The sequence below is a fragment of the Apium graveolens genome, chromosome 4, assembly GCF_009905375.1.
Source record: "Apium graveolens cultivar Ventura chromosome 4, ASM990537v1, whole genome shotgun sequence".
Classification (NCBI taxonomy): Eukaryota; Viridiplantae; Streptophyta; class Magnoliopsida; order Apiales; family Apiaceae; genus Apium; species Apium graveolens.
In genome coordinates this window covers 303,035,302-303,107,390 of record NC_133650.1, presented here as the reverse complement: position 1 = coordinate 303,107,390, position 72,089 = coordinate 303,035,302, and the positions used below count along the sequence as shown (strand labels likewise).

At 34.9% G+C, this 72,089-nt stretch overlaps 6 protein-coding genes, 1 long non-coding RNA gene and 1 other non-coding gene across 9 annotated transcripts in view; 5 read left to right on the top strand and 3 right to left on the bottom strand.

Annotated features, from left to right (window-relative positions):
- The first annotated feature begins 24,652 nt into the window (after positions 1-24,652).
- Positions 24,653-28,019, top strand: LOC141721463 (uncharacterized). The gene is made up of 5 exons (XM_074524397.1): positions 24,653-24,748; positions 25,394-25,861; positions 26,795-27,039; positions 27,257-27,337; positions 27,477-28,019. The coding sequence occupies exons 2-5, from the start codon at positions 25,413-25,415 to the stop codon at positions 27,644-27,646; spliced, it is 945 nt and encodes a 314-aa protein (XP_074380498.1). The 5' UTR covers positions 24,653-24,748; positions 25,394-25,412; the 3' UTR covers positions 27,647-28,019.
- A 696-nt stretch (positions 28,020-28,715) lies between these two features.
- On the top strand, positions 28,716-30,096 carry LOC141717277 (uncharacterized). The gene is made up of 2 exons (XM_074519367.1): positions 28,716-28,981; positions 29,663-30,096. Exons 1-2 carry the CDS (start codon positions 28,795-28,797, stop codon positions 29,854-29,856), a joined length of 381 nt encoding a protein of 126 aa, XP_074375468.1. The 5' UTR covers positions 28,716-28,794; the 3' UTR covers positions 29,857-30,096.
- A 748-nt stretch (positions 30,097-30,844) lies between these two features.
- On the bottom strand, positions 30,845-33,430 carry LOC141721461 (putative folate-biopterin transporter 7). Its single transcript, XM_074524396.1, has 2 exons — positions 32,888-33,430; positions 30,845-32,111 (listed from the first exon to the last, which is right to left on the bottom strand). The coding sequence occupies exons 1-2, from the start codon at positions 33,234-33,236 to the stop codon at positions 31,054-31,056; spliced, it is 1,407 nt and encodes a 468-aa protein (XP_074380497.1). The 5' UTR covers positions 33,237-33,430; the 3' UTR covers positions 30,845-31,053.
- A 679-nt stretch (positions 33,431-34,109) lies between these two features.
- On the bottom strand, positions 34,110-38,801 carry LOC141721460 (maltose excess protein 1-like, chloroplastic). The gene is made up of 9 exons (XM_074524395.1): positions 38,208-38,801; positions 37,954-38,130; positions 37,264-37,554; positions 37,084-37,173; positions 36,098-36,199; positions 35,897-36,015; positions 34,941-35,003; positions 34,780-34,841; positions 34,110-34,677 (listed from the first exon to the last, which is right to left on the bottom strand). Exons 1-9 carry the CDS (start codon positions 38,427-38,429, stop codon positions 34,595-34,597), a joined length of 1,209 nt encoding a protein of 402 aa, XP_074380496.1. The 5' UTR covers positions 38,430-38,801; the 3' UTR covers positions 34,110-34,594.
- Positions 38,802-45,490: 6,689 nt separating this feature from the next.
- LOC141719984 (septin and tuftelin-interacting protein 1 homolog 1-like) lies at positions 45,491-46,051 on the top strand. Its single transcript, XM_074522346.1, has one exon. The coding sequence runs from the start codon at positions 45,491-45,493 to the stop codon at positions 46,049-46,051; it is 561 nt and encodes a 186-aa protein (XP_074378447.1).
- Positions 46,052-59,038: 12,987 nt separating this feature from the next.
- On the top strand, positions 59,039-62,611 carry LOC141717276 (uncharacterized). Its single transcript, XM_074519366.1, has 2 exons — positions 59,039-59,296; positions 59,438-62,611. The coding sequence occupies exon 2, from the start codon at positions 60,914-60,916 to the stop codon at positions 62,441-62,443; it is 1,530 nt and encodes a 509-aa protein (XP_074375467.1). The 5' UTR covers positions 59,039-59,296; positions 59,438-60,913; the 3' UTR covers positions 62,444-62,611.
- A 3,687-nt stretch (positions 62,612-66,298) lies between these two features.
- On the top strand, positions 66,299-66,371 carry TRNAK-UUU (transfer RNA lysine (anticodon UUU)). The gene has a single exon. It is a non-coding gene; the product is annotated as a tRNA-Lys (tRNA).
- A 5,095-nt stretch (positions 66,372-71,466) lies between these two features.
- LOC141721459 (uncharacterized) overlaps positions 71,467-72,089 on the bottom strand; it is a 3,123-nt gene continuing 2,500 nt past the window's right edge. For both annotated transcript variants that reach the window (XR_012574739.1, XR_012574738.1), the window contains exon 4: positions 71,467-72,070. This is a non-coding gene — a long non-coding RNA (uncharacterized LOC141721459). The remainder of the gene's footprint in view (positions 72,071-72,089) is intronic.

The window sequence follows — 72,089 nt, the reverse complement described above, 5'->3', positions numbered from 1 at the left end:
ATGAACTTGGCAAGAGTTCTTATTATCTTAGTGAACTTATTATCTTAACGTCCCATCCTCTCTGAGATTTATAACGCTTGGCTCTGATACCATTTCTGTAACACCCCCAGATCCGGGGTCGAGGATCCGGGTCGTCACGGTCTTTCTTTCCACAATATCACTTCACTTAATTAATAATAATAACCTTATGCTGTGACCCCACACTAACACACACCACAACCCGTTATAGTCTCAGAGATGAAATTTAAATAAGTACAAGTCTTTGAATCCACAATTTAAAAGTTATTACAACCCAAAATGATTACTTGATAAATTTACAGTTAATTGCCATTATCTGCCACAAGTTATAATTATACATAATTGATTCTCAAAAGTAGATGGTCTGATCTACAATAGATCTACCTCTGCAGCTATAGCAGCTACAACATCAACGGGAAGACGCGGGACGCTTCCCACGCGCTTGCGCTGGGTCTGCTGGAGTCTGGCCATCTTTCCTAACTGTTGTTGTGTGATGAAGAAATAAAGCAAGGGTGAGCAGCAAGCCCACCAAAATAATATGTATAATGATTTACAATATATGAGCCTACTCATAATACTCATGAAAGTCTTGGTCAAAAGAAATGAACCAAGTTTGATATCTTAATGCGATGAAGTCGCAAAATATTCAGTATATATACATATATACTTTTCAAAATATTGGAAGTCCTCTTCCATGCATAATATACACAAAGTCCCAGTGTATAACTGTATAAGAAAAAAAATATCGTTGCAAGGTGATCTCATATATCTAACCTTGTTTCAACGTTTTTCTGAAAATCTTTGTCATTCCTAAGACAATTATTAATTAGATATAAGTTTAAAAGATGAGGTTACCAAATACCCCAATATACTTATATCTTTCCCAATACTACTTGAACTACCACCGTTCAAGTTATAATCAGTTTCAAAAGTTCATCACATAGATGAGAATACAAGACAAGATTTGAATAGATTCAATCTTTGAAATATTATTGAATGAAATAAAGTTACGAGATACTTTATTTAGTCCCGATATATATATATCCACATATATATATCTCTTAAACATTTCCTGGAACCTCAGTTATGTAAAGTATGAACAGAGTTTGAAACATCCAATGAATTTTGGAAAGGAAAAGAAAACCTTTGGCATAAACCAGATATCTTGCTGATCAGGCAAAGATACCCATAAGTAACCTTTTCTACTAGTAGATGGACGAATTCCCCACTGGTCATCACCATGGTCATAATTAGGACCTTATGCTGGACTGCCACTCAGCCACTTATGCATTTGATGGACTCCCACTGAGCCACTTACACTATCATGGACGCCCACTGAGCCCATGTTGCTTATGCCGACTCAATAGATGGACTTACTTCCCGAACGTTGGGTAAGTAATCAATTCATTTACCAAAACTGCAACCTTGTTGCGAAAATACACCACAGAGCCGGATCCCTCAGGTTTTGAACGAGTATTTAAATCCCCTTTAAAGGAAGATCTTAAATATAAAAATGAGTTTTGGGATCCGCTCTAACTTTTAAAAATCATTTTGAAGACTCGAAAACACTTTAAAGAGTGTTTGGAGTAAAGCTGATTTAATGAAGTAAATCAGTCCCCAGAATATTTAGAAAATGACTGAATATTATTATTTAAATAATATTCCCATAAAGAATAACCTTTTATAAAAATAATTGAAGTAGAAGTTTTAAAACTTATACTTGAAACGAGTATTAAATAACCAAAGGTATACTTATATGAAAGTATTATCTTTATTTGAATAATCGAAAATATGTTTGATTATTAACACCTTATTCTTTAATAAAATAAAGAATATATTTCAGCAAATAATCGGAGTCATAGATCCTCAAATGAATATTCAAATAATATTCAATAAATAAAATAAGTTGAGTCATAAGCCCTCGAATGAATATTCGAAATAATATTCAATAAATAAATAAGCTGAGTCATAAGCCCTCGAATGAATATTCGAAATAATATTCATTAAATAATAAGCTGAGTCATAATACCTCGAATGAATATTATAAATAATATTCATTAAATAAATAAGCTGAGTCATAATACCTCGAATGAATATTATAAATAATATTCATTAAATAAAATAAAGGAGTCATACATCCTCAAATGAATATCCAAGTAATATTCAATAAATAATATAAAGGAGTCATAAGTCCTCGAATGATATTCGAAATAATATTCAATAATAAAATAAAGTTAAAGTTATCGAATAAACCTTATTCGATTAATAGTTTTAAAAACTATATCCATATATATATATAAATAAATAAATAAATATATATATATAATATACTCGGGAACATCGACTCCCGGTTTAGAAATATGCTCACCTTTTATCCCCTATACTAAGGGTATACGCAACTACTTGCTTATTTCTAGCATAGGTATTATGCAACTATAAGCATTGAAATCAACAGATAGATAACCAGATTACGAAACAGACATGCATATATACCATATTAGCATGCTCCAATATATCGCAAAATTTGCTAATAACAATCATGCAATATCACAAGATAATGCATATACATATATTTACATCACAGCAACAGTATAACGGGTAGAAAACTTGCCTGAGCGACTGGGGGTTACGAATGGCTCGGGACGAGTCTGGTAACCTATAAGCAACAAGTAAGTTGGAATTAAACCAAAGTCACTTGTTAATCTATACTTTAACTAACTTAGACTCTAACGCTCGTTTTGCGCTCACTGATTCGCTTAAGTCACTCGGGTACCCTCGGCTCCACCATTTTTAATAATTTAACCTTTACGAATTTTAAAGCGATTCCTTCGCGAGTGTCTTACCAACTGCCTAACACACTTACCATAAATGTTTCATACATTAATTAACCCTTTTTGGTCTTTAACCTATGTTTCAAAGTAAGGCGAGGGGAAAAGTTTCATTCGCGAAACGCCGTTACTTGAAACGGTCGTTTCTCCTCTACATATCAAAACGAAGTTCGTAACATGAGCTATCTAAACATGGCAGTGGTCATAATCTAGCAGGGGGTTCTCGGGTCCTAATGCTATGCACAAAAACAGTCCAAAGAAAATCGGACGTTACGACGGCTATGTTTACGCGATTTCCCAAATTTTAAACCATTCAATACCAACCACAAATCAACCCCAAATCAATCATACAACCAACATCCATCCTTATCACATCATAACAACCCCAACCAATTCAATTTAATCATTCATACTTATGCTTAAACTTAACTTTAATCATACTTAAGTTCCTTTAAATCAAAACCCCAACAATTACCATTCCATTTCACTACCATTCCAAATCCCAAACTCTAAATCATAACAACAAGCTACAATATCAACCCACTAATCAAAATCATCTTATACTATATAGGAATCTAGGGTTTGGAGATGGTATACCTTCCTTGAAGTGGTGGGTGGAGCTAGGAAGCCTTAAGAAGCTTGGAGAAGTCTTAAGAATGCTTGGATCTTCAAGAAAACCAAGAAAAGTTCAAGTTAAAAAACTTGAAAACACTATTCATTGTCTTCTTCTTTGATTAAATGAAGAAGATTGAGAAGGAATTAATGGCTTAAACTCATGATATAGTCCTAACTAAGCATGAAGATGATTAGGGAATTATCTTACCAATTTAGGAAGCTTGGATCTTGGATTTTGAATTTCTCTTGCCTTTTGAATAGTGAAAAGCCGTGAGCAATGAAGAACAAAGCCTTGGTTGCTTTTGATTTTTGATGAAAATGATTTTACTTGGCTTGGTTGCTTGGTTTTTGTGCTTGTTTTAGTCAATTACCTTCTTGCCCTTGAATTTGTGTGGTTACAAAGCCACCACACCTCCTTCCTTCCCATGTCATGCTTATGTCACCTTGCACATGTCATAATGCTCCCACTTGTCCACACCTTGTGGTTTGATGATGTCACAGTCCCTGGCTTCTTGTACAAGCTTGTCTCGTGGTCACTTATTTGTTTTACGGTTCGCTTATCTTTCGTTCTTGTTTATCGTTTGAGGGATCATACCCGGGATCTTATTACTTAGGTTCCCTTAACCTTTCTCAATATATTGTATTCCTTTTATGATCCTCTCCTATAATCCTTTAATTTAAATCCTTTTATCCTGTTACCTTTTTCTCAATTCTTTCCGTATCTAGTGGATTTCCGGGAAAAATCCAAGTGTTCAGAATTGGATTCTGACGATCTTTACATACACTTATATCCCATATAAAGTACTAATAAAATCTCAGAATATCCATATCAGAACCCCTACATAGTGTGGCATGAAAAGTTTTCTCATTCAGCAAAAACACTATTCATAAGGGTTTCAAAAATTTTCCAAAAATTGGGGTTATTACATACATATATTTTATCCCTAGTAAGTTGGGAGGATTCAAGGAAACCTTGAGATAGTTCGAAGGATAAATAATAAGACGCGGATAGACTAAGGAGACAAGAAAGTAAGAAGGTAGGAAAACTGGATGAAGGAAGTGACCTTCAAGAATGTGAAATGTAAGACCGGTGGCTCGATACCCAGAAAGGGAGATGCCAGGTATGAGAGATATCCCAACATTGAGATGACTGTTGAGATAAACAACAAAAGTAAATAAGGAATTATTAAGAAGAAGTTCACGTTGAACACGACCAATATCTTCCAGAACATCCTTGTTATCGTTACCAAATTAGGCAAGACAAGCGGATAACCGTTGTTATCTTTTGGAGGCTATATTGATTGACCTCATTTTGAATACAAATGTTATTGTGAAATTAGGCATATACTATCGAGGTGGGAATGATTGAATAAGACACCCTTATCAGGGATATATGACTTGATTTATCCATGGAAGGATGCAGGTACCTTTTAAAGGTGGAATTAAATATAGAACATCGGTAACTTAAAATGAATCCTAGGGGAATGCATAAAGGTTGGCATTTCACCCTTAATAGGGACAGTATGAGTTTTGACAGTATGATTTGGAAAGGATTAGGGTAATAATAACCTTTAAGAATCAGTGGAGAAATTTTTCAGAAGTATATAGATAATGATTCTGGTATTAATACATGGTATTTTGATATGCCCGGTATCTAGGGAATACAGGAGGAACGATTTAAGGATAACCTTAGAGGTTTTACAAGGAAAAAGGTAATATTCAAAATTCTCAAGAATAGAAATGTTAATAAAGGAAATATGACGTAATTATATTGATGCCAAGTGAGGCACGTGTTAAACCACGAGAAAGTATGGATCGAACCAGTAAGGGTCGAGATTGGTTAAAACAAGAAGGACCCAAGATAAGAGACGTCCTAAGTATGATCGAGAGTCAGTCGTGGCAATGTTCACATCTAAAGACTAAGGCAATGACTTATGGAAAAAAATGATGATTTTTTTTCTTCTCACCAGGACTTAAGAAAAGCATCTTCATATAAGCTGTGATTGAAATGAGGTAGAAAATTTATTTGGAGGTGGTTAAAATGACATTGACTGTAAGGAAATTTTACTATCAGGAAAGGCCAAAGAGGTGGCCGACACTTTAAAGGTAAGAGGATAATTATAGGCGCTTGTGCCAAAGGAATACAGTGATGATGGTTAAAGCTATGAAGGTTGTATTATGGTTTGGAAGATTAACATTCCTTCTGATGACTGTGCAATACCCAACCGTAATAGTAGTTGGTAAAGGTTTAATTCGTGTAATCGCCATGAGCGGGCTATCTATCTCAGAAGATACTATCTTGAGATAAGCCAGGACCATGTTTCAAAAAGGACTAGACGAACCCTTGAGTTAAGTCTTCTATTTAAGGCATATGATTAAGAATGGTATTAACCTACTATCGTTGCTTTGACTGAAACTCTTCTGCAATTTTATCTACTTCATGTCATGAAAGTATGTCAGAGTTTGGAGTGTTCTTCATGATTTATGATTGGTGATTATGTTAACTCCTTAGAAGTATTCTGTACGACATGTATGGACTCTGTATGGTTAGATATTAAGATTTCATGGAAAGTGAATGACGATAGTAGGTCAGTGGTGGACCATAGTAATGCAGCAATGATTCTGCGAGTAATGAGCTAATTACAACCGTGAGAGTTGTATTGGAATGGATGTTGAGATTGAGTACCACTAATCGGGTCGTGGTAGTGCATAAGTTATCATTGATAGACTAATTAAGTAGAGTATCTACCTATTGAATATTTATTCTTTCTTATCAATAGAGAGTCGTATTATTATACGAGGAAGGTTACGGTGCAAGCATAGAATTCTAGTAACGATGATGTCTAGAATGAGATCCCAGATTCGATTTTTGATATCGAGGGAGTTTCAAAGGTGATTGTGTATAAGCTCAAGGAAGAGCATGGGTCCATAGAATGATGGATGGAATAGCAAAAATATTTAGGCATGTGAGATACGATGCTATAATACTTGATGTTGATATAAATACATATATGTTTTGTTCTCCTATGACAAACCTCTATAGTTCACAGGTAGATTCCAAGCCAGATATTTTATGGCAATAATTTTTTTTTTACGAATATACAATTCTCTTCAGTTTGTTCTTTTCTCTTCTTTTCATTTCATGTAAGCTGAGAAGAACAACCCTTCCAGAAGGGGAGGTATTGCCGAATGACTATCTATCTGTGTGATAGAAGCCTAGTAGGATACCATCTATTGTTTAATTGCTTGTCAAGTACTAAAGGCTGGCCACCTTCTGTACTAACTATGCAATAGAACAAGTGTTCATGATCATAGTGATCTCTCAACAAATTCCTTTACTTCTATATGATTGATCAAACTTTGGGAAATAGAAACAGCTGAAAAAGGAGTAATAAAGTTGTGGTAGTATTCGGAATGGAAACACATTCGTGATACTAAGGTTGACGTGGTTATTAAAAGGTTATAGAACGCTAACGAGCAAAAGTATAACCAGTATAATATTAGGAACGGAAGGTAGTAGCGATTACGAACTGGAAAAGAATGGGTATTAAGAAGCAAAAGCTCTAATGCTAAAAGCTATAATGAGAGTTTGTGCAATAGACTTGAAAGAATTTGGAATGATCACTTAACGCGGATTAAGTTATATCACGACAATCGATCGTATGTCAGTATCGAGGTATCGCCTTATGAGATCCTTGAGGGAAGACAATGTCGATCTCCCTTATGTTAGGATGAAGTTGTAGAGCGCAAGATGCTCGGACCCGCAGTAGTCCAAAGGACCAAGGATATAATAGATCTAATCAGAGGACGGCTGATAGTAGCCCAAGATGGACATAAGAAGTATGTTGATTTGGCACGAAAGGACAAGGAATGGGAAGTAGGGGACCTAGTGTTGTTGTAGGTATTCCCTTGGAAGGGGTTATTGAGATTCGAAAAGAAATGAAAGCTAAGTCCACAATTTGTCGGACCCTTGGATATATTAAAAAAGTATTGGGAAGTTAGCATATGAGCTAGCCCTACCCCAGAACATGTAGCAAGTCATAACGTGTTTCACGTATCAATGTTAAGGATGTATAATTCGGATGCCAGACAAATAGGGGCATATGAGCGCATAGACATGCAACCAGACGTAACCTATATGGAGCAACCAGGAAGGGTTATAGATCGAAAAGGGACAAGTGCTTAGGAGAAGGGTTATCAAACTAGTAAGAGTTTGGTGGTAGAACCATAATGTGGAAAATTGACTAGAGAGTTAGAAGACACAATGCTAGAAAAGCATCCCCAATTGTTTTCTTTCTGATTCCGGGACAGAATCCTTTTAAGGAGGGGAGACTGTAATAACCCCAATTTTTGGAGATTTTTGAAACCCGGATGAATAGTAACTTTTGCTGACAATGCTGATTAAGAAAAATTATCAGACCACGATATATAGGAGTACTGTTATGGAAATTCTAAGATCGTATTAGTATTCCATAAAGAAAATAAGTGTATGTAAAAGCTGTCGGATTTTGAAAATGAGCACTTTTATTTTTCCCCGAGATTTCCACCAGACATTAAGGGATTTAAGGAATTAATATTAAGATGAAGGATTTTAAATTCAAGGATTATAAAGGAGAATTAATTTAGGTATTAAAAATACCAAGAAGATTTTATCAATAAAATCATTAAGGTATTTAACCAAACAATCAACGAGATTGAGTGATAACCGGACAAAGAAATGAATAACGACTCTTGTAAATACCTTTGCAAGTGGCAAGGCAAGTGGATGGTTGATCAAACAAGAAACCAAGTGATAGTTAGGAAGGAATGGCTAGTTAATTATATAGTTAACTAGGGATGATCTCATCTCACCACAAATCACCAACACATGGAAAATGGTGAGATCATCTTCCACTAACTCCTTTGTTTATTATTAACCTAGCAAAATATCAAGACAACCCATCATTATCCACCACATTATTCCACCAACACAAGAAAGCAAAAGCATTTCCTCCCCCATTTCCATTGCTCTCGGCCAAAACAGAATCAGCACACTAAAACTGCTGTATCTCCTTCATTTCTCACTCAAATATTGTGTTCTATAGCTCATTGGAAAGGTATTGAGATGACCTACAACTCTTGTTCACAAGTCTCGTCCAAATAATCATGGTAAGACCCTCATTTTTACAGTTCTTTAAATCGGACTTTTAGAAACTTCAAAGCCTAACTTTGTGTTCTTGATTTCTTTGGAAAGATCTAGCTTGTAGGAGGCTCCCTAAGGCTTCCTAGCAACTTAAAACCTCCCAAGGAAGGTATAAAATTCAAACCCTAGCCTTTACTTTATTTGTTAGTAAGTTTAATGGTTGGTTTTGTGAAATGAGAAGCATGGATTGTAATTATTAGTAGTTTGGTTTGATTTGGAAGTGTTTTGGTAATTGAAGCTTGATTATAGTTCATAGGTCTTGATTGTGGTTGTTTGAGTTGAAAACCTTGGAGATTATGGACTGATGTGGTATGGTTTAGGTGAAGTTTTGTTGTATTGATGGTTATGAGTTGGTTGGTGGTTAATTGGAGTAGTTTAAACATTGGTAATCGTATAAACATAGCCGTCGTAATGTCCGATTTACTTTAGACTGCTTTTGTTCATAACATTTGGACCCGAGAACTCCCTGCTAGATTTTGACCATTGCCATGTTTAGATAGTTCATGTTACGAGCTTCGTTTTGATATGTAGTTCGTTTGATTCCGATGTACGGTTTAGGAGAAACGGCCGTTTTAAGTAACGACGTTTCGCGAACGAAACTTTTCCCCTCGCCTTACTTTGAAACATAGGTTAAAGACCAAAAAGGGTTAATTAGTATATGATACAATTATGGTAAGAGTGTTAAGCAGTTGGTAAGACACTCGCGAAGGAATCGCCTTAAAACTTGTAATGGTTAAATTATAAAAAATGGTGGAGCCGAGGGTACTCGAGTGACTTAAGAGAATCAGTAAGCGCAAAGCGAGCGTTAGAGTCTAAGGTAGTTAGAGTATAGATTTACAAGTGACTTTGGTTTAATTCCAACTTACTTGTTGTTTATAGGTTACCAGACTCGTCCCGAGCCTTTTATCACCCCCAGTCGCTCAGGCAAGTTTTCTACCCGATATAATGTTGTTGTGATGTAAATATATGTATATGCATTATCTTGTGATAGTGCATGATTGTTATTAGCAAATTTTGCGATATATTGGAGCATGCTGATATGGTATATATGCATGTCTGTTTCGTAATCTGGTTATCTATCTGTTGATTTCAATGCTTATAGTTGCATAATACCTATGCTAGAAATAAGCAAGTAGTTGCGTATACCCTTAGTATAGGGGATAAAAGGTGAACATATTTCTAAACCGGGAGTCGATGTTCCCGAGTATATTATATATATATATATATTTATTTATATATATATATGGATATAGTTTTTAAAACTATTGATCGAATAAGGTTTATTCGATACCTTTATTTTACTTAATTGAATATTAATTCGAGTATTCATTCGAGGGCTTATGACTCAGTTTATTTTATTATTTGAATATTATTTGAATATTCATTCGAGGACTTATGACTCCTTTTCTTATTTATTGAATATTATTTGAATATTCATTCGAGGGCTTATGACTTCTTTATTTTATTAAATGAATATTATTTTGAATATTCATTCGAGGACTTATGACTCCTTTTATTATTTATCGAATATTATTTGAATATTCATTTGAGGATCTATGACTCCGATTATTTGCTGAGATATATTCTTTATTTTATTAAAGAATAAGGTGTCGATAATCAAACTTATCTTGATTATTCAAAGAAAGATAGTACTTTCGTATAAGTATATCTTTGGTTATTTAATACTCATTTCAAGTATAAGTTTTACAACTTCTACCTCAATTATTTGTATAAAGGATTATCTTTATGAGAATATTATTTAAATAATAATATTCAGACATTTTCTAAATATATTGGGACTGATTTACTTCATTAAATCAGCATTACTCCAAACACTCTTTAAAGTGTTTTCGAGTCTTCAAAATGATTTTTAAAAGTTAGAGCGGATCCCAAAACTCATTTTTTTTATATTTAAGATCTTCCTTTTAAAAAGGGGATTTAAATACTCGCTCAAAACCTGAGGGATCCGGCTCTATGGTGTATTTTATATTCGCAACAAGGTTGCAGTTTTGGTAAATGAATTGATTACTTACCCAACGTTCGGGAAGTAAGTCCATCTATTGAGTCGGCATAAGCAACATGGGCTCAGTGGGCGTCCATGATAGTGTAAGTGGCTCAGTGGGAGTCCATCAAATGCATAAGTGGCTGAGTGGCAGTCCAGCATAAGGTCCTATTGCGACCAGGGTGATGACCAGTGGGGAATTCGTCCATCTACTAGTAGAAAAGGTTACTTATTGGTATCTTTGCCTGATCAGCAAGATATCAGGTTTATGCCAAAATTCTTTCCTTTCCAAATTTATTGGATATTGCAATTCTGTTCATACTTTACATGACAGAGGTTTTCAGGAAACGTATGTATATATATAGGTGTATATATATATCGGGACTTAATGAAGTATATCATAACTTCATTTCCTTCAAAATATTTCAAAGATTGAATCTATTCAAGTCTTATCTTGTAGTCTCATCAGTGTGATGAACTTTTGAAACTAATTATAACTTGAACGGTGGTAGTTCAAGTAGTATTCGGAAAAGATATAAGTATATTGGAGTATCTTGTAACTTCATCTTTTAAACTTATATCTAGTTAATGATTATCTTATGCATGACAAAGATTTTCAGAAAAACGTTGAGACAAGGTTAGATATATGAGATCACCTTGCAACGATATTTTTATACAGTTATACACTGGAACTCTGTGTGTATTATGCATGGAAGAGGACTTCCAATATTTTGAAAAGTATATATGTATATATATATACTGAATATTTTACGACTTCATCGCATTAAGATATCAAACTTGGTTCATTTCTTTTGACCAAGACTTTCATGAGTACTATGAGAAGGCTCATATATTGTTAATCATTATACATATTATTTTGGTGGGCTTGCTGCTCACCCTTGCTTTCTTCTTTCATCACACAACAACAGATAGAAAAGATGAACAGGACCAAGCTCCCGATTCGCAAGCAATTAGGAAACGTTCCGCAGTTTCCTATAGGCATTGATGTCGCTGTAGCTGAGGTAGGAACTACCAATAGGCTAGGTTTTCAACTTATGATGTACCAAACTTATGTATAATTATGAATTGTAATAATGGCAAAGAAATGTAAATTTATTCAGAAACCTTTTTAAGGTGTATTGACATATAATTGTGGAATAAAATGACTTGTGATTATTTTTGGATATTCATCTCTGAGACTATAACTTGTGGTGTGTGTGTTTATTGTGGGGTCACAGTACAGAGTAGTTGATTGTGTATTAAGATTGGGTGTTATTAAGGGAAATGGAACTCGTGACAACCCGGATCCCCGACCCCGGATTTGGGGGTGTTACAATCGTTATGCGTATTCAAGCCACTCACAGACTGTTCTTGATTGTCTGAAGAGGAGAAGCGATTGGGCCCTCCTTGTTGACCAAGGTCCCAAGTGTATGCCATCGAAATCATTAGCAACTATTTTTAGTTTTGCTTAAATTGATTTTGAATTATTGCATTAGTCAAATACTGGAAGGAAGCGACACAGACGCATGTTAGTTACGGTAAAGACTACTCGCTTTTGGTTCTAGTATCAAGGAGGAAGGTTTGTTCAGTGGTGGATGGATAATATAATGGGATAATGGAACAAGTTCAAATGGAAGTCCATCTGGAGTTTCTGCTTCAGAGTAGTAAATAGCTGGCTAGAAATTTTCATTGGGTTCTATTATTTCTTTTGTGTAAACTAGCAGATGTATAAATTTAGAAAGTGATGTAATTTTTTTTGTAATCTTCTTTCCAGAAAATACCAATGTCGTTAGTGTTTCACAAAGTGCAGACTTTTGTTTTTGGAACTTTGTAAGCGTCTTATATCAAAATGTAATTTGCATCAAGAGTTTATGAATAGTTTAAAAGAATTTTAAACTCTAAAAGTTTATAATTCAAAAGAGTTTATGAATCCAACTCTAAAATTCTTTTAAACTATTTATAAACCCTTGATGCAAACTACAGTTTGACGTAAAACACTTACCAAGTTCTAAAAAAAGTCTACACCTTATGAAACTCTAATGACATTGAAGTTTTTCGGCAAGATGATAATAAAAAAACTGCAAGACTTCCTAACATTAGCAAGTGTACATAAAAGAAACAATAAAAAACCCAACAAATTCTTCTAGTCGGCTACCTACTACTCTAAAGTAGAGACTCCAGGTAGACCTCTATGTGAACTTGTTCCATAATCCTAATTATTGTCGCAGCCCCACTGGACAAACCTTATTCCTCGTTATTGGAACCAAAAAGTAAGCTATATTCACCGTAACTGACATGCGTTTGTGTCGTTTCCTTTCAGCATTTGACTAGTGCAATAATTCAAAATCAATAGAGGGAAAACTATAAATACTTGCTAATGATTTTGATGGTATACCTTGGGACCATGATCAATAAGGCGGGCCCACTCGCTTATGCTCATCAGACAATCAAGAACAGCCTATGAGTGGCTTAAATATACATAATGTTCCCCGTTATTTTCCCTCAAGTAAGTCCAGTGTTGAACAAAGAATCAAAAAGTTTTAAGACTCTTTATTTTCTACTTTTAACATGAACAAAGTCATTTATAACCGGTATAAAAGAACACACAACCATCCTATAAATTTTATCATTTTAGTTCTCATGTCTACTACGTAGAAAAAGAATATGTCCTTCAATAAGTAGTTATGCTCTATCAACATTAAAAACAACTACAGTAGCATTAAAAGGGAATGAGAAAGTTGGTGGCTGGAAAGTTGAAGGAAGAGAGAGCAATCCTGTCAATAATCAACTCACAATTGCAAAGGCACAAGTGTTCTATATATTATATAGTACAATCGTCGTAATATGATTTATTACTAAAACAATCCATCTTCGAGAGGTTAGAGTTAATTACATTTAGTTAAGTAAGACGCTAATATACTTAATTGGATTTGGTTTCATGATATATAATGATTATCATGTCCAATGTTACAAACTTAAATGATTGCACTTTTTCGTAATATGTCAAATACATTCATGAAGGTGCATCAACTCGACCTACCCACTAAATTCATAATCTAAGCAACGGAAACACGTTTGAAATGATTTAAGTCAAATTAAAATATCAATAAAGTATTCGGTTCAGTGTAACTTGTTCAAATTAGCTACATTGTACTCGGTTAGACATTCAATTAAACACTTGAGTTGCCACATTTTGAAAAATGGAAACACTCACATAAATACAATAAACAAAATTAAACAAATATATACATATAACTTATACAAATGAAGAGAATTTTGTATAGAGAATTACCTTTAAAATTAATGTGAGTATTGAGGCATATATGTGTGTGTGTGAGAGAGAGAGAGATCGAATTTAAAAAGATAAGAAGAAACGGGAACAGAGAGAACGAGAGGGGATGTGAGATAGGGGGAATCAATTAGAATGGATATAGTGTGAGTGGAAGTGAAAGAGAGTGATCGAGTGAGGAAAACTTATTGAAAGACCAATGAAAAGTAGGTTATGAATTATTTTTGAAATCCGACGTAGAGGTTTAGGAAAAATAAATAATACCCAGAGTTGATTTTATTTACCCAGATAAAAGTTAATATGTTCTCATTCTTCTCCGTCCAAAAGCCAATTGAAATATCATGTTAAGAAATCGAGAGACCGTTCCCATTTACCAAATTTTAAACCCCCATCCAAACACCCCTAAAAGTAATATATATATATAGAATTGTCATATACTGATAATATTTTTATCTCCCTCGCCATATACCCCTTGATAAGATCAAAAGTATCCGGGGCCTACGACCACTTTCGTTTAGTAACCTCTAACTGCTTCTCTGGTTGGACGAAACCCTCTGTAATTGACACCGTATTTTTATTTTAATTCTCCTCCAAATTTGTCTCTTCCTCGCATAGTGATTCATATACTTGGAGAACATTATAAATTATAAAAAGTAAGAAATCAAAACTTAATAAAATATACGGTTAATCAATCCATTCAATTAACAAATATAATCATTAAATGAAGAAGTAAAATAAACCATAATCTAACACAATGATTGGATTTATAGTGATAAAGTCTAACAAAATATAATACCAATCGAATATAGTTATGAACAAAAATAAATTACCGGAATATTTGCATCTGGGTGTTCTTCATCCATTATCGGTATGTATTATAGAGTAAATGAATTTTGAGACATCAGATGAACACGAGTTTGGGGGCTGCGTTGGGGCGAGCGAGAGTTGAGGGGTTGGGTTGGGGCGGCTATATCTATGAAGAGTGAAAACGTAAAGTGTAAACCCTAATTCTTAAATCTTATTTCTTCTCTATATATAATAGCCCAATATGACTATAATACTAGTGAACCATTTATTCTCTTGAAATGACAGATTTGCCCATGTGTTTATTATCTTTTAAAATAATGTTGTTAATTGGAGTCGAACCTAAGTATGCTCATTTTCCAATATTTCTTTAAACCATTACACCAAATTATCACTTATGTTTTTCACCATAAATATAATAGGTGAGTGTCATGTAATACTGAGTCAATTCATTCAACATTAAACATAAATATTGGATTATTTGTGATGTTAATTTTAATAAATTCAATTTAAATATAAGTTCACACATAATACATTAAAATTAATTACCTTACTTATTAATAGTTTTTATGTTTAAAAATATTTTTTAAACCTTTTTATATATATTAAAATATACAAAATTCCTATATTTTTTTTAAAAATTACTGAAAAGAGAATCACACACACATGCATACACACATAGGTCACGACTATAAAGAGTCAGTGTATTTCAGTTGAATTCAAAATCATAATTTGACCTTTTAAAAAAAATACTTGGCATATTCCAGCTTAATTTGAATTCAAAATTTGACCCATTTTTTTAAAAAAATACTTGTCATTTGGATATGTGAATCGGTTCACTACGTAAATTTAGTCGATTTAAATTACGAGTCTAACGAAGACAGATGATCGATAACACAATATATTTTATATCAATAAAATGTGTTTGATATTATAAGATCAATTTAATAACTAATATGAATCAAATTTACTAACTTGAACAAAGATGGATTATTTATGTACTTAATATACATAAAATTTGATATGAGTCGTCACAAAATCTGTAGGTCACCTAAACTTTCAAGCAGTGTGCTTGTCGGCAGAAGCTATGAAATCAGTTGATTTCAATGTAGTCTCTAACCTATCGGATCAGATAAAAACTCGGGATTGAAAATAAATAATAATTATTATTGAATTAGTATATGGAAAAATGTTGAAATCATTCACAAATAAAAGTCGACAATGATTAAAATAATGTTATATTAATTTCTATACTAGAAAATAATCTATGTATGCCCTATATCAACACCAACACTATTATATATTCTATAATACATATATCTCATTTGACATACCTATATTATTAGCTACACGTCACTGCCATGAATATAATAACATTGTACCGACACGTTAACACGAGATTACTGAAGTTGGACGAATATATTTTCGATTTCAAATATAACAAGTTTCTATCTTGCACCCATAAATATTGGACATATACCAACTACAACTGCACAATATTTCATCACTCAATGATCTAAACAATCATTGAGTATCAACTGATTCAAGTGGTATTTTTGATACAGTTCAAATAAATTCTGAAGGACTATACATTTTATTTTCTAAAAAACCCTGTGCAAACTGAAATTTTAAAAAACATACTGTATGTATTAAGAAACATTATTACAAAATGGTCCGTACCTCACACGAATTATTATATTTTGCACATAGGTCAGCGAATATAGTTGCTCATGCATTAGCACAGGAGGCTTATTCTTCGTCAGACTATAGAGAGTGGCATGAAAGTGCTCATCTTCATTCATGATGTAATTTGCTTTGAAGCTCTATAAATAATACAAGTACGTTTCTTTGTAAAAAAAGTTGTGGTCGTAATGACGAGACAGAGTCTAAGACCCATTATTTTGTCATTTGAGTTGTTTAACCCGGGTTGTTGTCTATGATGTATAATTTATATTTTATAATGTATATAATGTTATATTAGATTTATTAATTTATAAAATTACTTGTATAAATTTATTCAGTTATATAAAAATATATTATATTTTTAAAAATTTATTTATATTTTTAATTATGTTAAATACTTCATGACTTGTCGTGTAATCCTATGATGAAAACAAAATCGACACTAGATCTTAAGCATGTACTTGAGCACAAAATTGAAAATCAAATTATACATAGTTTTGATCCGATATCTGATTAAAAAAAAGGAAAATAGGATATCTGATCCGAATAATTCGGATTAGATATCCCATTTTTTATATAGATTCAAATTCGGATCACAACTCTCATTAAATTGTCTAATAACAAATAATCGATTCGTTAGTATTTTACGAATCAAACATACAAATAAAGAGGGACATGCCGGAAAAACAATTCTTTTAAGAGTTTGCAAACTCTGAGTCGCCATGTTACTGCATTCCATTCCAGGATCTCCTCCGTAGATTGCTCGGATACTGTCATCCCTGACAAACTTATTTTCTTCCAGAATTTTGTTGTTAGACCCCCGAGGGGTATGACCTCCTTCTTCCTTTACTCTGTTGGCACCATCTTTATGCATTCTTACTTCCTTCACCACCCATTCTCCGAGATAACCTTCCTTGATAAGAGCTTCGATCTCATCCTTCAACTCCCGACACTCATGCGTGTTGTGTCCGGATGACTCGTGGTATTCACAAAATTTCTTCTTATCTTTGCTTTGCCAAGATGACATAGCCTCGGGTTTTCTAAACAGCCTTCTGTTCTTATTTAACTCAAAGATATGTTCAATTGATGCGGTTAAAGGTGTGTATCTGCTCGTTCTGTTGTCATAGCTCGAGGGAGGGCTCCATTCCCTCCTTGTGGTCGTAGCATTTACCCGATTCGGGCTTCGACTACTCCTTCGGTATCTTGGGCTCGGAGATATGTCTCTCTTCCTTGCTCTGCCCCTCTAACTTGTCTACGAAGTCGGTTGTACATCTGCCAGAGATTGCTCTATGGCTTTGAATGATTCTGCCAAAGCAAAGACATCTGCCAGAGTAGCCGGGTCTTTTCCCTGTAAATATTTCCGGAAATCCGAGTCAACCCTTAGTCCTGCTATCATAAAACTTTTCAAAGCTTCATCCGAAGCACCTCTTACGCTGGTGGACTCAGCGTTGAACCTCTTAAAGTAGGACGTCAAGCTTTCATTCTCTCTTTATTTGATGTTGGAAAGAGTTGTAACAGATGGAGCATATCTCACAGCGGCTTGCAACTTAATTAGGAACAAAGTCTTCATTTGGTCCCAGGAAGTGATCACCCCCGGCCCGAGCTTTTGAAACCATTTGTTGGGTGCTCTTTCTAAAAGTCGCCGCCAAGAGCCGACATCGAGCCAAGTCTGGGACTTGATACATGTCCATCTCTATATTGAATCGACCAAAGAATTCCACAGGATCTAAACTTCCATGGAAACGGAGATCTCTGGTAGTGTTACGATATCCGGCCGGCAGCTGAGCTTCTCTTACTGCCATAGAGAATGGAGAAGGAATTTCAGCCGTGGCTGTTACTCTGCCTTCCAAGTGGTTGAGCAGCCTCTTCAGATCATCCACATTGAAAGTTCCCGCGCCCGGGATAGTTTGCATGTGAGGTTGTGGACCTTGGGGTTGACGTGGAGGTACTACTACCTGATCTCCATCTCGAGGAGCTTGTTGTTGGTTGGTGTTTTGGGCATTCTCAGGTATCACAATCACTTCTCGGTTTTGTCCTTGATTTCCCTCCAGATTTTCCCCTTGACCTCGGTCGCGGCCCCGAGGAGTCTCACGATCATAGTTCATCACATCCCTATGACCATCATGCTCAACATATTTATTTCTTTTTGCTCGATTATACATGTGGGTATCCCTGTAGCCTCGATAGTTGTCACGGCGGTATCCGTTTAAGTATCTACTTCGGCCTCCGCTTCTCCCCCTCCATTGGGGTCTTCTCCAACAGTCACTTCCATATCCTCGACCATACCGTTCCATCGATACGCGGGGAGGAGCTCTCTCATGAACCCGGTGCCGCTCCTGATTCTCATGGGAATGCAGGGGCACACGCGTTGTACCATGGGTCATCACATCTCCACGATTTGCCTCTTTTTACCATTCCAGCAGCAACATCCTTAGATCATCGTCACCCAAGCGGATCCCCAGGCGATCTTTTAAAGATGTGAAGCCTCGTTGCTCATTCTCTGGCATGGTCTCCGCTTGTCGATGTTCCTCAAGACTACGCCCGGACCGGTGCGGGTGAGTGACTACCCGGTTATCTGCCCGTAGTACTTCTCGACCATCAGCATCTTCATCCACAAGTTCAATGATCGGGGTTACGTAATTGGAATAGTTCTACATCACGGGATTATTGGTACACGCCCGCCTTCAATTCGGCCGTGACCGGCCAGCGCATCGTCCTGAGCCATGGGGGCCTTCCCTGGTGCATGGGTAGAGCGATTATGGCGAAGGCCCCTTCTGGTCTTGCGCCGCTCCGTGGTGCTTATCCTTGAGTCGAACCCATTCAGAGCATCTCCCATGCAGTATAACTGTTCTAGCAAATCAGCGTTACAGGTGAAACATAAGGCTCATGATGATCATAGTCACGATCAGAACCCTTTCAGAACATCCATCATAAAAACTTTCGTCACAATATTGAGACATCTTCCCTCCTAGATGCAGATCTTGATTAGCCCCTCCTTCTAGCGCCAATTTGTTGACGGAGGAATTTGGGAGCAACAAAGTTTGAGGTTCGTAGCCGGAAACAAGATCTGTGACGGTGGTTCTTCGTCGGAAAACGTGAACAGTAATCGTCGGATTTTATGAACAGCGTTCGTCGGGAAGTATGAACAGTGTTTGGTGGTGATTATTGGTGGCTGAGATTGCTTAGGGTCAGTGGTGGCTCCTTTGCGCTCTCGCTTCTGACCCCTTACAATTGGCCTACGTATCCCTATTTATAGGGAATCAAGCCAACGTAGTTCTTGGGGAACAAGAAACCTAATGGGCTTAGATCTCTTGTCCCGAGGCCCAATAGGAAACCTACTAAAAACCGTCTTCTACTAGCTTCAGGAATGTTCGCCGATGAGGACCAACCACAAAGGCGCAAGGCTCGTCCACGGCTTCGAGACTTCACTGACAAGGCATCTCCCTGGACAAGGATAACCCTCCGCTACCAGCTGTCTCTCTGATCCGTGGACGCAGGTATAGCCGTGGTTCACCCCAAATGTTGGACGCATCCTTGTCCCCCGGATAAGGAGCCCCTGCCAGATTGCAGGACAAGTGATCCCAAGCTTTTGGGTACAAAGTGCAGGATACTCCGAAGTCTCCCAACGAGGACACACGTTGACAACAGAGACAGAGCTCCCAAAGTACACACCAAAGTTCACCCAACATCCCCAATGAGGACACTCATTGACTACAAGAGGAGGCCTTCCGTCCAGGCATACCCCTGGAGGTCTCTAACCACGGACACCGCCTTCCTGTGGTTGCATTACAAGAAGGAGTTCTTCAATAGAGTATGTGCATCAAATATGTTGGTAATAATAATCTCCATCTTCCTCGAATCCTCCAAAGAGCCCGTCCCAGCATCCATGTTAAAATCCCTTCCAAGACACCTTCCTTACTTAGGGTGCGCCCTAGGATTTACCATAAGTGGAAAGCTAACAGGGAATTCATCAGCCTTTTTTTTAATAAAAGGGCGCGCCTTCCTCATATAATGAGGGCGCGCCTTAGTTCACTGTATGCACCCAACCAATCTCTCATATCCATAGGGCGCGCCTCCCCTTGTCAATAGGGTGCGCCTTTTCCTTTTTCAGGAAGGAAACTTCTTTCATCTTATCCTTGATTCCAGGCATTCATATCTTAATTTTGACTACTCTGTCTAATTTTTACCTGGATAATATTTGTACCAATTTCTGGGCATAACAGTACCGACACTTTAATACGAGATTATTGAAGTTTGACGGGGATATTTTCGATTTCAAATACAACAAGTTTCTATCTTGCACCCATAAATATTGGACATATACTAACTACAACTGCACAATATTTCATCACTCAACGATCTAAACAATCATTGAGTATAAACTGATTCGAGTGGTATTTTTGATATAGTTCAAATAAATTATGAAAGACTATACATTTTATTTTCTAAAAAAACCCGTGCAAACTGAAATTTTAAAAATCATATTGTATGTATTAAGAAGCATTATTACAAAATGGTTCGTACATCGCACGAATTATTATATTTTGCACATAGGTCAGCGAATATAGTGGCTAATGCATTAGCACGGAGGCTTATTCTTCGTCAGACTATAGAGAGTGGCATGAAAGTGCTCCTGTTCATTGATGATGTAATTTGCTTTGAAGCTCTATAGATAATGCAAGTACGTTTCTTTGTAAAAAAAGTTGTAGTCATAATGATGAGACATGGTCTGAGACCCATTATTTTGTCATTTGAGCTGTTTAACCTGGGTTGTTGTCTAAAATGTATAATTTATAATGTATGTATTGTTATATTAGATTTTTTAATTTATATAATTACTTGTATAAATTTATTAAGTTATATTAAAATATATTATATTTTTAGAAGTTATTTATATTTTTAATTATGTTATATACTTCATGACTTGTCGTGTACTCGTATGATGAAAACAAAATCAATACTAGATCTTAACCATGTACTTGAGCATAAAATTTGGAAATCAAATTATACACATTTTCGATCCGATATCTGATTCAAAAAAAAAGAGAAATTAGAATATTTGATCTGAATAATTCGGATCAGATATCCCATTTTTTTTATATAAATTCGAATTCGGATCCCAACTTTTCATAAAATTGTCTTGTACTCCCTCCGTCCCAATTTATCTATCCTGTTTGACTTTTTGTGGTTTAATTGACTCAATTTTGACCTTAAATTAAACATCAATCTTTTATTATTTTGAAAAACTGAAAAATACGTATTAAGTTAGATTACGTGTACTTTCTAATGATATAATTTTTATAATTTTTTTCGATTATATACTATATGAAATTTTAGTTAAAATTGGGTCAATTTAACCGCAAAAAGTCAAACAGGACAGATAAATTGGTAGGGTGGGAGTAACAAATAATCAATTCGTTGGTATTTACTAATCAAACATCTATACTATATTATAATAGACGAAACATTAAAAGTTTGGTGATCGGTTGGTCAGTACTTGCTGAAATTACTTATCCACCCTTACCTATTATTTTAATTATAATTGATGTTGGTGAATCAGTTCTAATTATAATAGACGAAACATTAAAAGTTTGGTAGTCGGTTGGTCAGTACTTGCTGAAATTACTTATCCACCCTTACCTATTATTTTAATTATAATTGATGTTGGTGAATCGGTTCTAATTTTAATTGATATTAAAGTCAGCTTCCTCCACCAATTTAAATTCTATTTTATATCCAACTCTATATCACTATAATTGATATTAAAGTCAACTTTTTCTACCAATTTAAATTAATTTCTTCTACCAATTTTAATTCCATTATATTGAGTTTTATATTATTCTAATTGATATTTCTGGCTAAAATAAATTTAAGCAAAGTAAATATAATTAATTGGCTTTGGTTGATATAATGGGCCTCGGGCTAAAATGTAATAACAAATACTATTGATCCGACTATAAAATTATATTATTGAACTAGGATAAACAAAATAATATATATTATTCTTCCAGGAAAAATATATTATACAATTGATCAAAACACACACACAAAATTAAAATTAAAATACAATTCAACTAACTAAAAAAATAATATATAATAATTATGCGGACTAAAACAAAATTATCTTATAGATCTTGACTTAAAAAACCTATATAGTATTAAAAAAACATGTGTGATCCGTGCATCGCACGGGTTTTAAGCTAGTATATATCATTCCGTTAGTTTTTTTTTAATTTTTTTAACAGAATATTGTGTTTGAATCGGTGCGATGTTGCTTATAACCCTCCGCTACCAGCTGTTTCTCTGATCCGTGGACGCAGGTATAGCCGTGGTTCAACCCAAATGTTGGACGCATCCTTGTCCCCCGGATAAGGAGTCCCTGCCAGATTGCTGGACAAGTGATCCCAAGCTTTTGGGTACAAAGTACAGGATACTCCGAAGTCTCCCAACGAGGACACACGTTGACTACAGAGACAGAGCTCCCAAAGAACACACCAAAGTTCACCCCACATCCCCAATGAGGACACTCATTGACTACAATAGGAGGCCTTCCATCCAGGCATACCCCTGGAGGTCTCTGACCACGGACACCGCCTTCCTGTGGTTGCATTACAAGAAGGAGTTCTTCAATAGAGTATCTGCATCAAATATGTTAGTAATAATAATCTCCATCTTCCTCGAATCCTCCAAAGAGCCCGTCCCAGCATCCATGTTAAAATCCCTTCCAAGACACATTCCTTACTTAGGGCGCGCCCTAGGATTTACCATAAGTGGAAAGCTAACAGGGAATTCATCAGCCTTTTTTTTAATAACAGGGCGCGCCTTCCTCATATAATGAGGGCGCGCCTTAGTTCACTGTATGCACCCAACCAATCTCTCATATCCATAGGGCGCGCCTCCCCTTGTCAATAGGGTGCACATTTTCCTTTTTCAGGAAGGAAACTTCTTTTATCTTATCCTTGATTCCAGGCATTCATATCTTAATTTTGACTACTCTGTCTGATTTTTACCTGGATAATATTTGTACCAATTTCTGGGCATAACAGTACCAACACTTTAATACGAGATTATTGAAGTTGGACGGGGATATTTTCGATTTCAAATACAACAAGTTTCTATCTTGCACCCATAAATATTGGACATATACCAACTACAATTGCACAATATTTTATCACTCAACAATCGAAACAATCATTGAGTATAAACTGATTCGAATGGTATTTTTGATACAGTTCAAATAAATTATGAAAGACTATACATTTTATTTTCTAAAAAACTCGTGGAAACTGAAATTTTAAAAATCATATTGTATGTATTAAGAAGCATTATTACAAAATGGTCCGTACCTCGCATGAATTATTATATTTTGCACATAGGTCAGCGAATATAGTGGCTAATGCATTAGCACGGAGGCTTATTCTTCGTCAGACTATAGAGAGTGGCATGAAAGTGCTCCTGTTCATTGATGATGTAATTTGCTTTGAAGCTCCATAGATAATTCAAGTACGTTTTTTTGTAAAAAAAGTTGTTGTCGTAATGATGAGACATGGTTTGAGACCCATTATTTTGTCATTTGAGCTGTTTAACCTGGGTTGTTGTCTAAAATGTATAATTTATAATGTATGTATTGTTATATTAGATTTATTAATTTATATAATTACTTGTATAAATTTATTAAGTTATATTAAAATATATTATATTTTTAGAAGTTATTTATATTTTTAATTATGTTATATACTTCATGACTTGTCGTGTACTCGTATGATGAAAACAAAATCGATACTAGATCTTAACCATGTACTTGAGCATAAAATTTGGAAATCAAATTATACACATATTCGATCCGATATCTGATTAAAAAAAAAAAAGAAATTATAATATTTGATCTGAATAATTCGGATCAGATATCCCATTTTTTTTATATAAATTCGAATTTGGATCCCAACTTTTCATAAAATTGTCTTGTACTCCCTTCGTCCCAATTTATCTGTCCTGTTTGACTTTTGGTGGTCAAATTGACTCAACTTTGACCGTAAATTAAACATCAATCTTTTATTATTTTGAAAAACTGAAAAATAAATATTAAATTAGATTACGTGTACTTTTTAATGATATAATTTTTATAATTTTTTTCGATTATATACTATATAAAATTTTAGTTAAAATTGGGTCAATTTAACCGCAAAAGGAGTAAACAAATAATCAATTCGTTGGTATTTACTGATAAAACATACAAATAAAGAGGGACATGCCGGAAAAACAAATCTTTTAAGAGTTTGCAAACTCTCAGTCGCCATTGTGTCTGAATCCCTGACTCTCAAATCGAGGTAACTCCTCCCTATCAATTGCCCTAATTGATTCTTTACTTGTGTACTCTTATATTGGTTGCTTTTGTTTGTGAATTACAGTGTGTATGTGTGTTGAACATATCTTTATGCAATTAAAATAAGCCGCTGCTGCTTGTAATTTCAACTTGTCAACATTAATGTAACTTACTACCATCACTACTGAATTCACTAGTGTTTTGAGAAAACTGGGCCTGAGGACACCCTCGGGCAAATTACCTGAGATTAAGATATTTCATAATATAAAATTTTAAGGGCAAATCTGTAAATACAAACACAACCCGCTGTATTTACAAAAATACTCCTATACTACACTTGTTTAACCTCAGGTATGTCTCCTTAGGTCATACTCAGTTAGATTCCGTGGTGGTCTGGTCGTGTGCCTGGCTGCCTGTTAATGTAACATTGTATTTGCCTCTCGTGTTTCCGTTAGCGTATATGGATCGTAGTCAATTACCGAAACTAATATGGCATTGTTGATGAACCAAACTAAGACATTCTAAGCATTGATTTTGTAATTGTTTCCAGATAAAAGGTTTTTGTGAATTTGCATGTATTAATATGAATTGGATAGGAATACTTCAGTGTATTTGCTGAGTAATTAATGAATATTGGCGTTTTTATTAGGGGGTTTTATATTTTAAAGATGCTGCCGACTGATTCAGCCAAGAGATTGTCTTTTAAACGTAATGTGAGTGATGGAGATTTGGTTATTGTATACGAAAGGCATGATAACATGAAGGCAGTTAAAGTATGTGAAAGTGCGGTGCTACAAAATCGTTTTGGTGTGTTTAAGCACTCAGATTGGATTGGGAAGCCATTTGGTTCAAAGGTGTTTAGCAACAAGGGCGGGTTTGTTTACTTGTTGGCTCCGACTCCTGAGCTATGGACGCTGGTTCTGAGCCATAGGACCCAAATTTTATATATTGCAGACATTAGCTTTGTCATTATGTATTTGGAAATAGTTCCAGGTTGTTTGGTACTTGAGTCGGGAACTGGGAGTGGATCTTTATGTACCTCGCTTGCAAGAGCTGTAGCTCCTTTTGGACATGTCTACACATTTGACTTTCACGAGCAAAGGGCTGCTTCTGCTAGGTAAGAAATTTAACAACATTTTGCTTACCGCCATACCCATCTTTATGCTTTGCTATTTGTTGATCATTTAATGTGTCAGTATCTTTCTCAAGGCAAAGAGTTTAGTGTAGCTATCCGTCCAATCATGTTGTGGGCGTTAGTATTGATTTTTATGCTGAAATACCCTTTGAAGAACGGTAGTACTGTAGTTATATGCTATCCTTTCGCTAGTTAAAAATGCATTTGCACATATATTCTTTTGATAATAGATAACTTAGTCCTTCCCAAATCCTAATCAACATTTATCGTTAGAATCAACATTGTACAGGAAGGTTTTTTAAGGTTAAGAAGCAAGGAGTCGGTTGTCATACAACATTCTTGTATAGTTGTATTAGCTTGTAATCTTTATAGGTGTAGAAAGCAAATCTCTCCTGTCACGTGCTGATGGTCGAACTGCCAACCAAAAGACACAAAAGGAAGAATGTTAGGGCCCAAGGAATAGCGTTCATGGAGGAGGTGGTGGCGTCCCAAAGGACTCTGAACCATTCTAAACTAATACCGTTATATTCTATTCAGTGACCACCTAAGCTTTTGGGAACTGCAGAATTTAATTCGACTTGGTATCTGTTCTTAGCTCTAAGTTTGGTATTCCGAACAAATTCAGAATGCTTGGATTAATTCTATCGATTTCTGTTTAAACTGTGTCAACTCAATACTCATTCAAGCTTCTTCAAGTTATGTTGATTTTTCTTTTGCTCAAAGTTTTTTGTTCTTCTGTCTTCATTTTTCTGTGAGTTTTTTTAGCTTGTAAACATGGTAATGTTAATACTAACGAGGAACGACTATCAGTTACATGAATTTAGTGCACATTTAATTTACTGAACTTGCTTCAACATGATTCATAACATATCACAGGATGACGTAGTTTTGGTATATGTATGATTCTTTTTACAGGGAGGATTTCGAGAGGACAGGATTAAGTAGTTTGGTCACTGTGGGAGTAAGGGATATACAGGGTCAAGGGTTTCCAACCGAATTTACTGGTAAAGCAGATTCTGTCTTTTTGGATTTGCCTCAACCTTGGTTAGCTATTCCTTCTGTTGGAAAAATGTTGAAACAAGACGGGATCTTGTGTTCTTTCTCGCCATGTATTGAGCAGGTGCAACGCTCATGTGAAACTCTTACATCAAATTTTACTGGTAAAGCAATATTGCAGCTCTCTTTTTGCATCTTCACATAATTTGTTTAGTCTGCATACTTATGATGTAATTGCGATCATTAGTCATTACAATTACATAGTTTTTCTATAATCTGAAATGGTTATAATTTACTTACCTTTTTATTCATTTGTGCAAAAGTTTATGGTGCCTATTTGTATCGTTTTATTCATGGTGCGTGGGTTTTGGATTTGTGTAGATATAAGAACATTTGAGGTGCTTCTTAGAACATATGAAGTTCGAGAAGTTAAAATGAACAGCTTCCAAGGATATGAAGGCTGTTCCATAACCATTGAGTTCCCTCCTTGCAAGAGAAGACACCGTCCAACCTCAAATGTTCTTATATCTACACAAATCCAAAACCCACGCACCATATGAAGTTCGAGAAGTTAAAATGAACAGCTTCCAAGGATATGAAGGCTGTTCCATAACCATTGAGTTCCCTCCTTGCAAGAGAAGACACCGTCCAACTGAAGAAAGCGATGAATTAAAAGATTCTAGTCCACCAGTTGTCATGGCTAGGCCGTCCAGTGAGGCAAGAGGTCACACTGGTTATTTGACCTTTGCTAGATTAAAATGTTTGGCGTAAACCCATCATTAGGGGTTTTTTCTCTCTGCTTATTTGTTCGTGCACTTGTCTTCAAATTGCAATGTTCACCGTCGGAACAGTTGCAAACGTCTTTCTGAAAGCCTGGGACTAGGATTTTTGTAATTTTCTAACTTCGACAGAGAATAGTGCTACTATCTAGTGTCTACCAGGGCTGGTGCCACTTGAATCAGTGATTAAGCTTGGACAAGAGTATTTTTGCCGGTATAATACATTTGTACTTGGTAATGCTTGTTTAGGACCCTGTATCATGTTCCATGGATCAGGTCTACGTCTTCTAATTATTTTAGTATTTAACTTTTGAAAGTTATTTTTTGCTGATTAAATTATTTCTGGCATTCATTTCGCCATTTTCTTGGGTTTTACTCCATCTGTTTTTTAATATATGACGTTTGACTTTTTGGCACATATATTTAGGAGGGTTGACCACATAGCTAAAATTATTATTTTTAAGAAATTCTTTTTTTGAATAAAAATATAAGCTCAAATCTTTTATTCACAAAAAGAATTTTTCAAAAAAAATTATTTTAACTATACGGTCAAACCTCCTAAATATGAGTGTCAGAAAGTCAAACATCATATATTAAAAAATAGAGGGAGTATAATTTTATAGAACTTAACTCGTTTTTCGTAGAAAACTTAATAGGTTCTGAATAAATGGTCCTAAAAATTTACCAAATAATTATGTTTGTCACAAATCACAATATACTTGGTCACATTCAGAATCCAAAAATATGGAAACCAGCGTAGTTATTTTTTATTTGTTTTAGATATTTTTCAGACACATTTTTTATATAAATTTCACCAATTAAAACATTTCATATTATTTCATTATCGTTCTCATTTGAAGAATATTATGCTCAGTTTTGTTATGATTGAAATTTCCCAGAAAAATAAAAATGAATAAAATAAGACCGGATTTGGAGCAATCAAAATCTTCGAACAATTAAAAAAGAGATTTATCAAATTTATTCCTCCAATAATATATTCAAAACGTTAATTTAAACGAGACATAAATTGATTCCCCTTGTCCCGCATGGGTGTATAAATACATTTCCCAATACACACGAACATCGAAGACCGCCTCAAAGAAATAGCAAATTCAAAATTCAAAAAGTTAAAGAAACAAAATGTCATCGAAAAGTGACGTCAAGGGTTTCTACCGTCAGAAAAAGAAGACCGCCGGTATCTCTAAGCCGTCCGCCGCCAAATCTTCCACAGCGTCTCCGTCGTTGCCTAAACACGCCGCTGCTTTTGGATCCGACGTCGTTCAGCCTCCCGCTCTCGTCACTCACGGCGGCGCTCTCGATCTCAAAGGTCCTCTCTCTCTCTCTCTCTCTCTCTCTCTCTCTCTCGCCCCCCCCCTTACGTGTACACACATTAGCCCTATGTTTATTGATTTAATTTTTGAGTAATTGCTAACCTAGGGTTTTATATTCACTATTGTTAATTTTTTTTTAAATTTTAAAATCAATAGGATGTTTTCTGATTAATATAGTGTTTAGATTCGTAAAACTTATTAAAATTGCAGAAATTTTTGAAATGTCTGGACATTCTAAAGCGTTGCTAGACAATGAGTGTAGTAGCGGTATATTTTTATATACAATTTCTGAGAACTTTCGAATCTAGCTTCTATATTGGAGATTGCTCATTTCTAAAGCATATTGTATTGTTGTTTAGTGTTGTGTCTAGACGCTGAAAAGTATATTTTGAAGAAAATTTAAGTGTTGCTAGGCAATTAGCCAATTAGTGTTTGTGTGTGTGCTATTCCTATGTTATTTGGATGATTTCTCTCAGACTTGCTAATTCGTGATTGTTCATTTCTTGAATTTGATGGTCATTGTTGTTGAAATTAGTGTCTGTATGTTGAAAGCTTCATTGCGGTAATTTCTGAAATGTAAAAGACTATAGTGCATTGCTAGGTGAATCTTTGGTTTGAAACTGTTTTTGTTTTTAGAAATATCTTGCTGAATTGTGATTTTGGTGGCGGTTCTGCAGATAATTATGATGGAAGCGAAGAAGTATTGAGGCAATTTGACATGAATATGGCGTACGGCCCGTGCATTGGGATGACTAGAGTGGCAAGGTGGGAGAGGGCCAGTAAGCTTGGTTTGAACCCTCCTGGTAACGTGGGACTGCTTCTTAGAACTGGAAAAGTTGGAGGTGAATCTTTATGGGATGGACGCGTCTGAATTGAAAGTGGGTAGTAGGTGTTTGATGCTGCTACTGAAGTATGCATCCTTTTGTGGTTTAGCTTGGCTTGTTTGTTTATTACTCTATGAATGTTCAGTGTCTAGCGGGGCAACTAGTCTTAGTTTGACGTTTCGGTAGTAATGTTTGGTTAGTGTGTGTTATCAAGCTTCAGTTTAATGTTATGTCTATTGTTGTTAACAAGTTTCTAATATTAATGTTGATCTGTTTATTTTAGACAATTTTCGATGTCAATTATGTTGTCCATTTTCATCCAGTTCCAGTGTTTATGTGTTCAAGAATTTTTTATGTCAAGTATTTGTAGTTCGTGTCATGGATTTTAGAATTTGTTCTTGGTGCTGAAGTATGCATATATTTTCTAACCAGTTTGTAAATGTAAAAAAATAGCCTTCAGCAGGGAATTAGAGTAATATTTGGTTGTCGAACCTTTCAAGCTACATCTTTTGTGCTTCAAAACAGTTCTGAATCTCATGTGTTTTCTTGTATAATATATTTTTTTCCTATACAGTAGATTTTGAAGCTATACATGAAGAAGGATTCGAACACAATGAAAAATCCTTCAAGTTTCATGTTAAAAGATGTGCAATTTTTTTATGGAGCGAAGATCAATCATTTGAAAACTTGGAAAATCATGCTTATATTTAAAGGAGTTAATTCGAGAACTGGTTTCAGTCATTGCAATGATCAAAGCCTGACCAAGAGCTAATCTTGAAGAACATTTATCCAGTGTAGTATAACTATACGATTTATCCGATCTACTGTACATCCTATCTGAATCAACAAAATACTTGTATTGCTTCAGTGATCATGAAGCACATCAAAGACGGAGCCTTTATATTGTCCACCCTCACAGACCTAGAACATAACTCTAAGTTTCCTGTAAAGAACAAACCATAGCACTTATATTGTAACCATCACAGACGTCAACTTTACCACGACATATTAATTGGAGGTCGCTGTAAGAAACTGTGCAGAAAAAACTTCAAATATCACACTGATCTCATGAAAGCTTCACAAATAAAACACAAGAACTTTATGATGGAAGCACAATGCAATATCAGTTCGGCTATCATGCCTCGTGAGATCCCAGCGAAAGAACATATTCTACATTCTATATTACTAGGACAATAATGTGTGCATAATATATAACTAACCTAATTCTTAAACTAAGATTGAGCTCAGTTTTCTTTTCTTTTGACTTTGATATTTGCATCATCTGGGATATACGAGGACCAGTATAGTGGCAAGAGCGTGAATGCTGCCTGGATCAGAAGACCTCGTGGCAAGCCCAAGAAATCATTTGCTGTCACCCCAACATATGATGCAAGCATAACACCTAGGTATCCACTCACCATTAACGCAAGTGCTATAGCAGACATAAGGAAAGCCATTATTGATCCCTCACATCCTTTTGGGCAGAGCTGAGCGGTTAGAATCATAAAAGGTAGTATTTTAAAAAAGCATAGAACCTCAATAAAGCCCGAGAAGATGGCAACATATACTGAGTCTGGTAGTCCCATTGTATGATATATCCCTTTCACGAATAACACATCAGAAACCATGAGAACTGCCATAGCAACCTGAATAGCGGCAATGACTTTCCTAGGAGGAACTGACTTTAGGTGTTTATTGTATAGTACTCCCCACAACAGCATTGTTACCTGCCCAATCACCTTAGAAATCCCCAAAACTGAGTTTTCAATCTTTAGGTACTGTGTTTGATAGAAGAACATGGTGCCTGTCAAGGCTGGAATTATGGCATATGACGATGCAAACCAGGCTATTGAATATGATATCTCAGGTTTCTTCAATGCAACCAGGAGCTCTGATAGCTGCCTTTTAATCCCAGTACTAGATAAAGTCTTAGGAAGGTCAAGAGAACTCTCGTGAATGGAGACTGATACGACAAACTGAATAGTGAGAAGAACCCCGAAGAGCAGGAACATTGTTTGTGGGGAGGTAGAGTCAATCGCAATACCGGCAAGAAGGTTACCGAGCACGCCACCAATGGAAGATGCCATCCAAACAAATGACTGTAATTCACCAGAGGAAGCCTGTGGTTTCTTTGGCGAGGAACTAGATTGTTTTCCCGTCTCAGCAACAATGGCGTCATTTGCAACTTCGACTATCGAAGCACCAAGATTCCCAAGGAGGAGATATAGAGTGATCGAGAGAAACGAGCTACTTGATGTGGGAACAAATGCAATAGCAAGCCATGACAGGGCTTGCAAAAAAGCTGCATGACACGGAAGAATTAATAGGTTGCTCCAGTTACAAATAATACCTTTCAATATCATATTTATTAAGACATCCAAAATCAAAACTAAAAAAAATGCATATCCATAATTCCAAGATTCCACTTCGATAAAACCATATGCCTTAATTAATAAGGAAAGATACGATACATTCTCAAGTTGAAAAATAAGATTGAAGCATCTAACTGATGTACATATCCTTACTTAAAATTATCATATGAGGAAGAATAAGAATTTAAATGACTCATCTTGACCTTAAATATGCATTCCTCACATTCACGACGAATTTCTATCTTACAGTCTTTGCTTACCCTCATCAAACCTCATCCAAGTAAAGGTGAATTCGCAAATGGCACCCCTGTCTAACATGACCCAAATCCGCCTCGATTTTGACTTAACACCACTCAATCAAGCTTACATATTCATTTTATGGCATTTTCGAGAAGTTGCAGAACAACGTGAATTTAGAGAACATTCCGAAACCCAAAATTATCATCCTTAAATCTGAGTATATCTCAGTTCACTCATCTTGCCATAGTAACATACTACCCTACTCACACAGATACATGCCTTCGTACAAAAATCAAGAATACTATCTTGCATTTTTTGCTAACATTACTAGATTCTAAAATGCAAATTCATAACAAGATCACACAACTTAAACACATACACATGAAACCACAGAATCACCAGCAATCAATAATAACATAAAATAGATAAAGACACAAACTTTAAACAAAAAGAGCAGTAAATATACCTCCAATGGCAATGTAAGGGAGACGATGCTGTCCAAAAATATAAAAAGAATCAGACAAAATACCATAAAAGGGCTTAGCAACCATGGGAAGATTAGCAGAAACTTGAAGAATTTGAAGGGTAGAAGGGTCAAGTTTAAGACCATCTTTAAGAAAAAAACTAACACCTAACCATGGAAAACATCTCATTCCTTGTACCCAAAACCCAATTCCCAGTATTATTTTCCTCATTTTATCAACTTTTTTCCCAAGATTTTCACTTTTTTCATCACCACTTTCTTGATCAATCATGGGTTTTTTTCTCCTGGTGATTTCAGATTCACCACTGTGATTATTACAAAAAGTCTCCATTTTTGAATGAATCAAGAATTGTAAGAAAAAGTAGAGATTTAAGAGCACTGTGTGTTTGTGTGTGTGGGTTTTGTATATAAAGAAAAGTGTGTGCGTGTGTGTTGCATATTCATATGGATGGGTTCTGTTAAGTGGGGAAAGGGTAAATTAGAGAAGGAAAATGATGAAGTTATAGGAACATAACTGTCACTTTCTTTCTGTCGACATGTGTTCCAATAAGTAAACATATGTTTGTTAAGGCAATAACATAAAATAGTCGGCAAGAGTTATTTTTATGAACCATTTTTGGTTTTAATATATTTTTGAGAAAAATTGTTCCGGAAATTAACGTATTTGGTCAACTTTTTTTGACAAATATATATGGCTTATAATCTTACGATGAGTATCTGGGATGACAATAAACTCTTAAGCACTTGAACTATCCAATTGTGCTCATGTATAAGGTCAACTTAAACGTATTAAAACCACAAAATTTTGATTCAGTTAGTTAAGATTTGAGAAAGTTAAAAATTCAAACTTCGTTTATGGTTAGTTAAAATTTGAGAATGTTAAAATTTCAAACTTCGTTTACGGAAAATAACTCATACATTGTAATGAATAACTTTTATAAAACATAAATAACTTTTGTATCTGTATGTTATGATGAATAACTTATATGTTACAATGATAACTTTTGTATTTCCTTGTTAAAATACGAATAACTTATATCTTAGGACTATGGACATAAATTTTTATGTTCGGATATGCAACATCAACATAAAATTATTATTGTTCAGTTTGGAACATGCTAATACAAGTAATCAGCTCGTCCATCTTTTAGAAAAGACGAGGACATGTCAAGGACGCTAATTACAAGAGAATTAAACTAACGAATGCAAGAAAAGTGAACTTTTATTCTGCCGTAATCTGGTCTTACCCAGGATCGTTTTGCCTGAGAAAGGTACACAATATTACCCTAATTTCTTAAAGAGGTTCCTACATTTCAAACCCCATGTCCTAGCAGATAACAAGTACAACATGTAGTCAACTTCGCAGTTGCTACATTTCGCGATTAACAAACACCTTATTGACTCTGTTATTTACACTAACACACAGAGGCACTTGTCCTTGCATAGTCGATCTCAACATTCCTCTTTTAACTACGCCTCTTCAAGTATAAACGTCACTCTACTTTACTAGTTACCTACCAATTGCTCATCGCCTTGAGCTACAGCAACTGCATCAAATGCTTCTAGTTGGTTTTACAAGCAACACTATGTATAACTCGATGAAATCCAGAAAATTTGTAGCACTTTGTGCTTGCATCGAATCATGTATCTCTTCCAAGTATCTCCCTTTGTCTGTACGTACTGATAAATTTATGGCCCGAAAACTAATTCCTTCAAAGATCTCAAGGGAGACTTGTACCCGTAGACCCTGGTGTCGCTCCAAAGTGCAAATCCTATCACAAAAAAGAAATTACATCATATCTATGTTCTTCAGGTCACTTCGGCAAAGTAGGTTAGAAGAAGATTCATTAATTAAGGACAGATCATCGAAATACCTATCCAGGAAAACAATCCAAGTGTTGCTGCCAAGAAAAACTCCCTGCTGATACTGTTAAAACTGAATTGAACAGAAAGTAAATCATGTTAGAAGGTGATGCTCGTTAAAGGGTCCAACAAAGTAATATGTAAACAGGCATCAATTACGAAAAAGCGCTACCAATATAAGCATATAAGGTTCCCCCATCCATAAAATATTGATGCCCAGGTTGAACCTGTGAACCTACAACCATTTCACATTATGTTAGAGTTACCATTAAATGATCCAATAAGCCTGGGAAAATAGGTTGAGCAGATTATTACAAGCCAGACATTAATTCCAGTTAAAAAACTATATATTAAAAACAGTAGTTTAAAGAAAAGATGGTGAAAATAGTGCAGTGTACAGTCTAGTTATTAGATAGCTTAAAAGGTTTAGTTGAACTGACTAATTATGTGATGTCAGTATTTGCATTATGCAAACAGAATCAAAAAATTCATATACTGTAAAACCATATAGATAAATGTCATTTCCTTTCTTTAATGTACAATCAATCTTTTGTCGTTCATCTGCTATAGTATTTTTATTCTAGTAAATATTCAGAATATGAGACGCAGAGTAGTTTTCAGTTTTCACCAGGTTACGCTTTAATCATTTTACATATGAAGTCCCATTGTTTTGTTTGCTGTATTTTTTATTTTCCTAGGCACTGCTAATTTTCTTACTTATGAACTTCCTGTATAACATATTGTTCAAATCTTACATACATGTGATGTCAAACCAAAGAGCTTTGATCAGTATGTAAACAAAGACGAGATCTACGTGATGTATGGAGAGGTGAATTATCTTGGTCCACTTTGGGTTGAGAGTAAGAGAGGGAACTTAGTTGATCATTTCTGGTGAGGTGAGCGAAAATAGACAAACATGTCTATTAAAAAGTTCTGATATGTTGATCTATCAAACACCAATAACTATAATATCTACAAATTTATTTAGTGAATTGCAATCAAGGACTATCTCAGCCCTAACAGTGCTAAGAAAAAAAGTATGCTGAGAATATCCAGGGTAAGAAGTCTGATAGGAGAGGGTTTTGGCCAAAACAATAAACAAAGATAAAAGAGGAAACTCAGGCATACCACATCAAATCCCGAATGAAGAGTGCTCGTGGGATCATAAGTCCGTTTCCAATCATGGCAAGCAACATTGAAACAGCAGATAATCCTTTTATATTTTCAGGATTTAAAAAATTTGTCCACTAAAAAGGAAACAAGAGACTAAATAAACAATCTCACAAGAGATAATTTTTTGAAAATTTAATGCTTGACCGTGAGGTTTACCGTTTGTGCAACTGGCATCCACATAAAGAGAAGAGTTGCAGTCCACCCAGATATTGACCCAACAAATTCGGTGGCTTTTTCTGAAAGTTTGCCCAATCGAGCCTGTACAAATGGGCAGCAGCTATATCAGAGAAGTGCAATGTCTGCATTTAACCATTCTCTTAATTTGAGTGCACAGTCAGAAATTTAAAATATGGATTTCATACTTTTTGGGATATTTGGACATAAAAAAATCAAACATTAAAATAATATACACGTACTCTATTAACATTAACTATTTGTTTACTTTAGGAGTAGAACATAAAATGCTCTATCCATGCTACAAACTTATCAGTTGTGCAAATATCTGGTTTGCAGAACTGTTATTGTTAGTAAATATACAATCATATATACTCTTCTAATTTAACATCCTAGTTATAATATAAAGAAACTTTCACTCAACTAACCTGTAACTAGACTTAGGATTGACATGGATACATGGGTTATTTCTATTTCTGATGTTTTGATGGAAACAAAAATTAATATTTTTTTTAATCAAATGTAACTTTGTCGGTGTGTGGAGAGGAAGCATGTTATATAACTAACAAAACGATAATATGTGTATTACTATGTTTACAGTCTGTTCAAGTCTATTAATAACATCGCGAATAATTGAGGATCAGCATAACATGAAGAGTCAGATCGCTGAAAGGTGTCAAAATGTTTGTCAGATTTAACAATAAAGTGTACGATACTGAAATATCTTCAAAGGGAAGGGATTAGTCACGAAGTACAAAGACAAAATATTCATGTGTAAGAAATTTGCATGCTTCCATTGGGTCAATATGGACTAACTTTAAAGTCTATTTTGCAACAAATGAAAGAGAAGACGTGGGAGACTTTGGTATAAACGGAACACTATCATCATCATATCTGTCACACTTTCTGGGTTAAGACAAAAACAGAAATTAGAAAAAATAGAATACAGAGCAAATGTATGCTTTTACCATAACAACTGCAACCGCTGCCAAAACAAAAGCCACTGACCCCGGTAATATAGTATTTGGAACATAAGGAATAAATGTCGACCACATAACCTGAAATTTTCATGAAATAGTAACATTGTTACCTTAACAAATTTGATAATAAACTGGGTAAATGCGCATAAGATTTATATAGTCTATTACTTGTGGAAGTGCCGAGAGCCCTCCAATGGTAATGAAATCTTCCCATAATCGCCAAACTCCATCGTTGAGAAAATTAAAGTACTTCATAAAATTGACAAGAAGACAAGAAGCAACTACTGCAGAAATGACAACAAAATATGGGAAAGGCATAGCTTCCGCTATAGCCAGCTGAGTGATCACTGCATATATGGATACAACTCCCAAGGTTTGTACCACTACCACCTCAGTTTCCCTCTTCTTCACAAAGTACGACAACAAAGACATATTCCCAAGCAATCCAGTAAGCATACCCTACATTATTGTAACATCTCAAATCTTAAAAAACTCCAACATGTTCAATTTTCAATATCTCTTATAGTCTTAGATCACAATCATTAAAAAACAAATATACTTCATAATCCCCTTTCTCCTTCCCTAGGGGTGGCAATGTCTACATAATGCACAACCAGAACCCGACTACATTGTCAACATGATCATTAGTTCATTGCATAGACAAAGCCCCAAAATGACACAAGTTGATTAATCTAAATACTATTACTTATTTAAACCTCTAAAGTTCGGTACATTTACAAGGAAAAAGGACCAAAACCCGAAATTGGTACCCTCCCTAATCCTATATAAGTTCCCAACTTCCCATATACCATTTTTTTTTAAAAAAAAACAGAGAGAGTGAGAAAATGCAAAACATACCAGCCATGGAATAGCAAGTAATGCAGAGGGATTGCCCGCCATTAGATTCCGAGCATTGAGAATGATCTGAGGTAGCTGCAACAACAAAAATGGCAAGTTCGAAGCTCCCGCAAATTTAGCAGTCCAAGAATCCCATTGCTCAAACTTTTCATTTTTCTCCAATTCCACTGCTTCCACCTTCAAACAAACTCAAAACCATCACTTAAATTCAACAAAAGCACAACTAAAGTTCAAAAGGGTAGTCAAGATATTACCTTTGGAATATCTGATTCAAGTGCACAAATGGGTTCCAATCTTTTTCTTGATTGAAGTGATAATACACTCCTCCTATAAGCACCCACCATTTGTTTTTGGCCCAAGCAAAAAGACACATTCTTGAATTTGTGGTGATTTAAAGATTGAAACTTTAAGCTGTGTAGAGATGATTGAGATGGGTGTTGAGGTAATTTAGCAGCAAGAAGCAAAGGGGTTGTCATTTTTGTTGTGAAATTCAAGTTGAAGTGAGTAATGGACTAATGGGTTGTGTGAAGAAGTGAGTTGAGAAGTTGAATTTAATTGGGATTGAGACGGGGTGGAGTGTCTGGGGAATTGAGAGAGAGAGAGAGAGAGAGAGAGAGAGAGAGAGAGAGAGAGAGAGAGAGAGAGAGATTAATGGGGAAGGAAGGATTCCAAGAAAATGAGAGAGAGAGAGAGAGAGAGAGAGATTAACGGAGGAATCAAGAAAGGAGGTGCACAAGTTTTATGTTATCAGGAGGTGCTGGCATGTGAGGGGATTCACTCCCACTGGCGATGGGGATGGACTGTTTTGGCATGGCATGTGTGTGTGTCATATGCCCACCTTTTGCCTCAAATATGTACCCACTGTGTGTGTAATGTAAGTCTGGTCCTGCCTGCCGGCGATAACTCGAATTTGTATTCAATTAAATAAATTTAAGTATCTTTTTCGACTTTAATTCATGCAAGAATTTGAGTAATTCGAAATCCCAGATTGCTCATTCCGAAATTAAGTTTATCTATTTTAAGTGAATTTCAACCGCCTTAATTTAAGTTATGATTTAGTTGATTATATATTGAAGGTAATACTCATCTCGTCTTAAAATACAAGTCATTTTGAATTTTCAGCGTTTTTTAAAATGTTTAAAAGTCATAGTTTTATATTTTTTTTTTAAAAAAAATTCTTAATAAAAATTTAGTATTACACTTTTATTCAGAAAAAGAAAATTTGAAAAATAATTTGTGGAAATATCCTTTGTATTCACCTTAAAATATGCGTAAAAAGTCAAAGAGACTTGTATTTTGGGACATAGCGAGTATTTAATTTTGACTTAAATCAAATCACGATATGTTATTATTATTTTTAAGTTTATTGATTTTAAGTGAATTTCAACAGGTTTAATTTAAATTATGATCTAGTTGATTATCGAAGATAATACCTAATTTTGGCTTATATTAAATCAACAATGTATTGAGCGCGATGAGATAACTCAAGTGGTTAAGGGCTTATCTCCTAGGTTCTGGGAGAGATTTGTTAGGACATATACTCAATTAGTAAAAAAAAAATCAACAATATGTTATTGTTATTTTTATTCTTGAATTCATAATAAATTTACTCATTATTTATTTTAATATGGAAAGTGATAAAACGAAAAAAGATAATCACGTGTATTTATCTATCAAATGTGGTAAAATCAAGGGTTTGCGTGAGGCGTTTACCCAGTGCGCATCTGAATGTTAGCGACGACGTTCTCTACGATAAAAAAATCTAGACGTTAAATTTGTTAACTAAAATTAAATCAAGAATAATACAAAAAATTCCGATTCAGACTCGGATTCTACCTTTTCGAACTAGGGTTTTTCGTGCCTGACTCTATATATATTGCATGCATCTGTCTCATAACATGCATATTACATGATTAGCTTTTAGCTAATAATAATCAGGCTCATAATTTTGGAAAATTCGGCTACAAATTTACGTGGAGATAAAGACATTGACAGATTGCTTTTGACAATTCTTAATCAGGTATTGTGAATTTAAATTGTTTGTTTACGTTTAGTATTTTCCATAATTCGATTTAACGTTTTATTTATTGTGAATATGAATAATATGGTTAAACAGAGCAAAGATATTGTTAATGACAAGAAGCGCAAGCATGTCAAAGATGATGATCATGCACCTTATGACATGTTTGCGAAGCATTCGGATGATGATTTCGATGTTATCTGTGGAGATTCTTGGATGCAGCAGGAGTGCAAGGATGGAAAAAGTGAAAACAAGGCTTCTGGTTTTGATTGGATCAGTTTCGGTTTTAAGTCGAGTGGTTTGAGTAAGATGGATGATGGATTTTTCGAGAGTGGACGAGGTGTGAAAAGGCAGTGTGTGAGCGAAGGATATAAGGATTACAAGGAAGTGAGTTTGTCGAAAGTGAAGGAACTAGAACAGAATAAGTTATTTTGTGATGCAGTGCAGTTTATTGAGAAGAAACAGACAGAAGGGAAGTTCTTGTCTAGGCGAGCTCGAGTTCAGATGACACTACAAGAATTCCCAACGAAAATTAACAATGGAAAATAATCCGTTATAAATTATTAAGGTGTAGAAAAGTCAGTACCCTTCTAAGAGATTACCAACGGTTCAGTAACGGATATCTGCTAACGAAATAATCCGTTAGGATTAGAAGGCGGAAAATTAGTCCAGCAACCAAATGGCAATGGATTTGCAACGGATAGATACCAAAGTTATAACGAAATAACAACGAATTAGCTAGGAATTACCAACGCTCTCCCATCGGCATAATCCGTTGGAAATTCTGTTGGAAATTCTGTTGACGGGTCCGTTAGTATTTCGTTGACTATTTGTTGCAAAAATTTACACTCCATTTCCTTACTAATTCGTTTTAAAATTGGATCGGTGGTATTATTTTAGTTACTAAACCATTGTAAAATTGAATCGGTTAAATATTATTCCGTTACTAATCTGTTGGTGATTGAAATAAATTTCAACTACCTATTTAATGCTCAACGGTTCATGTACGTATGTGAATAAACCTCTTTTCAAGCATTTTACTAATGTTCTTTTACTATTGTTCGTCTTCTCCACTTCGCTTCTTCACCACCATGCTGCCAAATTAAAACAAATCATTCACCAATTGCTTTTTAAGGTTACTTCCTTCATAAACAAGTTTATACTTTAACTCTTGCAATTTAATTTAATTTCTTTTGTTAACATCCGCTAATATAATATTGCTAATTCGTATTTCTTAAAAAAATGTTGTCATTACAATTAGTTAATATCAATTTTGTTTAGGTATTTTTATGCTAATCGTTTCTCTTACTTTATACATGCATATGTGTCATAATCTTTTTTAAAGTTTAACATGTTTTAGTTAGCTCAACTTGCCCATTTTTTATATTTATGTTCTTAATTAAAATCATTATCATTTAAGAACCATAATTTTATCTTGCTAATGTTAGTTTAATTTGCAGTAACACATATTAGTAGTGAATATTTATGTTTTTGTAGGTTATTAAATATTTCAACATGAATAATGATCGAATTTGGATGTATCAAAGAAAAGATAGTGAAGGATGTTTGAATCCGATTTTTCTAGACGGATTGGAAAAATTTATGCAATATGTTATATCTCGAGATTCGTCCATGAATGGGACAAATATTCAGTGTCCATGCTCCAAGTGCGAGAACCGCAAATTTTGGGATGCAGTGAAACTACACTTGTTGAAGAAAGGGTTTACAAGAGATTATTATGTGTGGGATCGACATGGAGAACCGTATGTTGTTAGACAAAGCGAAGAACAATCCTCCACATATTACTCCAATACCCAAGATAGAAGAGAAAATGACAACCTAATGTACAATATGGTGATGGATGCAGCTGGTCCGAGTTTTGATCCAGAAATGCCGAATGATAAGTTTTGATAAGTTTGTATTTATAGCCTTTTATTTTTTGATGGTATGACTTATTTACAAGATGCTTATATAGGGTATGATAGTTTTAATGTTTGGCAATTACCTGATAGTATTAAAAGTGTTAGTACTTTACAGAAATTTTCAGCTACTAAGTGTAATATTACTGGAAAGATTCCTGATTTTTTCGGTGGGGATACGTGTGTTGGCTTGACATTTTTAGACCTTGCGTTTAATTACTTATAAGGTTAATTGTCTGGTAGTTTTTTGGGTTCTTCGATACACACATTGTGGTTAAATGGTCAGCAAAGTTTGTCGAAATTGAATGGGAATATTAAGGTTTTGGGTAGTATGACTGAGTTAACTGAAGTTTGGTTGTATTCAAATTCATTTACGGGTCCTATACCTGATCTTTCGGGGTTAGGGTAGTTGTAAAATTTGAGTTTGAGCGATAATGAGTTGATGGGCCGTGTTTGTGCAAAATTCAGGTATTTAGAAGTCATTTTAACTTGAAATGCTATGGATTAACGTTTGTGTATGTTTTTGGGTCCTGTTCTGTTGTGTTAATTAACATGTATTTATGACACAACTAGAAGACTGTCAAATTCTGCAACGGCGAGGGAAGGGGAGGGGGAGAAATGGAACTATTTTAATTTCACAAAAGATTAACACAAGATTGCTACATGCCCCTAATTAAACACATGGATCCCGAAAAAATAATAAAATTATAGGTAGCCACACATTAGGAGAGTCTTCTAATTGTGGACGGTATAATGACCAAGGGAATCAATCATTAATGTTGTGTTTAATTTCGGATGTTGCATAGTGGTGGTATTATAGGAAAATACTGCAAGTTATCCCAAGTACTGTTTTTGTACTTGATTTTCAGAAACATGATATATTGTAGGTTGTTGTATTCACCATTAATAAAACACCATCTTGTGGGGGAGTAAAAATTATTTTATGCTTTTAGTGTGTTGTTAAAAGGTTAGTTTGTTGGTTGATGTCCTTGTTGACGAGTGCATTTGGATATGGTTATGTGATCCAGTAAATTATTGTTGCCTTCCAAAAAAAAGCTTGTCAAATATGCGCATTGAATTTTACCAGTATGGTGGTTGATGTTATTATTTTGTATATATAGGAATTGTTTGAAAAGTTTCGTGAGCAACAAGAGAAGACTAGGCAACCTGTGGATGAAAATGCTTTATTTCTTGAAGCAGCTGGAGGGTTTGACAAGAAAAAAAGAGTGTATGGACTAGGTTCATCACAAAGCCTTTTTTCCCCTCCTGAGATTGTTCCGTGCACTTCAACATTTGGCAGTGATGAAAATCATAAAGTGCAACAAGAATTAAAGGAAATGAAGGATCACGTGAAAGCAATGCAAAATCAAGTTGTCATGATCATGGAGACTACATCTTCCCGATATCGTCCATCCCCTAACTCTGACATAGACAGTGAGAATGATGATAATTAGTAATCAATTTAATATGTTATGTCTATGATTCTTCGAGTAAGACTTGTAGCCGGGAGCAAGTTAGTATTATTATTTTAAGACTTGGTATGTTGGGTTGCTATTTTGGATACTATTCCCTCCGTCCCAAATTATCTGTCTTGTTTGACTTTTTATGGTCAAATTGACCCAACCTTGACCGTAAATAAAAACTCATTATTTCATTATTTTAAAAACCTGAAAATTGCATATTAAAGTATATTAAATGTATTTTCTAGTGATATAATTTTTATACAAATTTTCAATTATATGCTATATGAAATTTTCAGTCAAAATTGGGTCAGTTTGACCGTAAAAAGTCAAATAAGACAGATAAATTGGGACGTTAGGGATAGTATTTAGTACTGAACCTTATAGGACTGGATTTATGTTGACCGGAGTTTGCAGAGAGCAACTGTTGCTTTATCTAATGAATTGCTAATTTTAAGAAATGACTTTTTATTTTTTTTAAAATTTACTCTTGATATGAAAATTCTACAGGCTACGGGCTATACCAGAATTTAATATTTTTGCAATTTTATATTCACTTGAAAGTTACCAACCAGTGATTCCGTCGGGAAAGTGTTATTGCATTAACGTTTCATTAGCAATCTGTTACTAAGTAAACAAAATTCTGTCGACACTTTGTTACTAAAAATTTCATCTGCACTTTCTTTCTAAAATTAATAACAAAAATCCGTTGTTACTTTGTTATTAAATTAACAACCGAAATATGGTTGCAAGGGTGTTGATAGTGGTAATAACGGAATTCCCTTACCAAACTGTTATTAGAATAGCCAACAAAATATTCTCTTAGAAAGTTGGTAGTGATGTGGTAGTGGTGTGGTGAATTTCAAAAAAATAATTCTGATATAAGTTTGTTAAAGTTCCGTTGGTATATTTAATAACGGAAAAAAATTCGTCGTTAACAGCTTCCCAACAAAACATATTCTAAATTTTATTTTCTATGGGCATTCCGTTGACAAACTGTCTTCCCAACGATTTTACTTGCTTTGCCAACGGAAATTTCTGTTGCAAAAACTTAAATTTCTTGTAGTGTGATGAAGAAGAGGAAGATTGAGAAACTGACAGAAAGGAAGATGTGGCTGAACAAAGCTCGAATCGAGAAGATGAAGAGGAACTTGGGTAGTATGGAAGAGTTTAAGGTGAAGAAGGAAGATGTGGCCTTGAAAAGAAAAATAGTTGAAGAAGTGATTGATATGAGAAATCCAGAGGTTCGTATCTGGAAGGATTTGGAGAACTTGAATAGCGACGAGACTCTGGAGCAGAAGAAGCTAAAGGAAGAGATTGCTTACCAACAGAAGCAGCTTGATGATTTGAAAGAGATAGTCAGTGTCTTGGACAGTCTAGATGCTGAGAGTTTGTCAGGAATATTGACATTGACCTCTCTTGCAAACACGTTTGGAGACTTGCAAACGCGATTTGCTGGACATTTCAAACTCCATAGCTTGCCAGGTATTGTCTGTTCATTTGCTATATCTTTGCTTATAAGATACTTTCAAGGATGGAACCCTCTTCAGAATCCCACGTACGGGTTGGAAGTTGTGTCCTTATGGAACAAGCTACTGCAAGAAGATCTTTCTGATGGAGTTTCACCTTATACACAACTATTTATGAAAGTTGTTTTTCCCGCTATTAGGACAACATGCAAGGGAGCCTGAGCCAATGATCCGCCTTTTGGAGTCCTGGGAAGATCTACTGCCAATTTCTGTTTGTGATACTCTATTAGACAATATAGTCATGCTAAAATTAGTAGCCGCTGTTGATTCATGGGAGCCACGCAAGGAAACAATCCCCATTCATCTTTGGGTACATCTCTGGTTACTGTGGTTGCATCAGAAATCAGATATCATTTGCCAGACAATTTGTGCCGGGTTTGGAAGTGCTCTTCATGCCTGGAAGCCGAATGATACATGTGCTTATCATATATTGAGACCTTGGAAATCTGCATTTGATCCAACAGCTGGAAGAGGATAATGCTTCGATATATTAAACCTAAATTGTTGACTGTCCTGCAAGAATTCCAACTAAATCCAGCCAACAAGAATCAATTGAAATGTGTTCTTACTTGGGCTACTGCTATTCCCATAAATCACATGCTACAATTAATGGATGTATTCTTCGACCAGTGGCAAGCAGTTCTGTTTCACTGGTTGTGTGAAGGGCCGGATGTTGAAGAACTTATAAACTGGTTTTTACTTTGGAAGAATCTTATCCCACCAGAACTTCTGGAGCATGATCATATTCAGAACCGTCTTAAAGTAGGTCTAAACATGATGGACAAATTTTCAGAGGGCGGGAAGTTGGTCCAACCTGCTAGTGTGCATAAGCAAATGCAGTATGAGGCTAAAAGAACCGGAAAATTGGCACATGAAGACCCTCTCGACAGGTTCTGCAGGAAAACAGAGATAGAGGATAGAGATGGCGGAAATGAGATGAGTTTGAAACAGATTATTGAACTTCAAGCACTGCAGAATGGTTTGATTTTTAAGCCTAAACCAGGCAGAACACAAGATGGTCTTCAAATATATGGTTTTGGTAACATAAGCTTAATAATAGACTCTCACAAAGAAAGGGTAGCTGCTCGAATTGAGGGCAAGTGGCGCTTATTATCATCATTTAGCCAACTCCTAGACTGGGATAATCGTTCAGGTCGAAAGCGGCCCTGAAATGTTTTATTGGAGTGTTTCTGATTATCATAATAAAAGTTTAAAACAGGATAAGAATGATGCCAACAGCAATCAGGTTAGCTTTTCTCTACTAGTATGTTTCCTCAGATTTTAGTTTGCTTCTTGTAGTATTGCTAAGTAGTTGCAACTTATGTCAAAGACACCTTAGTGTTTATATTTGGCTTACAGTAGCTTTACAAGCTCAATATTTTTGGTGCATTAGTTTCAACCTTAATTTATGTTAAGTATTTTACTGACTATTGGCTATTTCATGTTTGAAGCCTATTAATTTTAATTTTGTTATGGCATAAACTTGGTTAAAAAAATTGAAACAAAGAAGTAAACTAGACTATAAAACCTTTACCTTCATGTTGATTGCTGATTTAAAAGAAAAACAGAGTGAATTTACAGTTTTAATAATTGTTTGTAACTTGCTTTGCAACATTACCTATGTAATGTTATTACAGTTCTATATCTGTTATTTGGGGAGGCTAGTCATACTCTTTGATTACAATGTCTGAAACAATCTCATCCAACTCAGACCCCCAATCCCCATAACATCTAATACAAAATCAACACTTCCATACATCGTTCTGTTGATTCTGGTGATAAATATTCAGAGAAGTGTGAAGGCACCGTCATCTTTATCTTCCCGTACCATATCCTTCATCTAAATTAAGATTTCCTCAAGAACTCCTAATCATAGCATACAGGTCCATAAACCGAAGCTATGCTTCTAACTAACTTAAAATACACGTACAAGAGATTGTAAGTGCGAAAGAATTGTTTACTCATTTCTTTGTTTGATCTTATTAAACAACAGGAACATAGATTAGAATCAATTACGAGGCTTTAAAACATAAGACTTAAGCATTTTTATCGCAATGACATTTTAAATTGCCAAATATCGACATGAAATATTAAGGGGCATTGCTTCAGATGTTTAGTGTCCTCAGTTTCTGGCAAAAACCCAGCAGATGTCAAAGAAGTTAAGATTGCAGTAATAACTGGATGGTCTACAAATTAAGTGACAGAAATTAAATGTTTTATGTCGGAAAAAAGTTACAACTGATGAATTTGAAAATTACAGCAAGGATCCAGCCATTTGAATATGTTTGGAAAAATTTCATTCTGGAAGGAGGCATCATGCATTTGAACCTACTCACAAATTACCTATAGATCTCTTGTTCATTCCATTCTGTGTATGTATTAGATCACTGATTTTTCTTTTCCGGAAAAGTGAATTTCACAAATTACCATCTTATCTTCAGCAACAAGCACACACTGCCTTCGTTTATATCACACCATCACAAATCACATTGCAGGGAAATGTTCACTAAGAACAGACCTACTCAGCATGCATACGATAAAGAACAGTATTTAACAACAAACCTTCACATGATTTGGACAATGGAACCGCACTACAGTATATGATTTCCGACTTCTATTACTTTGTCAGGTTTCTTCACAAAGAGCGTGTAGGTTAACACTGCTGTTGCTGGCTGCAGCAGATTCCAAAGAACTTAAACCCATCGGCTATCTTACATCATAAAGCTATGAAAATCTTAGTACCTTCCGTATATGATGGACAAAATTATTGTTTTTCTAAACAATTACAAAATTTGTGACATTTACATTAAAGCATTCTGCATAATTATTTATGAAGTTAAGAAAGGGAATGATAACTACAAAAATATTAAGAGTATTATACACAATCCTTAATTAACACGTCATGACTCACAAACGCAAGAGGTTTCCTGGTCAAGACAAAAGCACACAATCCTTAAACACTAAAACACAAATTATTTATTTTCAATTCCATGGCAAGGTAAGATGGTTCAGGAAGAAGGCCTCATCATATCCTAGTGATCTTCATCATACATCGAACATAACTATATCATAGATCAGAAAAGTTTGCTCGGATTATATCAGAAAAAGCAATGTCTAGCATGTCATGTAGGCGATATTTCGGGTAGCATATGCTGGAGACCATCTGTGGATCCTGTTTTCTGAAATCGTACCATAGATGCAATTACAAATTGCCCACGCAGCCTCCATCTTTACATTAGAGTCATCCTTTTCCAGCAGGCTGCAGAGAGCCACTATAAGGCCGCCTTCTTCGTACATATCCTGTTAATTAGAGTCAGAAGATTAGTTCTGCAACTAATCACATACAGTAAAATGTACATGTGATCATAAGTTTAATGCAGTAAGGAAAACTTGCAACTTAATCCAGTAAATTCTTAAAATTATGAAACCAACCTTAATCGATGTTTTGCTGCAAGCAGCTAGATCTGAAATTATCTGACAAGCTTCCTCCAAATAATTTTTAAATTTACACTGAAGCATGATATCCCTCAGGCAATCCAGTAACATCTTACAATTTAAAGTCAAAACCTGGAAGAAAAACAAGAACACATCATAAGGAGCCATCACAGAAAAACAGATCTCACAAACTCAACAGTGTTGAAAAGAAGATATTAAACCATTTTTGAAACTATGCATACTTGAACATGAACTTTCACCTAACAAGATGAATCACAGTAGTGCACAAAGTGTGAAAACAATCTGCGATTAATACAAATAATCAAACAAGTGTGTGCGTGAGTAAACGAGATCAAACGGAGGAAGAAAAGATATAAACTAGAAGAGAGATCCTCGAGTCCAGTTGAAACTGTCTCCTTAAAGCTATTTCGCCTCTCACCGTATGTGCGAGTCGATAGCCTCCCAAGATAAAACGAGGTAGCGGCGGCGTTACGGATAACGAGCACCTTCAGCGAGCTTGAATGAGCACGAAACTATCACCGAGAGAGAGAGATTTGTGTTTAGAGGCGAATATGTTTTTGGTGTGTCTAACCCTAACGCCTTAGAGGTGTTTATATAGGTGTAGATAGACTTGTGCGCTACTCTTTTCCATAATTAAATATCATTAATTATGGAATCGGTGTAATACTTGCAAGCTACTCTATTCCATAAATAATCTGAAACAGAATCAGATTAAATATATCAAGACATACACCATATCAATTAATCTGAAACAAAATCAAATTAATTTATGCCATAATATTTGAGCCAAATTCTAATGGAAAATAATAATTTCCATTATTAAGAGAATATCATCATATCTCACACATCTTTTAGTCATAATGCTCAAAAATATGACTTACCAATATGGGACTTATACCCATATTTTCCAACAATCCCCCATATGGGTGAGATTGGTGATCTTAGTAGCACACACCAGACAGACAGACACAGAGTTTGACTTGGTGATAGTTTCTTCGATCAGATATAGCATACGATAGGTAGAGAATGCTCCTTGAACCTTCGCTCGAGTAAGCATACCGACTTTACTAGTAGACAGTAGACGTGCTTGTCCTTGAACTGTTCGACCGTTAATGTAAACGATGATATACTTATCACTATATCGTTTTTGACTCGTTCAGCTCTCATGAGTATGTCCATTTTGGCCATGGAACATCGTCCTGGTTCTGCAGAAGTTTCTAAAGAATTGTGCCTCGCAATTCTCCTTTGAAGCGGCCCCACTTCTCTCCCACATAGGTGATCTTTATCTTATAGAGTAACCCGCGTTTACTCAACTGAATTCCATGTGTTCACTCCTGAGCTCCATGTATTCATCAAAGATCACTAAAAGCTCAAAGCTTAACCTCGTACCTTACGGGTCTCACTGTTTCCTCATCATAGGAACAGGCCAGGGGTTACCCCCACAGTGATTTGGTCATCATGATTTAGTTGTCCCATTGAACCAAGTTCTTGGGATCTCCAGTCAGCAATGGTTGGGTGTCCACCATGATGCCGTTAAGCAATAGGCTTAAGGCCCATCCCTCTCGATGATTTCTCAACCACTTCTCTTGATAACCCTTTGGTTAGTGGATCCGCGATATTATCCTTTGACGGTATATAGTCAATAGTGATAATTCCGGTTGAGATCAATTGTCTAATGGAACTGTGTCGTCGTCGTATATGACGAGACTTTCCATTATACATCGTGCTCTGTGCTCTGCCAATAGCGGATTGACTATCACAGTGAATCCATATTGCAGTTACAGGCTTTGGCCATCTTGGAATATCCTCCAGAAACTGACGTAGATATTCAGCCTCTTCGGTGCATTTATCTAGTGCCACAAACTCAGCTTCCATCGTGGAATGAGTTATCACCGTTTATTTTGAGGATTTCCATGATATTGCCGCTCCAGCTAATGTAAACACATAGCCACTCGTAGACTTAAGTGCTTTCTTGCTAGATATCCAATTTACGTCAGTATATCCTTCTAATACTGCTGGGTATCTGCCATAGTGCAGTCCATAGTCTCGAGTTCCCCTCAAGTACCTTAGTACCCTTATAATCGCTTTCCAGTGATCAGCTCCCGGATTACTCGTAAACCTACTCAACTTGCTAATTGAGTATGCAATGTCTGGTCTTGTACAACTCATGAGGTACATCAGACTACCAATTATCCTCGAGTATTCCAATTGGGAAACAGCTACACCTTTGTTCTTGGATAGGTGCAAAGTCATATTCACAGGTGTCCTAGCTTTCTCAAAGTCATCCTTAAGAAACTTCTCAAGGATCTTGTCAACATAATGTGGTTGACTTAATGCGAGACCCTCTGATGTTCTAGAAATTTCCCAGAATTACATTTGCTAGTCCCATATCTTTCATGTCGAACCTTTATTTCAACATGTCCTTTGTACATTTGATAACTTTATCATTGCTTCCGGCAATAAGTAGATCATCTACATATAGTGTCATCATGACATAGCCATTGTCATTCTCCTTGACATAGCTGTTCTCGTTATCCTTGTAATAGGCACAACTATCACATTCATTGATTTTGAAACCATTGGCCAGCACGACCTCATCAAATTTTTCATGCCATTTCATAGGCGCTTGTTTCAAACCATACAATGATTTCACCAATCTACACACTTTCCTTTCTTGTCCTGGGACAACAAACCCTTCAGGTTGTTCCATATAGATTTCTTCATCTATGTCTCCATTTAGGAAAGCTGTTTTCACATCCATTTGATGTACAGTTAGATTATGCTTGTATCCTTTAATTACAAGTCTGGCCTTATACTTATCAATAGTGCCATCAGTTTTCAACTTCTTCTTGAAAACCCACTTGCTACCTAATGGTTTGCAACCAGTTGGCAAGTCCACTAATTCCCAAGTATGATTTTGCATAATTGAATCAACTTCATTCTTGATGGCCTCTTTCCACATAGGCCCATCAGGTGAGGTAACCGCCTCCTTATAAGTTTTTGGGTCACCTTCTTCGAGCAAATAGGTCATAAAATCAGACCCATAGGATTTCTCCGTTCGTTGTCTTTTGCTCTTTCTCACTACCCCCACATTTTCGTCTTCACTTTCGTCACTCTCATTATCGTCATCTACAGACTCATGAGATCGTTTAGACGTCGTAGGTTGTTGGTTTCCTGGATTACAGGGAAACATCGTCTCAAAAAATGAGGCATTCCTTGATTCCATAATGGTATTCTTTTGAATATCAGGAATCTTGGATTCATGAACAAGAAACCGATATGCAGTGCTGTGTGGAGGATATCCGATGAAGACACAATCCACAGTCTTAGGACCTATCTTCACCTTCTTCGGTGTAGGGATCAGTACCTTTGCAAGGCACCCCCACACTTTCAGGTGTTGGTAACTTGGTTTCTTTTTCTTCCACATTTCATAAGGACTTACATCCTTATTCTTGCGCATCGTAATATTTAAAATATGATTTGCGCTTAAGATGGCTTCTCCCCACATCGATTGTGGGAGCCCAGAGCTTAACAACATTGCATTCATCATCTCTTTCAGAGTGCGATTTTTCCTTTCAGCCACACCATTTGACTGAGGGGAGTATGGTGCAGTGACCTCATGGATTATACCATGTTGTGAACAGAATTCCCCAAACGGTTCAACATATTCACCTCCACGATCACTTCGTATCGTTTTGATTTTCTCAGTTTGTTGTGTCTTAACTTCTTCCTTATAGATTTTAAATTTATCTATAGCTTCGTCTTTGCTTTTCAACAAATATACATAGCAGTATTTTGTACAATCATCAATGAATGTAATAAAATACTTGTTTCCTCCTCTTGTTGGATTGAATTTTAAATCACATATGTCGCTATGTATTAGGTCTAGCACTTTGGTGTTCCTTTCCACACGTTTAAATGATGATCTCGTTAATTTTGCCTCAATACAAGTCTCACACTTATGTTTTGAATTGATAGTAAGTTTAGGTATGTATTCTTTTGCACTTAAACGTCATAAAGTGTCATAATTTACATGTCCTAATCTAGCATGCCATAAATTAGGAGACTCAAGCAAGTAAGCAGAAGAATTCTTCATTTCATTATCGTCTTTAACGGACATTACATTGAGCTTAAAAAGCCCATCAGTTAAATAACCCTTGCCTACAAACATACCACTCTTAGACAAAATAACTTTATCTGACTCTATTACAATGCGAAAGCCATGCTTATTCAACAGAGAACCAGACACAAGGTTCTTGCGAATATCAGGCACATAAAGTACATTCTTCAAAGTCAGATTCTTCCCAGAGGTCATCTTCAGGATCACCGTGCCTTCACCCTCAATGATAGAAGTTGCTGAATTCCCCATATAGAGCTTCTCACCAGCATCGGAAGCTTTGAGGCTAGAGAAAACCGCCTTGTCTGAGCAAACATGCCTAGTAGCACCAGTATCAATCCACCATTCACGTGGATTAGAACCGACCAGGTTCACTTCAGAGACCGTAGCACAGAGGTCTATGTCACCCATCTCCTTGGAGATATTCTCTACCATGTTTGCTTTTTTCTTCTTGTTGGGCTTCTTGGGCTTTTTGCAGTCAGAAGACCTATGACCAACTTTATCACAGTTGTAGCACTTCCCTTGAAATTTCGACTTCGAAATCCCTCCCTTGGGTGCCAGCTTTGCCCCTTTACCAGAATTAGCCTTCTTGGGCTTGGAGCTTTGAGCATGCTCCACCATGTTTGCCTTCTCAGTGGCAACGTTAACTTTCTTCTCGGACCCTCTGTTGTCTTCTTCAATACGAAGTCTAACAATAAGATCCTCCATAGACATCTCCTTTCGCTTGTGCTTAAGGTAGTTCTTGAAATCTTTCCATCCAGGTGGAAGCTTTTCAATAACAGCAGCAACTTGGAAAGACTCACTTATGACCATTCCCTCAGCATGAATGTCATGAATGATCACCTGCAGTTCCTGCACCTGACTGACCACAGTCTTAGAGTCTGCCATCTTATAATCAAGAAAGCGGCCAACAATCCACTTCTTTGCCCCAGCGTCCTCGGTTTTATACTTATGGTCAAGTGACTCTCATAAGACCTTAGTTGTTGGCTTCGCGCTGTATACGTTATACAACGAGTCAGACAAACAATTTAACACATAGTTCCGACAGATGTAGTCGGAGTGCTTCCAAGCATCAGCAGCATACACAGTCTGCATGTTACTCTCAGCAGTGAACAACGGTGGTTCTTCCTTAAGGAAGCGATCCATATGCAACGTGGTCAGATAAAAGTGCATCTTTTGTTGCCAACGTTTGAAGTTCGTTCCGTTGAACTTCTCAGGTTTTTCAGCATGTGCAGCAGGCACAGTTGGCATAACAGGTGCAGCAGGCACCACGGGTGGAACAGATGGTACGTGCGTCTGTACTATAGGTGTATGCACACCAGTAGGCAACGCAGGTATGATCGGAGGAGTGAATCCTGTCGATATCTGTCCAAGAGGAACACTAAACTGTCCAATGACAGTGTGTCCCACAGGCACATGTCCCGAAGGCACATGTCCAACAGGCGTTTGACCCCCATCAGATCGTACGATCCGTGCGTTAGGGTTAATCGGCTGCTGGTGAACCCCATCAGATCCAGTGATCTGTGCGTTGGGATCAGCCGTCATGTTCATCGAATCGTCCACAGTTTGGTTATCCATCGATCTGTTACTCAACAAAACAAGCAGATACAGATGTATCAGTCACAGATGTATATAAAAAAATAGCTTTAAGATTGTGAAAACAATCTGCGATTAATACAAATAATCAAACAAGTGTGTGCGTGAGTAAACGAGATCAAACGGAGGAAGAAAAGATATAAACTAGAAGAAAGATCTTCGAGTCCAGTTGAAACTGTCTCCTTAAAGCTATTTCACCTCTCACCGTATGTGCGAGTCGATAGCCTCCCAAGATAAAACGAGGTAGCGGCGGCGTTACGGATAACGAGCACCTTCAGCGAGCTTGAACGGGCACGAAACTATCACCGAGAGAGAGAGAATTGTGTTTAGAGGCGAATATGTTTTTGGTGTGTCTAACCCTAACGCCTTAGAGGTGTTTATATAGGTGTAGATAGACTTGTGCGCTACTCTTTTCCATAATTAAATATCATTAATTATGGAATCGGTGTAATACTTGCAAGCTACTCTATTCCATAAATAATCTGAAAGAGAATCAAATTAAATATATCAAGACATACACCATATCAATTAATCTGAAACAAAATCAAATTAATTTATGCCATAATATTTGAGCCAAATTCTAATGGAAAATAATAATTTCCATTATTAAGAGAATATCATCATATCTCACACATCTTTTAGTCATAATGCTCAAAAATATGACTTACCAATATGGGACTTATACCCATATTTTCCAACACAAAGTTTCACATAATAGATTTGTAAAAGCATGTGTGAAAAATAATCAGAAACTTATGAATGTCAATATGTCAATAGTCAGTACATTTTACAATTAATCAATACCTGGATCGTCTTAGGATTTCCCCATCTTGCAATATTCCCAACTACTCCAAGTGCAGAACCGGCAACCAAAGTATCAGATACAAAATATGGTGTGGCATGCAAATACCTTATCAGGAGGAAGATGGTAACTGCGACAAACAACTGTTAAGAATTTGTCTAAACACCATGTAATCTTCTGCTGATTACGACACTCCTTAGCAGTTTCCAGTGCAGCTTCCAAACCACCCTTTTCCACGATAACTTTTATACAATCAGGGAAAATATTAGATAATCGCGTCAATGCAATCACAGCCTACACATTTAAATAGCTTTTCTTGTTAAAAATGCATTTAGATAGAGAAAAATGGAGATTTTGACTAATACAGGAAACATTACCGCAACCGCTAAATAATAGAAGGAATCAGCCTCAGACATAAGCTTAACAAGGGCTGGTATCACATCATTTGTCATTATATCTGTCCTTTTGTAATTTTCCGTTAGAAAATTACTAACGGAAAATTACAAAAGGAGTGCAACTTGAAACGGGTTTGAAAGTAATGTGATGCAATCTGCAATTGTTCAAAACAGGTATATAAATTTGAATTTTGACCAAAGTTAAGGGGTGCATTCTGCAATTCTCTCATTATTTAATAGATGTGTTAACTAAAGTAGCAGTACTATGTTACAGCACAATTGATGGATCTTGTGCCAGCATTTACAGAAATATAGAATGCACCGAGCAAATGGTTGGGTTTCTTTCAGAATAAAAAATGGGTGTGTTTAGAGTTTCAGGCGAATCGGAGTTGAATCCGAGTTTTGTTGGAATCGAGTTGAGTCTAATAATTTTTAAAATGAGTCTATCCGAGTTTCATAAATGAACGAAAAATAATGTTTAATCTTAGCTCGTTAATAAATGAACTCAATTTAAATCGAACATGAATTTGTCCGCGAACAATTGCTGAGCCGAGTTCGGAAAATGTCAAATTATCTTTTGTATATTTTTTTATTGATCAATTTTAATATAATTTATAATTTTACAAGTTAAATCGATGTCAAATACTAGTATTTATCTTATAATGATATACATACCAACATTATGTACTTATTTTTTAGTCTATATTATTTTATTTTACAAGTTAATTCAATAACATATTCAATTTTATTTTAAAACATGGAGACTTTCATAATTTTAAAAATCGTACGTTACTTTTTTCGAGCCGAGTCGAGTTAATCGAGTCCAAACCGAATCCAAACCGATTTCAGTTTAAACGTGCCGAGTCCGAACCGATTCCAATCTAAACGAGTCAAATCCGAACAAGATAAACAAAAAACTCAGCTCGGCTAATTTACTCATCCGAACTCATTTTGATGTTTAATATCAGTATGTTTAGGAAAACGAACCGAACCGAACTGAATTCACTTAAACAAATCAATTTTGGGTTTGTTGACGAACAACTCTGTTTTTTTTGCAGCCCTAAATTGAATGGCACAATATGACCTTGAACAATTGTATATATATATATATATGTACGGGCCTGTTGCGATTTGATTCTGTATAAAGTAAAATTTGAAGAATCAAAATTTTAATGTTTTTAAAATTTGAAAATTAAAATCAAATCAAACACTATTTGTGTCGGTTTGATTTTTTAATAACAATTTCAGTCTAAATCTATGTGGTTCTGATTTTAAAATCAAATTTAATTATAATTAAATAAAATATTGAAGATATACACTACGCCATAGATTGCATTATGCAACCCCACGAAACCGTTACTAAAGGCAAAAAACCGTTGCTACAAGTGCCAAAAACGATATTGCAACGCTTTTTTGGGGTTGCAATTTTAGTCGTGGGAAAAAACTTTATTGCAGCCCCGTCAAACCCTATTGCAACACCTGCTTATCTGTTATAAAAACATTCTATTGCAACACCAATCAGGGTTGCAATAGAACTTCACCAATGTTGCAACATGGTATGGGCTATCAGTAGAATATTGTGGGCCCCACATGTGGGTATCGATTCAACCCTATTGCAACGCTTTTACAAAAAAAAATTGCAAGGAAGTATTTATAAATAGTCATTCCCATAAATAAGATCATAGTCTTGAAACCAACACAATCAACATTGTCTCAAAACCAATAACCCTACTGGCACTCAGATCATCTTAAATAAACACCGCTACCATCCTACCTTCACCATCATAGGATCACCGTACTATCATCCACATGCCACCATTATCTACCAACCATAAACAAAAGCGAAAGTCTTTACAAATTAAAGTTACAAACTTCAAAATCTAAACATAGTAGTACTGAAAAAAATAAACTAGAACAATAAAGCTGCTAAAACACATCTGACTAAGTAGAACCTCCTCCGGTAACAGAAGTGCCATTATTGTGAATCAATCACTCCATCTTAATATTTTCCAGTCAACTCTTCACTTCCCAGTTATCAAATAGTGTAGCTCTTCTGAAATTCAGGACCCTTGTAATTGGGTTGTATACACAGATAGCAGCTCATGTTTCACTATCTAGATCACTATCTAGATCAGCAACCAACAAAAATAGTAACAGCTGATTAGAATAACAAATACATCAGCAAAACTTAAGCAAAATGCAAAAGCACAATCAGATTATATAGTTGGATCATCTATGGCCATTACTCTACCACAACATCCATTCTCATGTCTGAATAAAAAAATAAAGACTGTTTTTGCCGAGTAATGTCAGGAAACCTACCTCAAGCAACTTTGGCTCGCTAGTATAATGTAGGTAGTGACAAAACTTGTCTTTCTCTCGTTGTAAACATTCTTCTACCCTGGAAATATTATATCATCTAGGAAATGAGAAATAACTGTAACTTGAAATGGGTAATAATGTTGCCCTTAACATATAATCAGGAAGAGAATCTTGAAGGATCCAGTTTGAAGCTTTTTGACTAATTTGTCTGATATATATAACTAAATTATAATTTATCTAATTTTTCCAATATATAGAACTAAAAACCACAATCTGAAAAAATCCAAGGTAAATCAAATTTAGTATGTTTCAGCTTCTAGCTTGATACACTATCATGCTTTCATTTTTTACTTTTTTACATCAAATGCAAGTCATGACTCATAATCGATAAACAGGGATTCAAACCAGTAAATCACATAATAAAAAATAGCCTGTTTGTCAATGTGAAAAGCAAACAGAATCGCGATGATCGTACCTAGAAAAAAGATATTTGAACCAGACTACTCGACCTCAATACACTACAATAGATTTATGCATGTATATATCCATACCTGTTCTTTTGTCGTATCAAATACTGATCACTGTCACTGCAAAAATTTGGCCAATTGCGACGGGATTTTTACATTGAAATCACTGTCTTCGGGTCTGGATCGATCTCTTTATTACATATCTAAGGTTTAAATCTTGTAAAATACAAAGTGGATCTCTTTACTAAGTGGATGTGTGTGTGTGTTCATTTAGCGGGAAAAAAATGATTATTGTCTTATTAATACATGAATGTTCCCTAATTGTTTTGATGTCCCTATATTTGTATGCTTGTAGGATTGTTGTTATTAAGTTTTTATTTATATATAAGTAAATTGAATATCTAATTACAGCAACGTTAAGGAAGCTATGCCTGTGAAAGAAAGCAGCAGCTTAAAACATTTATGATCTATGGTACTCACTCCGGTCTCGAAACGTCTCATGTGGCAATGGCAGCTGTGTCAACAGACACATCAAAGGAGACTATGAATCGTGCACTTTGTGACGATATTCTTCCTGACAACATCATTGTTCTTTATGATTGGCCTAAACTAACTGGAGCAACATTATTCATTTCCGTCAACTCTTACATGTACTGTATTGGGGGAGATTTGGATGCAAATTTACCTTGCAAATGCGTCTACATGTTTAATACATACAATCCGGGAGAGGGACTTAAAAGGGTGTCCTGAAATGTTGCAGTAAGCATATCCTGCTGTTGTTTCTGTTAGTGGAAAAATATATGTTTTTGGAGGCCGTGCGCCTTTCAAAGAAGATTCAAGCCCTTGGGCCGAGTTTTTGGACATAGATAAGCCTAAAGAAGAGCAAGAATGGAAGGCATTGGGCTGAGTTTTCGTCAGTGATAGGACTATCTATTGGATTGAGAACCGTTACTTGATGGCCTATGAATTGGACAAACGCGTTCACTACAGGGGTTACTTGTCACCGACAGTGTTTGGTTACGAATATTTTCAGTCAGCTGCATATTCACCTCGTTTGGTGCACTTGGAAGACAGTATGTTTGGTTTCTTCACTTTGTTTCGCATTGATGAACAGATTAAAGTAGTAGAGTGCACCAAAGTCCGTGTTACCAAGGTCTATTCTGAGCACATGTGCCATCCAGGGACTATGGATCTCAGTGTCGTAGGCTACCAGTCCTATCAGTGTGATCTGATAAACAAGCTGTCCGGTGTGGTGTCTATGTAAGAACCATTGTTCCCCGTTGCAATTATTTTAATATGGCAACTTATCTGTTAATGCCACACATACATTCATGTATCTTCCTACGCCTGTAACTCTTCAGAGAGGCTAGTTATAATCCTTCCCTTTGGCTTTTGGTGCAGTGAGGCGTGACCAACATTGTCAACCATTTTCCAGAGGGGGAAAGAACGAAAATGTAGTACACATATATATTTTGTTATCGTATTCGTATATGTAGACATTACACTTTTAATCTGCAAGAAGAAAGAGATAGTGGCTAGAATACGATTTGCAGATTGTTCTCGAAATGAACTGTTATAGTATAATTTTTGGTTTCGATTTATAATCTCTGATCTCACGAAACTATCATTTAGCTGTTTGGTACGTACTACTTATTTTCTTATAAGACGATCCACAAAAAAATTTATGTACCTAGTAAATATGGCTTGTATTTCACCAACAAATTATGTGTCTTCTGAATCTCTGCAGTGCAGACTGAGGACGCCAGCTCGTATATATGAAGTTCCTGTTAGTAAAAGAAAATGGAATTGAAAAGAACATGTTCTGCTATTGGGTAAGGCTAATTTTCAGGTAATTACGGTAAAAATGTTGAACTATTCCTCTGAGAAATCACTTAACAGTGAAAACCAAGAACAATCTCAGCCTAAACTAGAAGGATCATGATGAAAAAGAGATGGAAAATGCGTTTTTCACTGTATTTTTCAGGAAAAGAGCTGTTTTCTATCGCCTATCATAGTCAATGCATCCTCTGTTTCTTCTGTTAAGTTTTAAGGTTTCACACTAACTTCTTCACTATAGATGTTTTCACATATCTGTGATATCATGATCACACATTTTCTGTTATTTTGTAGACAGTATGAAATTTTGTAAAATGTATTAAAATCTTTTTACTACACACCATTGTCGCTTCTATTAATATAGTTGTTATAGTTTTGTATAATGTTTTCGTTCATTTTATCAATTACATATCATCAGAAATCAAATTAGCAGAAATAACGATACATCTTTCATATCGTTTAACAAAGATCCAGACATGCTATTTGCTTATATTTGCTATAATAATGGAACTAAAGCTTGTTTTGAACCTTGAATATATGGTTAAAAACTATAAGTAATCCCTGTTTTTTGTTATGTAAAAAAGACTACATGGTTTTGAATGCCAAAAATGGCATGTCTTGCAGCACAGGTTTATATTTCAGTGAATTTGTTGTTTGTTTCTTCTTTCATTCATTCTGGTCTTCACTTTCCGGGAAGTGAAGGCATCTTATATGTACATCGGATTATTTTCATAAAATGATCAAGAGTAGTTGATCTGCAAGAAACTACTAATAATTAGCATGTGGACATGAATGTACCTGTAGGAACACTGAAATAGTTTAGCTATCTAGGTAAGAACTGTCCTCTACTAATTTCTGTCTCAGTCTGTTATTATAAGCAACGAGCACTGTTTGGTGTGCCCTAAATTACATTTTAGCAGGTCACATTTTCAAGGATCAGTTAGCTGTAAGAATGCAGTGACTATATAAAGTGTCGTGATATGTAACTGAAGGGCATTCTATAACTGAAACAAAATATATAGGTAACTCTGATATAAGAAAATGAGTCTAACAGTTTACTTCTTTATTTATTTTCTGCTACATAAAATGAGTCTAACAGTTGTAGGGTTGCCAAGGCTTATTGAGGTCAGGTCACAATGTGACAATACATTATTGCGATATGTAAAGGAAGAGGGGGAGGTGAAGGGGTTTGTCCAGTTTCGTGGTGAACAGGTAGGGAGCGCAGATGCAAAGTTCGAAGTCCATAGCTCGGAAAGTGGGAATGGACTGGTTCACATAAGAAGCTGTTACAACAACAAGTACCTGGTTTTGGACAAAAACAACTGGATTGCTGCCAAGGCTGAAAAGCCAGAGGAAGACCAATCCAAGCGTTCGTGTACACTGTTCAGGCCTACTTCTGTGGACGGGGATCCTAAAAAAATGCGAATTACTCATGTTCATCTTGGAAATTATCTGTGCTTGTGGCGAACAGCTGCACCCTATAATGGATGTGTAATGGCAAGGTACTCGAATCCAGATGCTTCGTCCTGTGACGTGTTTAATGTCATTGATTGGCAGTCACTGGTGTTTCTTCCCAAATATGTTACCTTTAAGGGTGATAACAATAAATTTCTCCAAGCCTACTGGTATGAAAATCATGAATATCTTCAGTTTTCGGAAGCTAAGGTAGAAGATAATCCAATGAGGGTGGGGAATGAGATTGTGCAGACTTCCAATGGTAACATTTGCATCCGTAACTTGTACTGGAATAAATACTGGAGGTTAAGCCCAAACTGGATTTGGTCCGATTCAACAACTTCCACAAGTTATGGTACAGTTTTTCAGCCAGTTAAAATCAGCAACGACTCAATCGCTCTTAGAAACGTAGCAAACAATTTATTCTGCACGAGGCATACCACCGAAGGCAAAGAAAGCTGTCTTAATGCCGATTCTGGTACAATCAATAGCTGGGCCAAATTAAAGGTATTTGAGCTTGTCATTTCAAAGAAGGTTGAAAATGTCAACTTCCGGATCATGGATGCAAGGATCTACGGTGAGTCTATCGTCTTGATGGATAGTTCATCTAACACTAATCAAGGCAATGCAATTCAGGAGCAGACATTTGATCTCTCATATAAAGTAAAGACGTCAAGTACTTGGAGCTCGACGGTCTCACTGAAGGCGAGTATTGAAACATCTTTTAGTGTAGGCCTTCCATCAATCGTGGAAGGCGAAGTTAAAGTAGGGTTTGAGGTTGCTGGAGAGTACATGTGGGGAAAAACTAAGGAAGTAGAAGAAGATAGATCCTTTACCTACAAGGTTATGATACCACCAAAGACAAAGGTAACTGTGCGAGTTATGGCAACCCGTGGTACTTGTGATGTTCCTTTTTCTTATACTCAGCGTGATGTCCTTTATACCGGGGAAACAGTTACCACTCAAATGGACGACGGGGTTTACACTGGCGTCAATAGCTATTCTTACTACACGGATGTCAAAGAGGAATCACTGATTAAGGATCATAATATCGAAGCTGCAGGATTTAAGAAGGTTGCTAAAGTGTCACCGTCTGGTGAGATTATTCCTCTCTAACAATCTTGAACAAGGTGGCAACATAACATCCTTCACGAGGCTTTAGAGATGTTGGATCAGTACTTCCATTAAGCTGTGCTTTCTACTACTTGCTAAATAAAGACTTTGCGTATCTGAAGGATTGTTGTCCTAAATAATTTCAATGTTTAAGTTGTATCTTAGTTTATAGTTCATGTGATACAATAAAATTACAAGTAGCAAAAAGAAGAAAGGAACCGCTAGTTACAAGGCCAGACCAAAGAGATACCTCAGCAGCAGAATATCTAATCATCCTGAAAAGCAGCTTTTTCGAAAAGCATAGGGCCTTACTTTTTCTAACAACAGTTTTTACGCCAAAAACAATTTTCCGAAAAACAGCTTTTAAATTTTATTAAATAGTTTTTTAGCTGTTTTTCAGCCAAAAACTGCTGTTGTTATATGCAACAGCAATGACAAACACACCATAAAACTGTTCATCTACTTCAAACCGTACTCTTGAAAAGTCTTTTGTCCCAATGCCGGCTGTATCAACAACTTGGGAGTTGGGATGGTGTGCACATTAGTTCGAAATTCTTCCTCAAATAAGCTGTATTTCTTATGAATGGCCTAAAATGACAGGAGAACATCACTGGTTTCGGTGGATATATCGGAGTGAATTTAATTTTAAAATCAGGTCTACCTTGCAATCAGGTCTTTATACTCGACACAAACAATCTAGCAAGGAAACTTGAAAAGTGACGCAAAATGCTGCAGGAGAGAGCCCCCACCCTTCGAAGACGATTGCAGCCAATGGGTCAAATTCCTGGACACGAAGAAATGAGTGAGACGGAGCCGAATACAAAATTTTGTGTTGATGAATTCTAGAAACGGGGTAAAAGAAGCAGATATATAATTAATAAATTTTCAAAATTTAATATAAACTATTGGGTGGTGCTAAATGCAGTAAAAATTTGCTCCGCGCAGTAATCAATAATTACTACTATGTCCCTCACCTCTAACTCTGCCAACATTAAATAGCAATCTTATAATCTTGCAAACATTAAATAGCCCGACACATGTTTTGCTTTTTTTAAGATTTACTACTAATCTTGTAATCTTTTATTAACCAAAACTAATCAAATTGCACTGATTTGTTAACTGAAATTGTCTTATTGACTAATATTTTTGATAAAATAATAATTTAATGTAATACAATTATTTGAAAAAATATGAAAATACTATTATTGAATTAAAAAATATTTATCCTTTTTTTTTAGTAAAAAAAATATTTATACTTGATTCAAATAATAATAATTATTGTAAATAAAAAGTGAACATATAAAAGTAAGGTCACAAAATTTAGTAAACTATGTTTGTAATCAGAATAAAATAATAGAAAAAATTGCTTATAAAAAGTAAAAATATATACTTAAAAAAAGAGGAAGAAGGTAAAAAAGATTGAACTACCTTCAATAGATAAAAACAAAATATTTTTTATATGAATTCTGATTTTTGCAGGTATTTTAATAATTTTTTGATTGAATAATTAAAATATTATTAGTATTCTTTTTTAATAAAATAGACAATATGTAGATAATTTAATTTGTAAAATATTATTTAAAAATTATATTTTTAACTAATAACTCAAAGTATATTAAAATATTAATATATATACAAAAATGAAAATGTCTTATAAAAAATAAAATCAAAGAAGTACTTACAAATATAGGGGGACGTGTATGTGAAATTGGGAATTGATAAGTTATTACTTATTCATGACCACATATGTATTTAATGTATTACTGATTTTTGTCAAATTTTGCACAGAAAAAGATGAGGGACATAATAGTAATTACTGATTACTGCACGGAATTTTTATTTACTGCATTTAACAATCATTAAACTATTATGTAAAATATTAACTTCTTTGGAGTTACAAGATTCCCCTCAATTGTTATACCAGCTTCCAAGACATGTTTCTTTTTCAAAATCTAAGAAGACTCATTGCTACATGTTCATGTAAATTCGATATAGGTGAGAATAATGAGAATCGAACGCATGGGGCCCAATTGATGAACTCTCAACCCGCCCCCAGGTACGGTTAAACAAACACTAATTATAGCTCATGCAACCCATTCAACACAAAATTTTTTTTGTTGACAAATGCAGAAAGTTCTCATTAAATTAAATATAGTACAGTCGGGACAGATACAATCAGGTGATAAAATAAATAACATACTAAAAACAATTAGATTATTTATTTTCTGATCGTTTAACACATAGAATTTAAAAATTCTTGAAATTAAAAATAAAATCAAAGACATCCCAAGCGATCCAAATTGCAACAGCATCTCTGAAAATAATAACATCGCAATTGACTATATCACATAAAAACTATGGTTAGCCCAATGTTCAGAAACACCAATCGCATAAAATGAGATTGGAGAAGCGGCACCCCAGCTATCTACATGCCGGACACCAGCTATAAACATGCCGAAGGCACCCCATCTATCTACATGCCGGATACCAGCTATAGACATGCCGAAAGTATAAACCCATGAAAGATGAACAATCTTTAGTTGTGAAAGGTGAGCTCTTGCAATAATCACCATCGTCCCAGATCCTATGCAGGCTTTGCAGATCACCAAAAATATCAATAAATTCGTACTCAACAGATCCATCACCAGATAAACCCAAGCATGACTAAATAAAAATATAACAAACACTCCAAAAGGAGAGACAAAACACACACTTCAAGAGGAGAGACACACAAACACCCAAAAAATTGGGTTTTATTGAAAGGAAATAAACAAGAATAACAGAGAATGAAGGGGTTGGGGCTTTCCACCGGAAAAAACCAGTGGAAGCCCCTTGATTTTCTTGAAAATAGACAAATCCTAACATTCAGCACAAAATCTAGTGTTACTGTCTGCCGGAAACTAATCTGTACACTTTATTAATACTAGAAGATAATCCCTGCAAAGTACGGGGTCGAGAAAGTTTTATTAAATTTATTTATAATAATATAATTAGCGTAATATATTGATGTTATAATATAATTAAAATACGGTGAAATCAAGTAAGTACTTGCATCCGAATAAATTATAACACGATCCAAACAAATCAACTAATATTAAAAAGGTAATACAAAATTCTAAAGAAAATAGAAGTATCGTAAATATAACACGATCCGGACAAATTTATTATTTTAATAAAAAATAATGTAGAACTATTCGAGAATAGAAGCATTATAATTATATTACAATTTCAACAATTTTATTACTTGCATAATAGAAATTTAGGAGTGTAAACAAAAAATTGTAAATATAATTCTTAAGATCTAACTTATGAATTGAAATTAATTTGAGATGAAAAATTAGGAAAGTTTATTATTTAAACATTTAAAATAGTAAATATATATACGAAATTATTATTTTCTTAATTTTTTTACATTTTTTATTTTTTTATATTTTTTATTTTTCTAATTATTTTTTCAAATTTTACCAACAAAGCGGATTTTTGACCGATTAACCCGATTTTTGACTGATTAATCCGATTTTTGTAAAAAAAAAATTTGTCTGATTTTCGCTTAATCAGTTTAATTTTCTACCGAACAGCGATTAATCCCGATTAATTATTGACTTTTAGAATACTTCACTAAAAAATGTAAAGGCGGGAGTAACACTTGCGTCTAGGTAAGTTTTACCGTGACCGCAAAATTTCCAACTTACTTAACTAAATATTTATATAATTGCACGGTATATGACTATATGTACATAAACTGATTTTGATTAACATCAGGCCGGCTTGACTCTTTGAGTGCAAAAATATTAGAAGGGAAGCCACGTTGATACTGGACGTTTAGTCTAATAATAAAAAAGTGACTTTCTATCATGAGCCGTCTTAGCTCAGCTGGTAGAGCGCGTGACTTTTAATCCCGTGGTCGTGGGTTCGATTCCCACAGACGGCGTCCTGGTTTTTTTGGTTTGCAACTAAAAGGCAAAAAATTTATTGACTGTTATGCAAAAATTCTTGATGCTCGCTCTTGCTTCCGTTTCCCCCATTTCCATGAAATGGATTGAGCAGGGCCGCAGAGTTTAACCTAGCCCTTTGATGAGGGTTACAATCTGTGTTAAAAAAAATCGGTCAATTAACCGATTCTTAGGAGTTAAGATTGGTCCCGTCTCGATTAATCGAAAATCGGGTCAAAGTGATTTTTTTTGAATATTGATCAATTCGGTAAAAAATCGGCAAGTTCGGGTAAAAAATCAGTCAGTTCGGTCAAAACGTGAAAATTATTAAAAACCTGTTTTTTAAGGAAAAAGTAAAATTCTAAATAATAGTTAATATTTAATAATAATATATATTGACTTATATTAATTATCACATGCCCCTAAATCCTAATCTCTAATAATTGAATACGTTTTTTTCAATTTTATTGCTCTTGAAAATATACTCGATTGATTCATTTCTTATAATTGATTTGCTATATAACAGATTACGAATTTATATTGAATTTATATATAGTAGTTACCAATTTTCTGACTACTGAGTATTTATTATTATGCATAAATCAACTATAAAAAATATGTATACACCACTTAAATATCAAATATGAACTATTGATATGCGGTATCATTTTTGTAAATTTTATAAAAATTTAATGAAATTTAAATAGCAATGTATATATTTTTATTTAGTTAATTAAATTGATTCCGATTCACTAACCGATTAATCACCGATTATCATCTGATTAATCGCTGCAAGATATTTGCAAGATATTTCCACCGAACAATGTCGATTTCCGAGTTTTAGAACAATGGTTATAATATAACATATTAATTTTTTAGATGGGTTCTAATTATAAGGGGAAACAAGCGCGTCATGTTACATGCCCAAAATTCGATTCATATCGATCCAAAAAAGTTTAAATGTCATGTCCTCTAAAAAATGGTGAATGACAAATTTAGCCTATTTTTATACAAAAGTAACCAATTTCTGAAAAGTTGGTCAACTTTAACCGATGGGATACCCAACTCTCAATGGAGTATTCACTTTATATGAGATACTCAACTGCAAGTGGAGTATCCCATATATGAAATATCCAACTACCAGTGTAGTATCTTATACAAATTGAGATACCCAACTGACATTGGAGTATTCAATCGGCTAAAATTTGTCACTTTTTTCAGAATAGCTATTTTGGTTAAATTTTTTCAAAAATTGGCTATTTTTATCATTTATTCTCTAAAAAACATCACTCGGTTCCTTCCGATCCATTAGTCTTAAACGGACTTTTTATTGTGTTATGAAGTCCGGTCCAAAGTTCGAGAAATCTGAATAAACCCGATTTTAATAAAATCCAGACAAAATCTTGATTTAAAAAAAAAAGTTTAATTGACACGGATAAAATAACCGGGATAATAATCACATACTTAATACTTTGTAGATAAAATATAATATTTTTTTAAATTTATAAAAATAAGACAAAAAATTGTCAGGCAACCCAATCTGGATAAGTTATTCGGGTAAACCAACCCCTCCACCGAGGAGAATTGTGCCCACCAAACCCAAGGCCGATCATGAGATTCGAGTTATCATAGTCGAAATCAATATATGAGTAACTAATATATATATATATATGTATATACTAACATATATATATATATCATGCATATTCAAATATATTTACTTAAAAAAATTAAAATTTTTAAGGCTATCGAGTGTCAGAAGTCTTGGATGTAAGTCTTACTCGCCTATAGTCAAGTGCTGCTCGGCCTGACCAGACCTCTTGTTCATGACCATGTATAAGAACGAACATATTGTTTTTTCTCCATTTGTCTGAACATATCACAGATTTCAAGTAGGGATGACAAATAATCCGATCCGACGGATACCCGATCCGAAACATGAAATTTTGGATTTACCGAACCCGATTTTTTGGATTTTAATTTGGATATGGATTTAATTTTTAAACCCGAAAATTTTTGGATTTGGATTTGGATATTAGGTATACCGATCCGAAACCCGATCCGAAATCTAAAACTCTATCTGAACCCGATCCGAACCCGAAATCCGAAAAAACCCAAATTATTATATATATAATATTAGAATTTTATATATTACACATTATAATATTATAATATATATATATATTAATAATATACATTATACATATTTTTATATAATTTTTAGAACATATATTTTTATATTTATGTTTAAAAATAACTAATTATAAAGTTTACTTAAATATATTTATTCAATTATTTAAACGGCTGATAAGGTTTATAAGGTTAACAAAACATCTTTTAGTAATAAATCTAAAAAACTGGGTATCAATTTAGTTGATTTTTTAAATATTAGCTATACATATAAATAATAACACAATTAATGATGTGGTGTAGTGGTTAAAGATGACACGTTAAATCTCTTTCTCTACAAGTCGCGTGTTCGATCCCAAACACTTGCAATATCAATAATTATACAAATTTTTAGATTTCAGATTCGGGTATGAATATCCAATTCAAAAAATTTCGGGTTTCGAGTATACCCGAATCCGATCCGAAATCCGATGGATCGGGTTCGGGTATTCATTTTCGGGTTCGGATCGAGTTCAGGTATGAATAAAATTTTCGGTTTTGAATATGGATTTTGCAATATCTGATCCAATCCAACCCGATTGTCATCCCTAATTCCAAGTAGGGTATCGTTTTACAAATCCCAGCTAATTTCAAATCCAAGAAGTGAAGGCCAGAATGGAAAACATTTCAACGCCTTTGCAAGATGGATAGCCTATATACACAATCTACGGTTGAACTTTGAACATTCCAATATTTGGTGGATCGACTGAAGTCAAATTCTCGTTAATCTAACCACATGATGAGGGTCGAGGGATATATACACGTCCTCGATTTGAAATTATAGCAGTTTAAAACAAGAATGATACATTTGCTAATACGTGTGAGTGCGACACTATTTGCGAATCCGTGCGATTTGATGAAAACCACATATCTGTTCTCATTTGTCAATAGGTCTGAGCATTCGGACGGTTCGGTGAGAAACCAAACCGAATTAATCGAAAACCGAAGTGATAATTTTTTCCAAACCGAACGAGCCAAACGTATGCACAAACCGAACCGAAAACTAAACCGAATTATCTCGGTTAATTCGGTTCGGTTTCTGAAAACCGAAATATTTAAAATAAAAATAAAAAATAATTCGAAATGTTAAAAGAATACATATTATATTATATTATATATGTAAAAAATTGAAGATACATACATTCACCAATTAAAGATACATACTATCTATTTTTTGTTTATATTTACTATATTATTATATATATATATATATAATATAATTCAAAAATATATATATTTAGATTTCGGTTATTTCGGTTAAACCAAAATATTTTTTAGATTAACCAAACCGAACCAATATTATTTCGGTTAAAACCGAAAAACCGAATTAAACGAAATTTTTGAAAAAAATTCAAACCGAATTGAAATTATACGGTTCGGTTCGGTTTTTCGGTTTTGGTTCGGTTTTTCTCACCCCTATTTGTCATCGTAGAATCAGGTGTAGTGGCTCTATGTATGCTAATTAATCATATCCTTATTTAAAAAATTTCAAGAATACTAAACGAGATTATTTTGAATATATCAAAATTTTAAAATTATAATTTAAAATATAATATTTATTTATATTATATTAAATCCCAACTTACATTATCAAATAAAATAATATATTGTCATGTGGAGTTTATTTGATATATCACTTAAATTTTAGACCTACACATTGTCGTGCACTGTATATTGCAATCACACTTTATAATATATTATTCGATATAATATAATATTTTATATTATATTGTTATTGTCGTGCACTACATATTGCAATTATACTTTATATTGCAGTATATATCATGCAATATTATAAGTCAGAAATATACTTGCATTGCACTATATACCTCATCTTATTTCTAAAGGTCATAATAGAAAAATTTTCTCATTAGTGCGGGCTAAAATCATATTTATCGAATATTTTTAAACGATATGATCTTACGAATAAGAAAATTAACTCAAAATATAATTAGAGAAAAAATTTCATGCAAATCCAAGTGGCATAGTATTGATTTTATAATGATTTTTTTTACAATGTTAATGCTAGAGATTGAAAGACTATTTTTTGTTATAAAGTGGTCGATCCAATCAACAAAATTAATTCAAAATTTCCATAATTACTTATTTTTACATGATATTTACACCTACACAGTTGGATTTTTAATTTAATAATTTAAAATTACGAATTTGAGTTGCACTAATAGAAAACTTTTTTTATTGTGGCAATTTTTTATAATTCCCTTATGTGATATTGTACAATATGAAACGTTTCTAACGATTAAGTGATCTACATATATTGAACTTTCTGACTTAATTTTAAAATTATAAATTTTCATTTCAAACTAATAGATATGAAAAATGTGAAGAACTTCTTGGTAATTACATATACATATCCGGTAAACTAAAAACATATTATTTGTAAAAGGTCAAATGTTCTATGAGTTGACGATAATATATATTTTCATAGATAATGAAATTAAAATTACAAATTAAACATGCCTAAATTGCGCATTTGCGTATGTTAAAGAGACGTGTCACTATAAGAAATCTGGCCATTTACGACGGTTTTTTTGAACTGAAATCGTCGTAATTGAGTCATTTACGACGGAAAAAAATCGTCGTTTTTGGTCGAGTAGTAAGTTCGTTTTTTCGTCACAAGATAAAATTGCGTCGCAAGTTGGTGAACGTGGGCCCACATTAACAATTTAATAATAAATAAACTTACGACAAAAATAATCGTCGTATGTTGTTAACTTCCGACGGAAAAAATCGCCAGTTTTAATCTTTTGGGACCCACTTTTAATAAATTACTAACCCAATATAATGAACAATCGTCATAAATAACCCATAATTTTCGTTGTAAGTTTTATTCTCTAAAAGGGGGCTATTCTGGTTCCACCCATTCAACTTTCAAATTAAATTCTAAATATATTTGAATCCCAGTTTAACACAAAATTAAAATTTGGATTTTATAACAAGCAATTATGCACACAATTATACAAATCAAAACTTTAAATACCATAATTTACATAAATATTCTCTTAGCCACAAAACTTCCATAATAATATTTAACCTTTCGGTATGTAATACAAAAATTTAAATACCACTAAATACACTTGAGAAGTAGTTTTAGGTGCGGCACCAGCAACTTCACTATAATCCGCTTGTTGCACAGGCATGTTGTATGCTTAGCACATAGTACACTGGGTATTGCTGCTCAACTACAGGATGGTGAGAATGATGTGGTTGCTGGGAAGAATATACATGATAGTATGCTGGCATTGGCACTGCTCCCATGGAAAGATGTTGGACATACTGCGAACCAACATGAATGAATTGAGGTTGCTGCAATTGTGGATGATGCTGTGGATTATATTGGGTTGGCAACAAATACCCAGAGTCTTGATATTGTTGTTGCATTTGCATTCTTGAATCCGTTTTCTTCTGTTCAACAGGATTAGTAGTAACCCTACTTTGAACATGTGTATATTGCACATTTGGGTCTATGATCCTTTGGCGAGACAATGGGTTTGTAATGCTACTGTCACTACACAAATAAAAAACAC

Excerpts from the sequence above, each read along its gene's own strand:
- LOC141721460 (XM_074524395.1), bottom strand. The coding sequence starts at position 38,429 with ATGACAACCCCTTTGCTTCTTGCTGCTAAATTACCTCAACACCCATCT. Across the intron at positions 38,131-38,207 it reads TTGAATCAGATATTCCAAAG|GTGGAAGCAGTGGAATTGGA; the intron begins GTAATATCTTGA and ends GTTTGTTTGAAG. Across the intron at positions 36,016-36,097 it reads GGATGCCAGTTGCACAAACG|TGGACAAATTTTTTAAATCC; the intron begins GTAAACCTCACG and ends TTTCCTTTTTAG.
- LOC141717276 (XM_074519366.1), top strand. The coding sequence starts at position 60,914 with ATGAGTCTAACAGTTTACTTCTTTATTTATTTTCTGCTACATAAAATG.
- LOC141719984 (XM_074522346.1), top strand. The coding sequence starts at position 45,491 with ATGGATGTATTCTTCGACCAGTGGCAAGCAGTTCTGTTTCACTGGTTG.
- LOC141721461 (XM_074524396.1), bottom strand. The coding sequence starts at position 33,236 with ATGGAGACTTTTTGTAATAATCACAGTGGTGAATCTGAAATCACCAGG. Across the intron at positions 32,112-32,887 it reads CCCTTACATTGCCATTGGAG|CTTTTTTGCAAGCCCTGTCA; the intron begins GTATATTTACTG and ends CGTGTCATGCAG.
- LOC141717277 (XM_074519367.1), top strand. The coding sequence starts at position 28,795 with ATGTCATCGAAAAGTGACGTCAAGGGTTTCTACCGTCAGAAAAAGAAG. Across the intron at positions 28,982-29,662 it reads CGGCGCTCTCGATCTCAAAG|ATAATTATGATGGAAGCGAA; the intron begins GTCCTCTCTCTC and ends GCGGTTCTGCAG.
- LOC141721463 (XM_074524397.1), top strand. The coding sequence starts at position 25,413 with ATGCTGCCGACTGATTCAGCCAAGAGATTGTCTTTTAAACGTAATGTG. Across the intron at positions 25,862-26,794 it reads CAAAGGGCTGCTTCTGCTAG|GGAGGATTTCGAGAGGACAG; the intron begins GTAAGAAATTTA and ends TTCTTTTTACAG. Across the intron at positions 27,040-27,256 it reads TCTTACATCAAATTTTACTG|ATATAAGAACATTTGAGGTG; the intron begins GTAAAGCAATAT and ends GGATTTGTGTAG.